Source organism: Corvus hawaiiensis, chromosome 7 (genome assembly GCF_020740725.1).
Source record: "Corvus hawaiiensis isolate bCorHaw1 chromosome 7, bCorHaw1.pri.cur, whole genome shotgun sequence".
NCBI lineage: Eukaryota > Metazoa > Chordata > Aves > Passeriformes > Corvidae > Corvus > Corvus hawaiiensis.
In genome coordinates, this window is record NC_063219.1 from 28,102,057 (window position 1) to 28,166,801 (window position 64,745).

The 64,745-nt window shown below is 45.8% G+C and overlaps 1 protein-coding gene across 3 annotated transcripts; it reads left to right on the plus strand.

Annotated features, from left to right (window-relative positions):
• Nucleotides 1-4,624: 4,624 nt before the first annotated feature.
• Nucleotides 4,625-42,786, plus strand: MRAS (muscle RAS oncogene homolog). 3 transcript variants are annotated; one of them, XM_048309656.1, is made up of 8 exons: nucleotides 4,625-4,721; nucleotides 4,963-5,132; nucleotides 6,711-6,868; nucleotides 25,069-25,282; nucleotides 33,990-34,143; nucleotides 37,337-37,436; nucleotides 38,728-38,807; nucleotides 41,844-42,786. In XM_048309656.1, exons 4-8 carry the CDS (start codon nucleotides 25,090-25,092, stop codon nucleotides 41,941-41,943), a joined length of 627 nt encoding a protein of 208 aa, XP_048165613.1. In that variant the 5' UTR covers nucleotides 4,625-4,721; nucleotides 4,963-5,132; nucleotides 6,711-6,868; nucleotides 25,069-25,089; the 3' UTR covers nucleotides 41,944-42,786. The 3 variants fall into 3 exon arrangements, with proteins under 3 accessions (XP_048165613.1, XP_048165611.1, XP_048165612.1); XM_048309654.1 differs by lacking the exon at nucleotides 6,711-6,868; XM_048309655.1 differs by lacking the exon at nucleotides 6,711-6,868 and having other exon boundaries at nucleotides 25,072-25,282.
• The last annotated feature ends 21,959 nt before the right edge of the window (nucleotides 42,787-64,745 follow it).

Here is a 64,745-nt window from a genome sequence, read left to right on the forward strand (position 1 = left end):
GAGCCCTTCTGCTTTCGGAAATTGGGTAAGATTCAGTCTCCTTCCTACAATGACTCAGTGTGCTGCAGAAATTACTCCTGCCTTGTATGAGCAGCTACTGTGGATCTCTCAGAGCTGTGCCAGTCTCTGCTAGCCACCAGCTGCCCTCTGGAGAGCACAGCAAAGACCTGGGGCTGCTCCATGCTCTGGTCTTATGATTGCTAAATATAGTCCATTGATAAATAACATAAATGCATGAAGGGCACAAGAATCAACAGTTGTTGCAGTTGCTAATGCAGCCTTTTCCTCTGTCCTTTCGCCCGTGTCACTGAGGCCTTTCAACATCACCCTTTGCATTTTGAGTAGGTACTGTATCTTTGCACAGCTATTTCCAAGGATGATCTGGCCAGCAGAAACTTACTTTCCTTGGGTTCTATTAGGAGTAATGAAAGTCCCACCTTTCCTCAACACTTGTAAACTGAGTGCTTCTGACATGGAAATAAGGGCAAGATGGTGAGACCTCAAATGTGAAGCCCTTACTCCTAAATTAACAGTGATCTTAATGGGAATAATTCCATTCAAAGGATGTGTCAGATAAAATGACTCTATTTCCTCAGGGAAGCATGTTCTTTTTCAAAGCTCTGCCAATCCTTGCCTTTTTAGAAACCAAATTAGCAGTCTCTTTGTTTCACAGCCAAATTCCTCATCCTAGGCCTGGAATATGTCTGGAAAAATATTTCTAGAGAATCCCCTGTTATAAATAACCTGGAGGGAAGTATTCTTTGTATCCTTCCTAGAACAAAGAGCAGTAGGCTGTAAAAGGGCATGGAGAAAGGGCTGATCTCTTGTACTAGAGAAAAAAAATCTTGATCTTGAGGCTGATGTTTGCATCGTGTGCTCAAGATGAGTCACATGAAAGAGAAATTGAGATAAGAGCAAAGACTCCTGAAAGAAAACGACTGATTTTAATCTCTGTATCCCCGATTACATGGTCTTTGCTATAGAAATAAAAGATCTGCACTTCGCTGTAATGTCTCCTTAAAAGGTGCAGCGCCACCAGTTCCCCTGAGCTTCCTACCTGTGCCCTCACTGTATGTTCCCTAAGTCTCTCAGGAGGTTTTTTCTTCATGACCCGTTTATAGAGGGTGCTCATGGTCAGCCTGTCCCAGGCCTCCCGCAGCTGTCACATCCACACCATGTCCCATCTCCAGCCTCACTGACTCTGAGGCAGTCACATGTGAACTTTCATCACTTTTATGTAGTTGCATGTGAATATCACTAGATGTCCTCTACTGCTAAGTAGCTTCACCGTGGTCTGTGCCAAGCACCAGAGAAATTTGGTGAAATCAATCTCAGGTGTTTAAGCTATGTTATAGCTTCATTGTTCCTAGCCCATAGAAAAACAGCAATATTGCTCATCCACAGCCCGAAGAAGTGATCTGCTATCTCTGACCAACTGGACTTACAGAGGCAGCAAAGCCTACTGCATTGGTTTCATGCAGATTTGGAGTCAACTGGCAGTGTAGGAAAACCTCAACTTTTTTATTTGCAGCTCATTTGAGACTGAGTCATCAGACAGGGTTCAGGCTGTGGTCTCCTTGTGCTCTTCTCCAAATTCAACACCAAGGGTCAAGCCCGCAGGACTTCTGCTCTAGCAAGGTCTGATCTGATGCAGGATGGTGCATTTATCTCTGCAGGGTGCAGGCAGGTACAGCTCCCTGCTCCAGCACAACCTGCCTGTCCTCCAGACAGTGATGCCAGGAGCACGTCGGGTTAGTTCTTGGGAGGGCCATTGCATCTCCTCAAACCCCATCTCCATCCTCTGACTTCCCCAAAGTGACCTCTTATCCCTGGCTATGTGGCACCAGCAGGAACTTGTATGGACAAAAATCTTACCCATTGCACTGTTCCTGCAGGGAAAACATTTCTCCTTTTTTTGTGCAAACAGTCCCTGCCTTGCTGTGGTGCTGTGCAAACCCTCGTGTTTGCAACCTCCTGCTGCAGAGCTTGGGCAAGGGAAGTGCCAACAAAACAAGCCAAGAGGCTCATGCTGCACTAGCCCATTCAGCTTTAATATGGGATAATAAACAGCCCCATTTATCTAGACCTAATAGGGAAGTATTATACATATATAATGCATCCTCTGATTTAGTGAGAACTTACCTGAAGTATAATCTGCCTTGAGGAATTCAGAGGCTGTACAGCCACTTTAATCTATTCACTGAAGCTGAAACAGACTGGAAATGTCATGTGCTTAAATCTGTGTGGGGGAAATGTTGGCTGAAATTTTAAAGCACTCTTCTCTTTTAGCTTTGTATTTCGTTCCAAGGTTTGAAGTGTCGCCCATCCTGCACTCACATCCCCCCAGGGAGGGCTGGTAAAGGGGAGGCTCTTCATGCCACTGCCTCTGCTGTCAAACTGAACGTGATGTTTTCTTTGAGGGCTCCTTGGGGTGAGTCAGCAGGATACAAAAATGCACTTAAATAGGAGTTGTATTGTATAAGGGCTCAACCACAGCAGCAATTCCCCTTTAGCAATGTTGTTAACTAATATGTACTACAAGAAATTTAATGCTGCTCCAGATACTGGCTGGAATTGCAAGAGGAATTTTTGGCTTTCCTGCGTCCATAATTTTAGTATTTCTTATGGGTTGGAAGGCTACTGAGAACTGAGCAATAGCCCAGATACCTGACATACAGGAGCCAGGCCACAGGCTTTTCCTCTCAAATGCTACTGACTTTGGTATGAATTGCATCACAGATTTTTGGGTTTAGGTGTCTGAATATTTGGCTTGGTTGGCAAAATGCACCTATCTCCACAGAAGCAGAAATGTGCAGCTCTGAAGGGTGATCTGTTCAAGATACCCAAATACAAAGTGGGGTGCTCAGATTTAAAGATCTAAACCTGAAATCTTTGGCCTATCAGTCCTAGGACTGCTGTGTCCCCAGCACTTACTGACAATATTTCCAAACCTCTGAGGGTGTGTAAATGACCTCCTGTGTGCAGCTTTGCCAATTCTGCCCTCACTGGTGGCAAGATGTGCTGATAGCAAAAACCTGATTCCTCGTAACCAGTCACCTCCATCACTGCACAGCAGTCTGCCCTGGGAATATGAGGAGACTGTTTCAGAAGGAAAATTTGTAACCAGCAGGGAAGCTCAGTTTCACACCAAATTCAGGTGCAAACATGTGACTCCTGTTGACATGCATGTCTTACAAAACCAGCTGTTGATTCATGTGAACAAAACACATCTGTCCCACAGTTTGGTTGGGAAAGCCAGTGGGGATCCTCCTGGTTTGGTCCCTCTCGCCTCCTCCATGCTGCTGGACCGATGCAGATTTTGAGGCAGATACTCATGTATCTTGTATGTAAAATGGCACTACGCTTCTCTCTGCCTCTTACACGTGTGGAAAAGAGAGCACGGAGTCTGTCTTGTTCTGTGCACGCCACAGTGCTGTGCCAGATTCCTTGGGTAGATCTTTCTGGGGACTACTGGAGTGTACGTAATGCTAATTCGGCACAGGAGGAGAGCTGGGACTGTTCACTTGGGTTTAAGAACCATTTTGAGCTCCTGTACCTCTGCTTTGCACACCACCAGGGAGGTAAGCCCTGACACAGCAAGGCAAATCAGCAGGTGCCTAAATGTAGCCCCCCTGAGATGCTCTGGGCAGTCAGCACTGAGCACCCTGCAGGGCTGTGCCCAAGGTGCTCCTGTGGTAGGACACATGCTTCCTGCCATGGATTACTCTCACACAGCCATTGCCAGCATCCTTTGTGAGGGAAGCATGTGTCAGTAAGTGTGTGTAGGTGCGGGAGCAGAGCTTTTGCTGGTGTTAGGTGCAAGGTGTAATGTGGCAAAGGAGCCTGTGGGTGACATGGGAAGCACTGCTTTAGTTCTGTCTCCCATTGTCAGCCAAGGGCACAAATGAGAGGTAAGAAAAGTAACACTGCCCATGTGTTCCCCAAGTGCTATATAGGATTAGCTCTGGTATTAAACATGAATTCTGTTATTGGGATAAAAGTCGATGAGGCTTCTTCGTATTAAGTATGAATATGTATATATATGGGGGAGGGGGAGAAGGGGAGTTGTGTATGCACAGTAGCCGGTTCCCAAGGCTCGGTGTGTGCCGTGTTCATGTGGCCTGAACGGCGCTTGTACCAGTCTGTGCCCTCCGGCTGCTGCCCCGTACATCAGACAAAAAAAACTGCTGCTTACTCTCCTCCTCCTCCTCGTTTGCTGGCGGCTGCACAAACCCCGCGGCCCGGAGGGTCGGTCCGCTCCCCTTCAGCCACAGCCCCGTGGGGCCCGGGGTGCCGGGCGGGGAGAGCCGGCCCGAGCGGTTTAAGGTGCCGCCGCTGCCGCCCCGCTCCACCTTAACGCGCGGCGGCGGCGGACGGGCCCATTGCCGCGCCGGGGGTCGGCGGGCCCGGACCCCCGGGAGCCGCGCCGCCGCCGCGCCCGCCGGACAGCGGCACCCACGCGCGTCCCAAGTGCCACACGCGGCCGGGCCGCAGGTGACGGCGGGTCCCCGCACCGCCGCGAATCCCCCTCCGGCGGCGCCCGGCCCGGCCCCCGGCGGCGGGGCCGGGCTATTTATAGCAGCCGCCGCGGCGATATAAGGGATGGCCGGGCGCGGGCTGCGCTGCCGCGGCCGCCGGGGCGAGAGCGTGCGGGGGCCGCCGGCGCTGCCCGGCCGCGGGCGCCTCTGGGCGGGCGCTGAGGGCGCGGCCCCGCAGTCCGGGTGAGCGGGCGGGGAGCGGGCTCGGAGCGGTGCCGCTCCGTTCTGTGAGCGGGGCGGGGGGGGTACGGCCAAACAAACAATAACCTAGGTTTGCTCTGCCCGTCCCCCGCGGGGCGCGGGACAGCGCCGCGCACTTTCGGCGCTCCACGCGTGACAAGCCCGCGAGAGGGGCGGGACTGCCGTGACACCCGGCGGTAACGGCGGCGGAGCTTCACCCTCTGCTTCTTCCTTCTCCCCACAGCGATTCCTGCTGAAATGCGGCGCCGCACGCTGGCATGAGCCCCCCCGTCGGGAGCAGCGCACCCCGGGCACCGCCGCTTTCCTTGGCCGCAGCTCGGTGTTGGGAAGAAAGGGCTGTCGCCGCGGAGCCGCCGCTCGCAGCAGCGCCGGGCGCCGGGCGCGGGACGGACGGTACGGGGGCTCCGTGCGGCGGGTGGGCTGCGGGGGTCGCGGGGTCCCTGCCCCGCTGAGCGCCGGGAAAAGGGAATGTATGCCGCAATGGTCGGAACGGCGTGCGGTCCGTGTCTTCTCCTGGGTGTGCGCTGAGGAGAGGGGTCGCTCTGAGTTACGCGTTGTAATGGAAGATCTTTGTAAGTTGAGGGCTTGTTGGATTTTTCTGGTGTCAGGGGTTACACACCCCCGCCACAGATTCAGAGCCACGATAATGTTTTACTTTCCTACCGCGGGTGTGTTCTGATGTGATCTGGGTATGGCGAGGTATCTTATCTTGCATTAAAATTGCTCTTGGATCACTGAGTACTTTGTATAAGCTTCCATAACTTTTATAAGGATAGTGATGCTATCTTCAATTACGAAGAAATAGGGAGAGGAGGAGGTACGGGTCTGGGAGGTTTTTTTCTAGCTTTACTTTACTTTTACTTTGCTTTTTACTCTCTGCTTCAAGAAAACAAACTGAACCGCAGATAGGACAATGATTTCTCAGATCTTGTGATTGGGATTGCTGGGTATTAGAAAGAAAACTTGTAGGTTTTCTGTTTGCTTGTTTTTCTTAATCAATGGCTCAAGAGCCCTAGAAACAGCATATAAAGCCCTGCTTCCTAGACGGAGAAACTAAGATAAAGCCACGCTGACTGTAAGCTGAGGAGCAAGTTAAGTGTTAGACTTCGGGTGGATCAGTCGCAAGCATCCTTCACTCCTCTGCTCCAGTGACCCTCCCTGTCGAGCTGATCACGTCGTGAAACAAATTGGGACTTCCCACCGGCAGGCTGGACTGGAGATAGGGCTTTTCTTAGAAGAGCAAAGCGCTCAGGGGAGTCCTGACCCCAGAGTGAGGCTTTTTCCCAGCACAGGGGGCTGTAGCCCTTCAGCACTGTCAGCTGGCACTGTTCTTGAGTAATGTCAAGGAAATACAAAAATCTAAACCACCAACTCCTCAGGTAGCCTAAATCATCTAAGCCTGGATTTTGCTGGCAGGCTTAAAGGGATGCTATTGGCTGGAAATGTTTATGTACATCTTACCTGGAAACTGTTGTTCATACAAGAGTTGATATTAAGAAAAGCGAATCAACTTTATAGTCGTACCAGCTATAGATGTGCTTTCTGAATTTTCACTCTGAAATTATCTGGTTAGCTCAGGCTCTTTCTGCACAAGAGAGATGCATTTCAAAGGCCTAAAACTGTCATTTTTCTTTATGAAAGGTACTTGTCTCTTGCTCTGAATCTGTAAAAACAGATTTGCAAGAACGGGGTCTATTAATTTAAGAAAGGTTAGGAGAAAGATAAGAAAAAGAACAAGGGGTGTGGCAAGGAAATTATGAAGTAGTAGCTTTAAAGAAAAACACCTCTCTGTAGTAGAGCTTTGGACTGCCTAAGAGAGGTAGGCTTTCCTTCTAGATACTTGAGTCTGAAAATACAAAGCTGACAGCATCTCCTTAAAAATAATAGTGTATCTGGAAAATAGGTATGAATAGCTTCATATTATAGTTCTGCATCAATTTGTCTTTCTTTGATTTTGCTCCTCTGTTCCAGGAGATATCCAATATGATAGTGGATAGCCCAGACTGCAGAGGGCCAAACACCCCACCAGCATCACTCCTGAGCTAGAGCAGCTGCACTAGGGCCAGTGCTGGCCCAGCACCTCTTTTCAGAAATGATGTGAGAAGCAGCTGTATTTATTGAAGTTTTTGGTGGGTATTTTCACAAGCTCAAATTTTTTTTGCAGAGGAACTAAGAATTGCAGAAACTAAACTTGCCTTCTTCATGGGGGGAGTTTTGGTATGTGTTGCGCTGGATGGTTTTATCTTAAACTGGGACTGAGGCTAACACTAAGGAGGAATAACATTGTATCAGAATGTGGTTAGAGAGGACTTTCTCCCTTCTCCCCACACATGTTTTTTGGCACTGGTGGAGACATGGCATTTGGGGACTGGAAGGAGGAGGAGTCCTGTACATGAGGTGGTGTTGTCATTGGCAAAGGCAGTGTAAGGCAGGTGCATATAGGAAAAATGGATGTGATGCTTCATTATTGTTGACATTGTGCTGTGATTTCTTAGGACTCTTCTTTAACTGTAGCATTCTGTACCCAAGACCTCCACGGCCCATTAGCTGCGCCATGTGCTCCTAGTGGTGTTTCAGGGCTGACAATATTGGGGCAGAAACTCTACTTCCCTCTCTTAAATGTGGAGGGCTCCTTGAGGAAAACTGTTCAGCTTCATTCGTTTCTGCCCTTTCAGTTTTGTCATCTTTCCTTTGGTGTGAATTATTTTTTGTGGTTGAGCTCAAGCCAAGAACCTCTACCCACAGCTGCCAAGTCTGGCAATCCTACTGACTTGCTGGCTCCAGGTGAGTCAGGTCTTTTGGATGAATCAGTGTGCCCTGTAAAAGTTTTAGGCTCCAGACTTCAGCTTGACCACTCTTAATAATTTGGTTTTGCCTGATTTATTTGTTTGTCACTGCTTCAGCCATGCTGTCACTTCTGGTGGCTCCTTCCTTCAGACTTGCTCAGCTTTTGGAGCCATGCAGGGCCTCTAGTGCGGAGCAGTGCCCCTACACTTTGTGGAGCTGCTTTTGCCTCCGCATTGTAACTTCTCCATGACTGCTCATCCCTTTACTTCTCTTACCTGCACAGGTGGAGTTAGGAGGGATTGTGCCTCAGCATGGGAATGTGCAGCTCTCAATGCAGGGAGTACTTCGGGCTCTAGAGGTGGAGAATATTAACATGAATCCAGAGGAATGAAGAGGGGAGTGTTTTTGCATGGTGGTGGTGTTTGCATAGGCTTTTACTGTCATAAATAAGTAGATCAGGGTTCAGGGGACAGATTCGCTATGAAAAATAAGGAATTAATTTTCAGGCTTCCAAGGTAGGGCTGAGGAAGAGATGTGGTGCTAAAAGATATGGAAATGTGCCTTGAAAGTGACCTTTCACTATTTTTGTTGTGTGAAGCACCCAAGTTTAATGAAGTACAAAGCAGAAGGGGTTGGAAGGATTTGGTTCAAGTGAAAACAGAAAGAGCGTGGGACTGGCAGATGGGAGGAACATTAGCCCACTCCTTGGTGGAGTTGTTGCTTCTTTCTCCTGTTGTTGCTTACAGGGGTGCTTGAGAGAAAATACTCATTGGGGAGGGAAGAATAACCTTCCTGTTCTACTTGAATGTCACTGGGTGTGTTTTTCTCCATGGGGAAACAAAGTTTCAGCACTCCAGTGGGTCACATCCTGAGTGTTTGTATCCTCAGTAAATCTAGAGCAACTCCATCTACTTCAATAACATCTGCAGTAAGCCATGACTGGCTCTTTCTGAACAGAGAGGAGAAATGAACAGCTGTAACTTCAGATACTGAAATTTTTGGCATACTCATTTTTTTGAGATTTATGACTCTTTTATTCTCTGTTTGAGAATGTAGTGGAGCAGTTGCTGATACATGCACGTGTATGTGTAAGAAAATGTCGGCAGAGGAGTAATATATATGGAAATCTTGCATAGAGATAGAACAGGCAGCCAGCTTGCCATTAGATAATGAAATAATTGTATAAAAATATGTCTCCTGAAATAATGATTGAGGGAAGGGCTCAGGACAGGGTTGGGCGAGGTTAACAGTATTTTTAAGTAGTTTACTCTACTGGTAGTATTTATGGTACTCATTATTGACTCTCCTGCAATTTTGCTCTTTCAGACACTGCTTTTTCAGTGAGTGGTGCTCAGTGTTTCACAGGCAGATAGGTTTCATCTGAGAGACCAGCCCAATTGTTGGAGCTAGGTGAAGGGATGGGAAACATGCCCCCAAGTACTTTCTCTCTCACAGACTGGCCAAAGGTGGGTAGACTGAGGTCAGCAACTCTTGCAGGTACTGATGAATCTGCCTCTCACTGAGTCCACTTTTGTTCTTTCTAAAATGGGGTAGTGGATATTACTTCTTTGTGGGGTGTGTTGGGACCATAAATATAGCTGAGATACTTCAGAAGGCATCTAAGTAGCTGAGACATTCTTGGATGGGATTCCCCTTCCTGCTGCTTCTCTTCTGGCCAGAACTGACCAGCAGAAATGCTCAGTGCTTGTACACTTATTTATTAATTTTTGGCTAAATTTTGTTTGACTCAGAATTAGTTTGACACTGATAGGCTCAAGACTAAAATCTTTAACTACTTTCTTTTACTTTCTTCTACTAAAGAGCAGATTAAAAAGTTCCAGGCACTCCTTCACCTTCTCCCAAATAACATAATGCCTGCCTTGCCTTCTCTTTGAGAAGGTCTGCTTCTGGAAAGAATGTTGTCCAAAGAGAACTTTATGCAGGGTGGTAAAAATGGTTTATTCTTTCTTCATCCCAGCTGTTGACTGCATCTGCCTAGTTCTTGGTCTAGAGATGAATGTCACTGAGGACTTTCTGGGGACTATTTTGCATCTGAATGGTGACTTGTAATGATTCATGTAATGGGCCAAACCACTGGTTTATGTAGTGACTGATGCTAGTCCACTGAAGTCCAAACAGCTGTTCCAAGTTTCCATAATCTCCAGTGAAAACAAGTACAACTGCATCAGTCTGCAGCCAGTTTACAGTAAACCTACTCCCTAGGCTGTGGGTTAACCTCCTTAAATATCCCCTGTGGTCAGGTCTGTTACACTTATATGTGAAAATAAGTCTTGGTGTGCTTTGTGATTTACTGGAGTGTAAATAAATCAAGAAGGTCTTTCATGTTCAGGCTCTCTCATCAGCATATATTAGTAACGCTCATCAGCTTTTGACTGGAACTGTGATGGCATAATTACTCTGAAAGGGTAACATATTTAAAACTACCTGTGTGACTTTGGGAGTTAGATTCCTCAGACTCTTAGTCATTATTTTAAATAGGAATTAACTTTTTAAGCTATTAAATTTTTAAGCTATTAAAATTCCTATTTTTTTTAATTTATTTTTTAAGCTGGAAGTTTTAAGCAAAGGCTTCTGTTTATCTTGTCTTTAAAATGCCAGTTTCTAGGATGAGAGTGGCAGCTCTGCTACTCCACTCATTTCAGATATTAAATAAGAATGTTGGAGAAACAATTAGAAAAATACTGTGGTAAATAAATTCTCATGGGTAATCTTACTAGAGAGGTCCAAGAGGTAAAAATGTACTTTTCAGTCACCTGACAGCAGGATGGATATGAGCATGCATTTTTAGCTTTGTCTTTAGGACAGCTGAGAGGATGACTGATGTCTCAGCTGTTGTTGTAGACAGAGCAAAGCATATATTTCTCCGGACAGGATTTGGTGCACTGAATTCAAACAACTTGTGGCTGAAACAGTTCAAGTCACCGGGGCAAACATGGTTATCAGAAGGAACAGATAGACTAAGAAAACAGTCTTGCATACTCTAATGTTTGTGTAGGTAAGATTTTAATTTGCTATCAGTCCTAGGGTTCTTTTTGAGCAGTGATGGATTAGTCTTGATATCTGTGCAATTTTTAAAGCATTCCTGTAACACTTGTAATGCAAAATCTATTTATTTTGCACCACACCTGTGAGATAGGGACCTGCTATTTATCTCACTTGTACAGCTAGGGAACTGAAGTATTCAGTAAAGCTAAACACAGCATGGAGGATTGATCACACAAGAAAGTCTGCAGCAGGACAGACAGGAGGGTTCTGAAACTGGGTAATTCCCATGAAAACCAACAAGCTCTGGTTCATGCTTTTCCCATCTGGTTCTTCCTCAGCGCTTCTGAAGCAGCTTGTGACATTTGCTTGGCTAGACAATGTGGGTTTGGTTTTTCTAAGGAAGAAAGCTCAAGCCTGGTAATGGAGGGAGGGAGGTGATGTATGTCTGGGGGAAAATGAAGAATGGGGAGCATCCACCAGCTAGAGATGCCTCCACCACCACTTTTTCAGTGAGTGGCTTGCCCAAGGCTGGCACAGGCTGCTTCTCAGCTACTGAAACTGTTCCTCTGGGCAAACCCCTGCTCTTCCTGTACAGAGAGCCAGCTCTGCTCTTCTTAATAAAGTTGATATGAGTGGCTGGATTGATGATGGAGCTTTCTGCCCAGCTCCACATCTGCTGCCACAGTGCTGTGTTCCTGTGCTGCCTGGGTTCCCTGATGGAGCAGAGCCTCCACTACTCCATCTCAGCCTTGTGATCAGGGGTCACCAGTGTTTTGGGTTTGGTGGAGGAAGCTGTCCAAAGCTGGCAGGAGGAATTTTTTGTTATGGTTGCATGATGAACAGTAACAAAGTGAGTTTTATTGCTCAGAATGTATCCACGTTTATAGGATGCTATATTTAAAAAGGAGAAAAAATGAGTCATGGGGAGCTATGCTAATGCTAAGTATTTATGTCTACCTCTTGTGAGGCTGAAGGCAGCGGGAGTTGAGCAACATTCCTGTGAAGTGTCTAGAGGATTTATGGATCAAACTAAAGCCTGCTGAAGTCAGCTGTAAGTCATGCTGTGCCTCGCTCCGGGCCCATGTTATGTACTGTGTGTGGGTTACAGTGAAATATTCCTCTTGGGAAACCCAGGAGCACTCAGTGCTGCTGACTTCCCTGGGCTTGGGCAGGAGCTTGACTTGCTCCCAGAGGTTATTGCTCTGCCACTGGAAAGTCACTCCTGGGTCACTGCCAGGGCAGGGATGTTACTGTGCCTCCCAGGCCATGCCTGCAGCACCATAGGAATGGGTACCTGCACCCTGAGTGGGAGCAGGGAGAGCCTGGCATGTCTCAGCTTCTCCTGCTCCTCCACAGAAGCTGCAGTCCCAAGGAGACATAATGTCAGGGTCTGCTGCTGGAGCTGGAGCTTTCCTTTCAGAGCTGCAGAGGGACACAGGGATGCCAGGGTTCGGATACTTTCACTTATGGCATGTCTTGACACTAATTCAGTTGGCTTCCACTTAATTATGAAGTGCAAATGTTGGAGTTTGTTTTATTTAGAAGTTCTTTAATGAAATTGTGATCTAATTGAGAGTGCCAGTGAATTCAGCTTTCCAAGTGTCCGCTTGCCAGCGTGTCTCAGTTCTTGTCACAGCTATAGGAAGGACTGGGATTAGGATTTCACTGCTGGGTGAGCCAACAATGGAGATGGACTCTGTGAACAAACCCTGACAGCGCCATGTGTCTGAAAAATGCAAATTTGGCAATAGCAAGAGGCTCTGCAGTTCCTCTGTTTTATCCACTTATTGAAAGGAGGAGTTTTTGAAGTGTGCAGAAAATAATAATTAAAGTGAAATCTCCAGCTTTATTGGACTTTTTAATTTTGTTTTCTTGTGATTTGTTTTGGGGTTTCTTTTTAAGAATTGGTCATATCAGTATAAAAATTAATGTGTTTAAGCTTCCTTTGATATAGTTTTGAATGGTACACTATTGCAGCCTGTTCTGTTTTCCAGTGCAAGTCATGCTCTGGTTTATGGAAACAAATACTTGCTCATCTTGCAAATATAAGAGTTTGAAAAGCTTTTGAGTAGGAATCTGCTCCTTGCATTGCTAGAAGCACTAAGCCTCATGGTGAGTCTGATGGGCAATAGCTGGAACAAAGACCCACCCAACCAAGATTAAAAGAATGTTGATGGACATCAGTGTAGTGAGAATCACATCCACTTTTATCTTGAACTGGCCTTCCCACTTAAAGAACTACTAAAACACCCACTGTAGCATGTCTTCAAGTACCTGCTGACTCCAAAAACGCATTTAAAGGACCTTTTTCTTAAATCTGTCATCCTGTGGTACAAGCTCTTTACCAGTTGGTTGTTGAAACGCAGACTCTGAAGGGGTACGAAATGACAAAAGTAACAGGATGCAGATGGAATTTAATCTCTTGGACACATCCAGACACTGTTATCAGGTCTGTCATCTGTACTTAGCATACCCAGATAGCTCTTGAGTGGTCTGCATAGACAGCTGGCAGTTTAGTAGAGATTGTGATCTTCAGAAAATATGTAGCTGATGTCTTGTGTAATACTTGCTGTGGAAGTATTGGTGTCACCAGCCTAAGTGCAACACTTGCTGGGTGGGGAACATCTATCTATAAAGCAGGACTCTTAGAAAGAGGTTATTCAGTACCAAGCACTCAATCCCAGAAAGAGGCATGAGGGGCATTCACAGAGCTGGTGCTGTGGGGTGATGAGCTGGGAGGGAGGAGATCACTGAAGGAATCCCTTTGGCTCAGCAGTGCTTGCTGCTGAGCTGCAGTTGCAGACTGAGACTGGTTTGGTGGCTGCTGGTGTTTTGTGGGGACAAGAATCCCTAACTAACCTTGGAACAGGAGGAGACATGCCCCAGTGCTCTGGAAAAACCCTCAGCTGCTGTGAATTGTTTTTGTGCAACAGTGCAAGGTCAAACACTACCATTGTAGCTCTCAGAATAGTGCATGATCTTGCTGTTAAGGTACCTGCCTGCATCTGACACAGCTGCCCTTGGAGAACAAGGCAAGTATTGCCTGAGCCCACTCCGTGCTTCATTGCTACCTGAAGAGACCTTGGTGGTAGCTGGGGAAGGATCGTAGCTCCGAATTAGAAAGTCCAAAGGTTGTGATGAGCTGTAGCGATGAGGTGGACTTGAATGAGTACTTGCAGCACTTCCCTAAGAAAATATTCTGTAGCTCAAGGGCAGAGTGCTTTGAGAGAGACTTCTATTTCCTCCACAGGCTGTGGATGCTTTCAGATCTAATCTGCAAACAGGGAATATGTCAGGCATGAGGAACTGTGCAGAGCATTTGCTTTTCCTGAGGTTTGGGCAGGTCTGAAGAGATACTGAATGCTCTGTTAAAATGCTCTGCTGGGCATCACTTCCTCTGTGCATCCTGCAGAATAGCTCCATGAAGCACAAAGATGCTGACAAGCTGCTGCATCACCCTAGTCCTGTGAGCAGCAAGGGTTTTGTTACATGAGATTTACTTGTGGAGTATTAAGTTTCAAGTCGTCAAAAGTTTGACTTGGACCGAACGCCTGTGGAGCATGAAAAGGCTTTAATGTTAATCAGCAAAGTTAGCTAAGAGAATATATAATTCCTTATTCTTTTTGCAATGTAGCAAGCCTGTTTAATTAGGCATCTGGGATTTGAATTATTAAATAACAGAACAGTTTCAATCTACTTTTCTGTTGGTAAAGATCTCCAGCAACCCTGTTTTTATTCCATGGGTTTTCAAATTATGAGTTCCAGAAACTCTTTGAACCTCAGGAGGATGACTTACTGTATCCAGGAGGACAGAGAAATAGGACTCTTATTTTAAGGTCTCCTGAGCACAGCAAGTTACTCTCTGTTGTTTACATACCAACCCCACAAGAATATGGAAATAAATGCTAGGCTATCGAAGCAAAGCAGAAAAATTATGTTTTCAGGCATATCCTGCCTCGAAGCATCTGCTTGATTTTGTGCAGCATAAGAATAAATCTTTCTGCTGCACAAAACATGGGGAGCAGTTCTCTGGTTTGGGGTAAAAGAGAATAGAGCAAAGTAAGAGTATCTGCAGTTCACGTGGGTTTGGGAAGCCTCATGAAGGTGGACTAGCATAGCTGAGAAGTAGGCAGGGACAAAGAAGAGTTGTCTCAGCCAGAGCAGTGAAGAACTGCAGAACTTGGGCTGTGGTTGGAGATTTGCCACCTTCAAGGCAATGACAGAAGGGCTGAGGAAATGCCTGCTAGTGTCCATGGTTGGGGCAGATGTGCCAGCAGCCCTGGGCAGGGTGTCCTCGTGGGCAGCGGGAGGTGAGGGACTTGCTGACAAAATCTCCAAGCCCTCCTGACCCCAGACTAATGTGTGCTGGCTCCTGTTTGGGGCTGGTGCACTTCAAAAGCCTTGTTGAGTGGAGGGATGGGTGGACACCGTGGGTGGAACTGGTGACCCAAAATACCATTTCCCCTTCGTAAGGCTGGGCGTATACCAAACTTGTGTCTCTGTGTGGTAAAAGAATATGAACCAAAAGTGCTGAGAGATGCAGTGGTTAAATTGAAACATGCTGTGGCAGGATGAAAGTAGTCTTGTCCCTTACCAGGCCTTAATGCTTTGAGGCTTTATTTATTTTATTTTTTTTCAAGTGGCTGTCCTCCATGTTGTTTCTATCTGTGCTTTTAATAGAGATATTTTTATATGCAGAGATGTGTCAAGATGCCGTCAGGTTAAATCACATCATGTTGTATAACAACTCACTGGGTTGATATAAAAAAACAATATCTATAGTTGTGTTTTTTTAAACTTTTATGTCTGAAGTGTCATTGAAGGTGCTGAAGCATAAGAGAGCAACTCCATGTAAGGGTCTATGTCCCTTGCAGAGAACTCTGCAGTACAAAGAAAGGTCAAATACAAATTTTTTGCTGTTTCTGTGAGTCTGGTATGTAAAATATGATGCAAATGAGAGATTTACCTGAATTGCCAAGATTAAGGCTAATCCATAATCCCTTTGCTCGGTGTTTAAAAATAATGGCACTGTGCAGGCATAAGAATGGCATATGAGATCTACCTTAAGGCTAGAGCAACATAATGCTACATCCCACTGTTTTTGGGATTTTGGTATCTTGACTTGGTTACAACTTTGCAGCAGGGTAGCTGTACTTCAGAGCTGTGTGGTAGATGGAAGCTAAAAATCCATTTTATGGCAGAACCTAAACATTTCTTTGGAACTTCTCAGCCAAGGTCTGTAGGAGATTGAAACTCAGAAGAACCTGAGCAAGGAAACATGTTCTGACAGAAGGACAGCAGAGTAATTGAACCAAAGCGATGATCTGGAAGAGCTAATCAAGGACCAGGGGTTCATCTTTGAAGGTAGCTCTTGATTTACCTTAATAGTCTAGACTCAGAAACTTTGTCCAGTTACTTTGCTTCATTTGGTTCATGCAGGGTCTTACCTGTGAAGTGACCTTTCCTACTGCTCAGGTAAAGCACAAGTGCTGTACCCTTGTAGGAGCTCTGTAGCACTGCAGGTACAACTGCGGACTACAGTGGCACTGTAGTACCACTCACAGTTAAGGAAAGGTGAGTGTGGTCCAGCCCCAGAAAATGACGAGCAGTGTGGTGATACCGGTGTTTAACTGATGCTTTAGCCTCTTGTCCCATCAAAGGTCCTTACCTGCCTCTTTTCCAAGACTCAGTGGTGTGTTCACTGTCTGTATTGCTCTGTAACCCAGCACATCTTCTCATCCCTCTGGGACAGCATCCTCTCAGGGAATCTGACTGTGCAATTTCTGCAAATCTGTCAGTGTCAGCCTGATGATAAGACAGAAGGAGGCATCACATTGGGCGTGGGGTGCTGTGAGGCTGCGTACCTTGAAAGCTGACTTCTGAAATGAGTATAACAGGGTGTGGTGTGTTTCTCCCATGTGAAAACAGTTTCTAGGGCAAAAGCAGGTGTTATTGTTTAGTGTGTGTGAAAAGATGCTTTGTGGCAGTAGTGGGTGTGCCTCTCTCTTTTCCTTTAACTGGCAAGAGAATCTGCTGTTGCTTTTTTCTTTTCTTTTTCTTGGGTTTTTTTCCTGCACCAAATGGTAATCAAGTTTTGAGGGGGTTTATCTTTCCCTGAAGTTGTGGGTGAATTTCTCCTGTGATTGCACAGTGTAGTGGTGGTTGGAGCCCTGCTGTTGCCTTGTTCATCGGAGCTGCTTCACGAGAGCGCAAAACGCTTTTGAGGTATGATTTCCCATAGCATGCTAATCCAGCGAAGTGCTGTAGATTCGCTTGCTGGCACTGTTTAAATCCATAATGCAGCACCACCTGCCAAACCACGGGACATAATGGAAGTGTTAATGAATGTACATATACACCCTCCCACGCAGCTGCAAGTTGAATGACTTAGGAGTCAAGGCAGAGAATTTAGGCTGAGTGTAGAAGGAGCCAGACTTAGGGTATCCTAATGCATATCTCTGCTGAAACTGAGGGGTGAGGGGTGGCCACAGGGGTCTAAAGTCGGGTCAGCTGGCTGACCCTAAAGTCAGGGTGCTTTCAAAGATGTGTTGATTTTCAGCTGCTGCTCTATGGATTCATCCACTCATGACACCTGAGACGTAGCTTGGGCATTCAACAACAAAGTGCAGGTACTGAGCAGCACCAGCTGGGACACTGGTACCTCTCTTCTGAGGAGGTATTCTCATGGGAGGCTTCTCTCCAGTGCTGGCAGGGTGAATGCACTTGATAGGAGTGGACTTGTCTTGCAAGGGTAAACTCTGTTCCTCAGGGGTGGTTTGGCCACTTGCCCACTGGTTTGAGTGTTGAGGTGTGTGTTTGCCACCAGGATGGCTTGTCCCAGCTGGCACAGAGTGGAAGGAGAATAGCAGGGAAAGAGCTGACAGCCAAGGGGTTTGCCAAAGAGAGGGGCTAGGAAGAGGCATCAGGGCTGGCCTGGCACATGGCTGGGATGCTGGCAGTGTACATGTACCCTGTCCTCAGGCAGGTTCAATGGAATGCTGTGGCTTTGCAAAACCCTGCATCACCACGTGTGAGGCAGAGAAGGGGGCTGTGCATCCACCCCTCATCCCACTCCTCATCCCTGTACCCAGCCCTGAGTTCTGCCCACCCTCCTCTTTGAGACAAGCAGTTGGATTTGCCAAGTATGGAGTCACCTCCCCAGCATGCTGTACGTAAATAGGAGGCTTATGCTCTTGGCAGACACTGTAACGAGCCTGGAAAAAATTACTGTTATGGGTCCGGGCCCAGTGATGAGATCTTGGAGTCTTCCAAGTGACAGAGTAATGGCATGGACCTGGGAAATGCCTGGAATAGCCTTCCACGCAGTTCTGGGATTTAGCGCCATTAAATTCTAAGTAAAATAGGCCAAGTGCCTATTTGGGTAAATTTGGGAGATAGCTGTTCCTTCATCTTCTGAAGTCCATGCTGGTGAAGCTCTACTAAAGCTCCAGCATTACAGACCAGCATACTCTCTGTTCCTCTGTACCTGCAAGTGAGTATTAAGTGTGTTTTGGGGAACCAGGAGGACTGTCCTTGATCCAAGACCCTGGGAAAATCTATAGAGAGCCCTACAAGCCTACAAGCCTGACCTGTGCCTTGGGGTGTAGAAGTATTGCAGAAACATTAGTGCTGCCCTGTCGCAGATAATGTCAGGGAACACTGTGATGCATGATGAACAGCCAGTGTGTCTGTTTTTCCATAGGATATGTACAACAATAGTCTTTTTGCCTAGGAAGGACATAGACATGAGTCAAGTTTTGGAAAAGATTTGCAGGTAGAGGACAGATTTTGGAAATAGCTTGGAGATCCCCACTCTCCTCACCTTCCTTCATCTGTCTCTTGGACTTGATAGGATTCACCTATCCCCTAGTGGAAATGCTATTACCAGGGAAATTCACAGCCTTCAGCTCTTTGCAGCTGTCTAAGAGATGCAAAGTGTGTTTGCCAGGAGGAAAGGGAGTCTTTAAAAAGCCATTTACATCCTGAAAGACATCCTGTAGCAACACTGGAGATGTAAAAAGCATTAAATACCAAATTGAGCCTGACTGGAAGACAAACTTGGAGCCAAACACATTGATTAATTTGCAGGAGGGTGACTGGAATGAGATGGCCCTGTACCCTTTCTATCCATTAATCATCTCCAAAGCATCCATAAGTGCCATGAAGTCTGCGCCTTGGCTCAGCCATGCGTGGACAGCATGGTGCCCATAAGGCTGCAGGGCAATGAGCCATCAAGGAGCTGGACGGAGGGGTGGAATGCGCCCCTTGTTTTGGCAGGGGCTTTGGGACTGATATGGGGAAGGCAGGGTGGAGCTGTGAGGAGGTCCATGCTGGGCAGTCCTTGGTGCTGCTTGGGATCCCCTCACAGCTCCATGCTGCAGCACAGGAATTCGTTGCCTGGACCACTTCCGCCTGCCTAAGGTGATGCTGGTTGAGGCCGGGAGGGCTGTGCCATGCACATCTGGCTGCATTGCCAGCACCAGGCCTGCATGCAGGCAGCAGAACATCTGGGCTCCAAACAGGGCGTTGCTGAAGCACTGGGCTATTGCTTCAGAAACCTCACTGAGCAGTATTAAGAGCAGCAAAACCACCCAGGGCAGTGAATTTGGGGTCTTTTTTATTGGCGTGTCAGCAGGCTGGGATGTGTAGGAGGGAAGCTGCCCATTTCCAGGGATTGTGTGAGCAGGAAGGGCAGCTATTGGAATTCAAAGCCGCTTCCTCCACTGTAAATTTGTTCTTGCTATGTTATCTCTGGCTGGGCAGGGCAGGGGAACATCTTGGCTATCTGCTTTTTTGCTACAGTATGTTTAGGTCAGCTTCATTGGTTCCATGATAACATAGGAGAGGCATTCCTGGCCTCACTAGCAAAGAATTTGCAAGAGTAATACAGGAATCTGTCATCCCTTGATGTCTCCTGAGAGCTTTGGAAATAAATGAGTAAAGAAAGGGATGGTGGATTTAAATTCACAAGAAGTAATGTGTAAGAGTAAGAAGTAAGAGTAGCTGAGCCAGCCCCCAGTTACTGAGTAGGATGCTCTCATTTCATACCTTGGAAAAAAGGCTTGGATCAGCCTCCAGTGGATACCTCTCAACTGGCAATCATACAGCTTTATTTGAGTTCTTAAGAGACACAGGAATGGATCTTGCGTAACTGTCTTCTTGTCACATAACTGGATTCTTCTACAGAACTGGTAGTGGCAGAGCTGTAACTGTGAATGACCCAAATCTGACTGAACTGTTGCTTTTAATAATGAAAAAAATCTGGCTTCTGCACCTGACTGCTGGCCTGTCAGAGTGACAGAACTCCTCTTACGTATTTTGAAAAGGGCACTACGTCACCAAGGGAAACAGGCTGAAGATTAATGGAGTTGTGGTGGGAGGTGGAGGAGGAGCTGGGAGAGGGAAGCAGAGTTGGTTTTGGACGACATTTGTCAATATGATTGACTCATGCTGTGCTGCACTTACATACAGATTGGGACACCAACAAGCATGTGCTTCCCAGTAACAAAAACAAGTGAGTCCCTGAACCCAGCCTGGCCATGGGAAAGCTGCTGCTCAGTTCTACAGCAAGGCCTCCTCCTTACATCACTTAGGGATTTGCAGAGGGGGAGGGTGGAGGGGCTGCCTACTACCTAGGCCATTTCCAGTGACGTGGCTTTTTATTATTATTATTTGTTCAGGCTATAATTCTGTGTTTCCTGAAATAACTACCAAGTGTTCATCAGGCAGCTACTGCCTTTAGCTGCCTTTTGTGTGAATCTCAAGTGCTTCATTACTCCCCCGGTGTGTTCTCTTTCTCTTACAGTAAATCTGAGCAGCATCTGTGTGGTGGGGGAGGTGATGCAATTTTGGGTTGAAAGGGAGAAAAGGTCTGGCTGGCACAGGAAACCAGTGAGGAGTTCAGGGAAGACAGCACTCAGGGTACAGCATCTTCTTGCACAAGAGGAGAATTGATGAGGCCACTTCCAGGACCCACAGATACATCCCCCCACATTCAAAACCCAGCCAATTGCAGCTCTTTACTGCTTGGTGGAGGATTTTATTTTTAAATGACAGTTGGTTTAAGACTTTCTTTTTTTTTTTTCTCCCTTTTAGTAGTAATCTGATAGTGCTTTGATCATTGCTCCAAAAGGAAATGCCTGTAATTTCCTATGCAGGTCTTACCAGGTGCTGGGCTCCATCAGATCTGGAAGCTGATGGGAGTTGAGAGCAGCTGTTAGAATCCACCTTCTTAGAAAACCTCAGAGAGCTGAAATTTTACTTGGGTTTTGAAAAATGTAATGCCAGAACTACAAAGGGCATCAGACTCTGGCTTCCTACATGACAGATCTGTTCCATGCTGACTTCCTACTGGAAGACTGGAGCACGGTCCAGGTTTTGTTCAGTTTGTCCTTTTTGAGGCATTGACTGGGAAGGAAATCTGACAGACTGGAGAAAATTTGGCTAAGAGTTAATCATTATTTGGTAATAATTGGCAGTGGTTTTTCATACACCAAAGAGTCCTTTGGCTCTTGAAGGCTTGGGACATGGTCATGCCTACTTGAGGGAGAAATTCCTGAAGTTCATTCAGTCCTGATCAGCATGACTCAAGGGAAGCAGCAGCCTCCTGAAAGGGCATGTCCTGTCTTTCAAGGATTCTCAGTAGTTTCCAGCCCAAGGGATTGCCTATAACACATCGGGCTGAACTATTTTGGTACCTGGCTAGCGTCTCTGGGTGTGTCGTGGTGGTTGTGTGGCTGCAGCCAGCAGTCTGCAAGAGGAACAGAGAGGGAAGTGTTCAGATTTTGCGGAGTTTCAGCCCTGCAGGCACTGTGTGGAGCTGCTAATGCTTACAAAGTGGCCGAGTAAAAGGGCGTAATCGAGTGAGATGTGGGTAGAGGAAGAGTTCTTAATTGCAACCGTAGGAGTAGTTGGCAGCCTCGGTGGCTGATTGTCTTCCTCAGCCTCGGGTGAGATTGGCGTCCTCAACTATGCAGAGCTCTGGCAGGCCATGGGTGAAGAGCCACGGACCAAAACAAGCTGATGACAGGAAAATTGCATTGGCCATGGGCTGATGGAATCATCAGCATCCATGCTTATACATTAGTATGTGCTAAAGCTCAGCCTAGTGCTGATGTGGACATAGGCTCCCTAAAGTTGTCTGCTTTGGAGAGCTGCAGCAGAGGAGGAGGGAGCTTGGTAGTTCCCACATAGGCCCTGCTGTAGCTTTTTCTGGAGGTTTCATAACAGAATTAAGCAATTTGTGTTGCATGTTGCCATGGAGACTGTAAATCACTGTCATGCTGGCCTTCTCAGTCAGGGAGCCGGTGTCTTTAATTGCACTAACCTCCCCTACAAATCCAGGGCTTGGTTCTGAGCTTGCTGACCTTCTGTAATGGCCTTGTCCTGGGATCTCAGCCTACAGGACAGCAGAGCTGGAAACAGGAAAAGGGGCGCCAGCACATCGAATATCTACTATCTGGGGTCCATTGTATTTTTTATTATTATTTTTACATTTTCATATGTGGCCACAACTCTGCTCAGAAGCTAAGATCAGACCCACCTGCATCCAGGGCAAGTTTTGTAATGAGGGTGGGGTTAGGTACACTACCTACATTTTGTGGGCCAGTCATACAAACTAAGCTGAATTTGGTGTTTTTATGTTACTTGGCTGCTCCAAGGGGATAGCTCAGCCCTTCCACTCCACCTCCATGTCCGGACAAGTAAATGGGGTTTCATGCAGTTTAATCTGCCTCCTAAAAAAATACTTTTTGCTGAGGAAGATCAGCCTCAGTGGCACCTTTGGATCAGTGTTTCTTTTTTCTTCCCATCTACCTACCCCAGAAGTAGCCACACTTCTGACTGTCTCAGCATTACTGGCTTGTGCTGTCAGGCCACCAGTCTTGCCAGTGCATATGAAGATGGTTGTATAAATCAACCTCCTTCCAGTGACTAAACCAGAGCCCTGACGGCATTTGTCAGCGTAGGGTATGGATCCTTCTCTTGGCTCCTTCAAAATAAACAACTATATAAATTGTAAGATGATTATCATCAGAGCTTATTAGTGTATTACCACATGCTGCTTTGTATTCAGACAATAGATAAAAACACTTGTGCTTCACTTTTCCCAGTCAGATCTACAGCAAACACGCTTATTCTTGCTCCCATCTGAGGACTGTGTCAGTACCCTTGCCAAAAACACATGAAAATCAGCCCAAGTGTTGTGCATTTGCCTGTAGCTCTGTGCACCTTTGAGAGTGTTTAGTCTTTTCCAGGAAATGATAGATGTTATTTTAAAGGTTTGAATCATGAGCTGGTTAAGTTATAATCTTGTCAAGGCATGAGTTGTCTTCTTGCTTTGGTTATCAGGGCAGGTGGAGGGGTAGAGGGGCTGAAGTGCTTGACTTTTGGAGGGTTTTTGTTATGTACATGCATGGCTGGAGCATGGGACCTGCCGTCTCAGTAGAAAGAGGAGTGTTTCCATGAGCAGTAGGAACAATCCTGCAGAAACATCTGAACTTGCTGCCTTTTGACACTCAGTAGAAGTTTTCATCTGTTGTGCTAGCATTACCTTAAATACAGGGAGTTGTGTCAACAAACCAGCCTCCAGTTCTTGACTTTTTTTTTAATTTTTTTTTTTTCAGTTCAGTTCTTGCTGTTTTCCCCAGGCTACATAACACTCAGTCTGGTGGTTCAGACACACAGCATGACCAAACTTCTGGAAACAATGGGAAGGGAATGCCCCAATTCAGCCGATAAGCATGCTGGGCAGAGACACAGTTTGTACAATGGGCTAAACATTATCCTAGTACTTTGGGGAGCATTTCATGCAAGATAAGCTTGAGGCTCCTTAGGAGCGGGTTAAAGGGCTGGTACAAAATGTCAGTGAAAATGTAATGCTTGTTGCTGAGCAGCAGCTTGTGGTTTGTGAGGAGGTCAAAAATCGTGCACAAACGGAGTATGTTTTTCACATCCACAGACTGTCCCCCTCCGTGTCAGTAACAATCAGTCTTTCATTCTGCCTGGCTGGAGCTGCTCCGCCATGTAAAGAAGGATGGGGTGAAATCTTGGCCATGGGCAAAGCAAAAAATCGTCATTAAATGTGTTGGAAGGAGAGGCAGAGCTTTAGCCAGGGTCTGTGTCTCAAAAAGCCTGTGAGCATCATCTGACCCAAGAAGGATTACACAGAAATAAAACTTGGTCTTTCAAGCAAAAATGAGGCATTTAGATGACATTCATAGGTTTTTCTGCAGCCCAGCCTGCTGTGTATTGACGTGTAGTCTCATAAATATGAGAAAGTGGCTCACTCAAAAATAGGGCTAAGAAACTTTTCCTTGGGGTTGTTGTGAGGAAATGCAGTAAGATGATTTGAAACCTCATCTGGTTTGGTCTTCTCCCCATCCAGCAGCTGTTGCTTCCAAACCAATACCAAGAAAATCAACTGCCTTGTCTTGAGCCTTATCATTATGATGGGGGTTTTTTTATTATTTTCTCTTTAAGTGTGTGAAAGACCTCCGAGAGGATGCAATGGTCATTCAGATCTGGGAGATAGCCACCTATTTCCTCTGTGATCTGGGTCAGCATTGCTGCTGCTCATGGGGGGGTGGAGGGCACATATAGGTACAGAACCTCCTGCCTGGCTTCTCCTTGAATGAGCAGTCTCTACTGCTGACTGTTGAAATGGGCCAGTCAGCAATGACTGCCTCTTCTCCTTTCTCCACATACCTGTGCTGTTGCCCAGTTTCAGCCAGTGAATTTTTCTCAGCTTTCTTTTAAGAGGCAGCTCTGAGGTGAGAGGAGGAGTGTGGCCATGCTGCCGGGAAGCTGCTCTCCTGGCTGTGTCACAGCCACAGGCACCAGCCTTCCTGCCACAGCAGGGTTGAGGGTTTTGGGCCTTTTTAAAAAAAAGGCAAAACAAAAACCACCTGTTGTTCCTGGCCTGCTGCCTTCTTGTTTTTATTTCTCAAACTTGAAAGTGAGAGAGAAGAAAGCAGCTAAGTGCATTTTTGTCTGCTGGCAGAGCCAGGATTGGGCCTTTAACTCCAGTTTCATCCATCACCACCAGTTCTGCCTGCAGATCTGGCCCCAGGACGAAACACACCATTTAATGTTTGCTGTACCTTGGGTTAAGTAGTGAGGAATAGCACAACTCTGACTTATCAATGGGATTTGGTCACTGGCAACATGAAACTGTCGGGAGCTTGACAGGTGCACTGAGCCAGGGTGATTTTTGTCATTGCCATGTGGACCCACTCCCGGTAGGAAAGATATTCAATGACATAGGTGCTGCATGTGCATTTGGTGGGAGTTAGCAATCCTTGTAGACAAGGCAGGAGTAAACAAGGCACAGTGGTGGAGTTGTCTGCATGTTTAAGTGCTGGGTCTGAGTCGGAGTAGAGCTTTTGGGAAGGGTTGGTGCTGCTGCTTCTGTGTCCAAAAGGATTTTGGATGTCAGAGCTGCCTTCACTCTCATTTCTTAGGCAGCAGGTAAAAGCTGCCTTGTGCATATTGCCCTTTTCATTGCTGGTGAGTGATTGGAGATGATCTCTTTCTCCAGCAGGTTCAGCACTCTGGAAGCATGGCTACAAGTGCCGTTCCCAGCGAAAATCTCCCCACATACAAGCTGGTGGTTGTTGGAGATGGTGGTGTGGGGAAGAGTGCTCTCACCATTCAGTTTTTCCAGAAGATTTTTGTGCCAGACTATGACCCAACTATTGAAGACTCCTACCTGAAGCACACAGAAATAGATGGGCAATGGGCAATTCTTGATGGTAAGCAAGCTACTCTCGTGATTCCGTTTCCCTTCTAGCTGAGCCTAATTGTGTCTCCCACAGCATGTTGTATCTCTCCTGCTCTGCCGTGGGCTGGCAGGAACTGGAGCTGCAGTGCATGGTCCGCAGCTGGTCTCCAGCAAAGCTTCTGCTTCCAGTTGCATTGGTTCCAGTTCTGCAGAGAAATGTTTCTTGCAGGCCTGTGAAAACCTACAGATCCTCATTGACATTTGGAGTAGGCTTCTGCAGAGGCTGAATTTACAGCACTGCCAGGTGGCTATTGCTAATGATACTTCATTGTGGTTGAGCTCATCCCCTGGGAAATAACAGTGAGTGGGTAACTGAGTGAGGGTTATAACCAGAAAGAACATTTAATCAAAACTGTTGTCCACTGATGGTGTGACGATGAAGAATTGTTACAGCTCTTAGCTCCAGTCATTCAGGTGTGATGTCTTCATATTTAATTGCCTGTTTCATTTAAATATGGATAGGGTACCAGCCTGGAGATCTGTTGTAACCAAGAGTTTTCAGTTCTTTGAACAAAAACTGCCTTTTTATTAAAAAAAAAAAAAAAAAAAAAAAAAACCACAAAAAACAATGAAACACACAAAAAACAAACAAATACCACCCCCCCCCCAAAAAAAAACCAAACCCAAATAAAAAAAAAACCCAACAAAATCAAAGTGACTCTATTAGCAGGTGAGGAGAAAGCCCTGTATTACCTAAAGCTGTAGCTTGTTCATTTCTGCCGCATGAGACAGACTAACCACAGCTATAAAGGGAATCTTGCTCTTAAATGTTGTAAGTTTTGTTTTGCATTGTGTAATAATTAGGTAGTACATAAAAGCAAGCGAGTATTTTGTGCCTTAATTACCCAAGTTCATGTATGTGGCCACTAACACAACTGAACTAAACTTAGCCTCACTTGTGCCGAGTTCTACCTCCACTCTCTTGTCAAGAAGGCGCTCAAGATCTTTGGTGTCTCTGCGTGTCACTGGTGTGTGGGGACAGAAAGCTGGGGGATTGTCATGAGTGGTGGAATGTGGATGCTGGTGGGTTTTGCTGTGAAGACTGCTTAGCTTGGTCTGGAAACTTGAGATCTTAGTTGCTCTCTTAAGGATTTATCAGATATAATTTAGTGAATACAAATGATCATGAAGTCCTTAAAAGAACAGCTTTTATTCAGTATTAAAAACCAAAACCAGCAAACAATAAAACAAGTTAATCTTGCCAACATTTGTTCATTTGAATATGTTAATAGTTGATATGAGGGAGTATTTGTGAAATTGGTGCTGAAATGTCTCTTCTTGTCATCTGCATCAGAGATATCTGCTCCCAATTAATCATCACATAATGTATATATGCACCCTTACTTTTAAAATTCCAGTCCTGTATAAAAGAAAAACACAATCCTTCTGTAAATTGAATTAATTATTTTTAGTCCAGAATCCAGCCCTCTAAAATGAGCAACCTTTATCTTCACTGGTATGCCCCATGTTCTGATATAAGAGTACCAGCTGCTGTACATGCTGATTTTGGCTGAAATAGCCTGGGTTTTGCAAATTATTGAAAAGTAGAAAAGGCATCTTTCACTGAATATTTGGAATTTTTGTTTAGACAAAAAAAAAACCAATAAAAAAGCAACAGCAACACAAAAACCAACCAAACTGATCTGAGTGGCAGTGGTGAAAGAAATTGTTTTCCAACAAGCAGAAGCTTAACCCTTTGTTTTGATGAAAAAGCCTTTCTTTTGCTCAGATGCAGCCTAGTGGCTGTACTTGGGCTGAACTGAATTCAGCTGTGGCCTTGAATGGCATGTTGGGAATCCCTGACTTCCAGAGTTTGTGTGCCCACAGATGCTTCACAGTGAAGCCAGAGAAGTGAAACTGCAGCTGCTTCTCTTTCCTACCACTTGAGATTTTGAATAATCAGAATTTTGGAAGAAGGGCAGAGTTCTTGCTTGAAAAAGGATGTGACCCTTTTCCATCTGCCCAGCAGAAACAGGGCACCAAGACTGACTAACACACGTGTCGTTTGCCTCAGCTCTCTGTCACAGGCTTTAGATCTAGGCCAGTCTCAGAGGTCACCATATACTGGGACAGCTGCTCTTGTTGTGGTTACATGAATCACTTATGGTATAAAATTAGGGACAAACATGATAGGAAGGGTAAAGATGCATCATGATAAATCCTAGACTTTCCAGTTGTTCTTTATGACCAAAGCCTTTGCAAGCTGACGTTTCATGCAGTGCTCGGTGGGAAGAAGCAGCTGCCCACACCCAAAATAGGAACTAGTTTTGGAACATGAACAACCAAGTGAGGATATAGCATGAGGGGCTCTATAAGTTTTGAAGTTTTTAGAAACAGTGATTATTTTTAAAAAGCCAAATACATAGACATCCAACAACTTCAAAAAAAAGGGAAACAGCCCACCCTTTTCCAGGCTGTTGCCTGAGCAGTTCTGTACAAAGCATTTCAAGCATTTTGTAACTGCACCAGCATGATGTTGTAAAAAAACCCTTCTGCTAGCCAGCTTGCATAAAGCATTTGGCTTCCCTCCATGAAGACCTCCACCCACATTTATTCAACAGCACTAACTGGCAGCACGATGAAATGTTTGACTTGCATTTTTTTCCTTTGCTGAAATCTCTCACTGAAAGTAGACTGAAATGGAATAGGGTTTTATTTCACATTTTACATCTTAGAGCAAAACCTGCATTCAAAATCTTCTTTTACCTATTTGTTTTTTGGCTTGGGCACATTTCTGTCTATTTTTCTCACCGAAGAGTTGTTTGTGATAGTTCTCTGCCTCTGAAAACATTGTGGGACCTGCGTTTGTTGTGTTCAAGTCCAACACTACACAAAACCACTTTATTGTTGACCTTATGCCAGCTTTAGAAGACCATGGATGCAGTGTTTGGAGGACAAGTACTGTAGAGTGGAAGAGAGCACTTAACCTGAATCAAAGATGCATAGGCAATTTGTGGCTAGCCCATTTTTTGGTTGCTGCCACTCTAATGAGGCTTTAGGATAAGCCTCAAATTTTCTCTGCATATGTTATCTTGGTTTATTCCCTGCTGGTCGTGCTGAAATCAGCACAGTGATGTGCTTGGTGAAATGCACTCACACGCAGGTGCTGTACAGACACATGAGGTCAGAATTAAGTGGAGGCCAGGGTTAATCTGCCTTGATTAGCTCCTGCTCCAGTTGCGTTGCTATGATTAATTTTGCACACTCCTTTCTGTGTGCAGGCTAACTTAGCAAGTAGCAGAGGATTTCTTTTTGGTGTGGCTGCAAAACCCCAGTCTGGAATTGCTAATCGCGGCATAAAACCAGAAGTGGAATATTTTAATATGGCAGAAAACTCCCAATGGTTCAGAATTCCTTATGGCTCATACACCACACAGATAAAAAGGTGGCAAGCAAAGGGAGATGAAGAGATGACCACAAGCACATGGCTTGGGCTTATTGGGGAATTGGGCTGAACTCTTAGCTGTCTGTAGGGCTGTGCCAGTTGGTACTGGCCAAACAAGGAATTGTGTTGGATGAAAGGAAGCTGTGGTCTCCCTTCTCTTCCCTTTCCTTTCCCTGGTATATTTTGATGAAACTCTCACAGCCTAGAAGTTACCTCTCTGCTCCTGAGCTTCAGTTTCTCTTCTAGTTCTCTTCCCAAGACCTCCTCCCAATCCCTGGGTGTCCTTGTGCTGGGCTGGACCTGCACAGTCTGGTGTGCACCCCTAAGCAGTCACACCAAGCTCCTTTCCTTCCCCCATGCTCTCTCTGCCCTTCCCACCTGTCTATCCTATGCACCCCTTTTTGTTGAGGGTTCTTGCTCCTAGTCATCCCTGGGCACACTGTCTGCTTTTCTTCTCGGGAAACTTGGGATCAACTCGGCCATGAGGCCAGAAGGAGATCAATGGTCACTTCAGACTTGCAGTCAGAAGGGTTGGTTTGTGGCTTGCTTTCTCCTTTTTTTTCTGCTAATTTAGACTTTCAGTAGCTCCACTTGAGAGCATTAAAATTCAAGTTAAATTTGTACTTTCATTCTTCTATTTGTGTGTACAGTATTTCCCTTCCCTTAATTGCTGGGATTTTGCAACCATGAAAGAGGAGGTTTTGTCTTGGGTTGTGGGGATATTTTTCCTGCCAGGAAAATTTTGATGTTGCAACATGGAAAACACAGGGCTTTGAATACTTGCCCTTTGTTAGAGAAAGAGCTCCTTTAAGGGTTTGCATCTTTATTCTGTGTTTTGATGTGGAAGCCTTTCTCCTGAAGACTTCTCTCTTCTTTTTGCTTAAAGAAAGGGCAAGAATTCAAGTACTTTGGTTTTTCATGTTGTAACATCTGTGTATTTAGCTAGGGCACAGAAGAAGGGCTCATAAAAGCCCCAGTGTCTTCCTATCGTGTTTTTTGCTGAGGAAAGCTGTCATGCCAGGGCAGTGTGGCTGTTTCTGAGAAGGAGCATAAGCATCACAGTGACCAGTGAAACATCTGCCTTGCCTTGTTCACAGCGAGGGCACCTCCTATCTCTTCAAGGTGATTTGGGTGTGAGGATACAGAATAGGAGCTGTGACCCCAGTACTCCATCTGTGCAGTGCCCAAATACCAATTCCTCAGCTGAAGCCAGTGGCTGATAGCAGTACCCTCTCCCACATCGCTGCTGATGGAAGGAAGACAGAGACTGTGGAGGTGGCTTTCCTCAGCCTGAGGCTCGTTAGTTTGACTTGGCAATTCAAGTTAAATTTTCCCATGAGCTTAGGTACCAAGCTGCAGGGCAGTGAGACCCAGTGGCTGAAGGACAGAAAATGGGTTAACCTGCCCATCAGTTTGTCTTTATCCCCTCTAGATGCCATGGACAGTGGAGAAACTCTCTTGAGGTGACCTCTACACCCAGCTGCCTGGCAATGTAAAGGTAAAGACGTAGGAGGAAATTTTGCCTAGATGTGAAAAGAGAAGAACTCACCTGCACAACCAGATCTGAGCTCCTCAAAGGCTGGGACTGCTGTGTTTGAACTGAATCCAGCCAAGGCTCCAGAAAAATAAATGCCATTGTTGACTTGGAGTTCATAGTGTGCTTCTGCCCTTGGTTTAGATTCATGTGCCTTTGTCTCTGGATGGGCACTCAGAGCACTGTTGGTTGCAGAGACATTGCCGCATGATACACCTTGAAGCACCAAGTGCTTCTATTTTGGACCACGAATTCCCATGTCTTCCTGGGCTCCTGTGCCTGCTCAGAAGTGCTCTCTAGGCAGCTGCACTCTTGCATAACCCGTCAGGATTCACAGGAAAATGGTGTGGAGAGCTCTAAAGGGGCAGGATTCAATTAGCAAGGAGTTCATCACAGCAGCTGGGGGTCACATCCACTGAAAAGTGGAAAAGGCCATCTCTTCACTCAGCAATCTCTTACCTGCAAAGCAGGAGACCTCCCTGCTGGGCTCTCACAGCCTAATTGCTCTTAGTTTAGTCTCCAGCTGGTCTCATGATAGCTGTAAATGGCTTTGCTCTCTTTGGGTGTCTGTTTCTACATCAGACATCATCCTTGGCCTCTCTCTCCTTCATTTTACCCAAATGCTTTCATTAATCCTCCTCCTTGCTTCTTTGGTCAAATTTGTGAGAACTTCACCAGGTTTTCTGTTGGAAGTTCCTGACACTGCGCTGTGCAGCCTATGAGTCTGATTTCAGTTCTGGGAAGAATGAGGTAGGAGAAACCTGTTGTGCTTTGGTCCAGCCATGCTTACACATTGGCATTTATGTGCGGCCAGTGGGGCAACTGCTGGTTTAAAGTGTACCAGCTCAGGTTCTCTACTCGTGGTTATTTCTGTCTTCTGGCATCCTGTCTGCAGAAACAGGAATTTTAAAAGAAGGTGAATGCTGGCTAACATGCTAAATCTCCTCATCGCTTTTGGTTTGGGAAGCCAGTCACCTTCCAAGTTACCCCTTCCCAAGGTTTCTCCTTGCTACTTTCCCATTTCTATAGGTAGGAGTCTTCTTGAAGCTTTTATGCCACAAGGTAACACCACAAGCAAAGCCACTTGCATCTGGCCCTTTTTTGGTGCTGATGCTTTCCAGGATGTGGTCCTGTCCTGCCTACAAAGGGTCCAGATCACACTCTCCTCTGTTGTTTACAATTCACAAAGCACACAAGTGTTAGCCTGGGGGTTTGCCTTGATGAAGAGCACATTTAAGGTTAAGACAAGGACTTTGTCTGGCCATCTACACGATGCTTAACTTTGTATGAATAACCCATCCGAGATTAACCTTAACCTTCACTGCTGTGTGTCTTTTACTTGCACTTTCAAAGTGCCATTTTAAATGCTGCCTGGGCTTGCTCACCTTTTTATGAATGCTGCAAGTGAATTCCCTTTCAATGGCAGCTGCTGACACGGCAGCTCTGCCTGTGTTTAGTGTGATGCCATGGCCAAAATCCAGGCAAGGTAGGAGAGCCCCATGCAGTGGGGTATCCCCACAGCCCCCACTAGGGCTTGTCCCCTCTCCCAGGAGATGCAGCGCTTTGGAGGGGCAGCAGCTGGGGATGGGTTGATGGGTGCAAAGGCAGAGCTGGATGCTTCTTGTGTGTTTCATGGGAGGTTTGCAAATGTTCCAGAGCAAGGGGAATTCCCTAAGCAAATTACCATGCAGGATACAGCACATGCATCTCCATCTTCCTGCCCACAGCTTGTGCTGGGGCACCTGCCCTGTCTCAGGGGGAGGGAGGGCAGGAGGGCTCGGCTCCCAGCGGGGAGCTCTCCCACTCCCCCACAAGCTGAGTTTGTGTGTTGGTGTCAGCTCTCAGCCCTGCCCTGACACCGTGTCTGGCTGCTGCAGGAGTCAGATGAGGGCAGCCTAGCCTCTCCATACTGGTTGGGCAGGTAGGAAAGATTAATTTCCTCTTCTGTACCAGCTACAGAGTCCTGGCCCTATTCCACAGTAGCAATTCTGCCCAGGGCATAGAAATTTATCAGCATGTGCAGTCTCTTTGGGTTGTTTTTCTTTCCTTTTTCTTTTCTTTTTTTTTTGTACAGTCCTTAAGAATAGCCTAAATGGCTTTGAGCTGAGACCCGTGTTTCCTAGATTTAAAGGGGAGGAGCAGGATAAAAGGTTGTGGAGAGACTCAGGTGACTTTCCAGCAAGCTTGGCAAATAAGCCTAAATCTCTGGGTCTTTGCAAGAGCCTAGAAGCTCTTTTTACCTTAAGAGCTCATGGAAACAGACATTCAACACCAGTTCAGGCAGGAGAACAAATGAGGCTGAAGGCCTTAAAGGGCCTGCCATCACCAAGGAAGGTCTCCAGATCTTCTTCCAGTGTAGCTGTCTCTCCTCCAGATATGCAATGGAGGTGTGGCTGGCTCGTGGGGTGCGCTGTGATGTGCAGCGTGTCCAACTGTGCCCACCTGTGCTGATGCAGCAAAGTGGTTTTTATCATGGCCCCATCTGCAAACTGGGGCAGCCTGAGTACTTACCCCTACAGGGAACAACACCTTGCTGGGACTGTGGCCCCATTCAGACTAGACAAACCTGTATCAAGCCCTGCTGCTCTGTCAGCAGTATGCTCCTGCCACAGTCTTCATCCATGAGTGCCCTGGGCTTTCCCCATCACTTGTGGGCAGCAGATGCTTATGCTGTGACTGTACAGCAGAGGCAAAACCTACCCAGCCCCATCGACTGGGATGTGAAAATGTTCCCAGTCATCATGAAGGTCCCACATTTGCCTCTGGGGTGCAACGATGCATTAGGACTGGTACTTCTGAGCAGCTGATGCACTTTGAGTGCACCCCATGTTTGTACTGGCACAGCCTAAACTGATGAACTCCTCTTGTACCCTCCTCCTGCCAGTCAAAATCCTGGCTGTATACAAAGCTGGAGCTCAGGAAGTAGCTCTGATGTGTGTATCAGTATGTGGTGTTTACCCAGAAGGCTGTGGTAGCTTGTTCCACAGGTGATGGGACCCCCTGTGAGGCAGATACATGGAGATCCAGTGAGTTATGATTCCATTAGTGGAGTTTAATCTAATGGGGAACAGCATCTGGATGGCTGTCACAACTGAGGTGTTTTAGGGGATTTGAGCATGGGTTTATTCACAGAAGCATAATCACTGTATTGGATATGCAAGGCACTTAAAGCTTTTCCATCTGTTTCAGTTATCTCCTTAGTATCACCACACCATTTGGTACAAAATATTTACGGGGAGCTCCCCAAGGCTGTACGATCTCACTCTGAAAGCACAAAATTGTCTAGAAATAATACCCAGCTGTTGAGAAAAGGAAAATGCTTGTAGCTATTACTTTGGGTTGTCTCCCAGCTCTGCTTCACCATGCATTTTGCTGGTTATCCCTGACATCTAAACTGGCTTTTACCTAATGTTTCAGTCTTGGGTTTGCTGAGAGATGGAAAATTTGGGGGGCTGTGAAATACTTTGAGCCGTATCTTGCCAGAGGAGCAACTCCCCAAATTCAGTGGTCAGTATTTGGTACTGGAAAAGGAAAATGAAATCCACATAGTCATCTTCCTCTCCATCTGCTCCCAACTTAGGCACACAAGGATGAGTGGGATCTGGGACAGAAACTCCCTTGTCCATCCAGCTTGATTTCATCAGATCTTACAGTCTTTGAGCAAGCCCAGTAGAGGCATAAAGGCCCCAGGACACATAGTGGTGCCAGCAGCTACAGGTTCCTCACAGTAACTAAAAACCTTTGTCTCTTCTGTCCTAGTTCTGGATACTGCAGGCCAAGAGGAGTTCAGTGCAATGCGGGAGCAGTACATGAGGACTGGAGATGGTTTCCTGATCGTCTACTCGGTGACAGACAAGGCCAGCTTCGAGCACGTGGACCGGTTCCACCAGCTGATCCTCAGAGTCAAGGACAGGTGGGTGCCACGGGGCCAGGCACTGTCCGACCTGCCAGGCTCCTGCCATGCTGCTGACCACCCTGGGGGCGTGGTTGCACATCTCACCCTAACTTCTGCCTTCTGGGTGTCCTGAGACAAATCCTTACGTGAGGGTTTGTGGACCTCAGTGTGGTGAATAAGTGGTGGTTTACCTCTTGTAATAAGCATGAAGCGCTTTCAGTATGGATAAAGGGTCAGTAGTGTTACAGTGGAGTGAAAATGGGTCTGGAGGGGAGAAATTTCTGCCAGAATGGTCTGGCAGAGCAGTGTGAGAAAGGAAGATCAGACACCTTTGAAGGTAACCAGCTCGGCTCTGAAGGGGGGGAGGGATGCTCTGTGCACAGTGCAGGCACTTTGGGATCACCAGCAGGGAGTCAGCAAGCATTTGGCCCTAATTACTTTGTGTGTCCTGGCACCATCTTCCTTTCCCTTGCTTGTGCCAAACACACCTTCATAACACACCCCCTGCGTAATTTGGGGGTGTCAACAAGTGTCTTGAAGAGGCAAAAATTCATGCTGAAAGGAACTGTATTTTTTACCAGGGATGTAATGTAGTTAATGCTCTGTGCTCTCCAGCAAACAATTGCACAGAATAAAACATCTCTGTGTGCCTGGGGATACAGCAAGAGAGGTTGCCTCTCCTCTCCTTACATGTGCAGGGGAGAAGGTAGCACTGGGAGTTTAATCATGGCAAATGAATGTGTCCTGGCAGAGTGAGGGGAAGCTGCTGGTTTATCTCCAAGATAACTCCCTCTTCCCATGGTTCAAGAGGCAATGGATCCATCCTCACTGGGTGGGGTGTGAATTAAGCCCTTATATGTCTGCAGCTTTGAAACACTTAATTTTTCTGTTCATAATGGCTTTTAATTATGGAAGTCATCAAGAAAAGTCACCAGAGGGTTTGGGCCTCGTTGCTGGCTTCCTTTCACAGCTCTGAATAACTTCCCCACAGGAAGGGTGGACTCGTATCATGTGAGGTTCACAGCTGACAGCTCTTCCAGTAAAGCATCCAAAGCATAGCCCACAAGAGTGAAAAGTAAAGGAAAAACCACTCTTTGATTTCATTTAAATGAAGAAAAATGTCAGTCACTCAGTCAGCCTCTCAGATCACAGCAGTCTAAGCACTGCTGGCTTAGCTTGGGGCAAAGTAAATCTGTTTCTGAAAGCTGAAGGAGACAGGACAGAATTTCCTGTAACCTGCCCCAATCCGATGCTGATTTTATCTAATTTAACTTGGTGAAAATAAGATGTGTTCACTGTTCTGCTCTGGGCTGAAACTTTTACCCTCCACGTGCCGTGCAAACACTGCAGCAGCGTGTGAGAGGCAGGAAGTGAAACAGGCTGGTGAGGTTGTTTGTGTTTCCCCGCTCAGCGCCACTCCGAGCGTGAGGAGAGTATTAATCTTCATCCAAAACCTGAGCTTGGTCAGAAAATCGAAGCAGTGGGAGCAGTGTGAGTAAAAAAACCCTCCTGCCAAACCCACAGGTAGCTGGGAGCAGAGCATCACCCTGGTTTTCAGGTTAGCAGGCAGTTTTGGCAACTTAAAATCCAAAAGAATTGCAGGCTGCTGCATTAGCAGGGCTTTTCAAAGCCTTCCTCCCGTTTCTTTCCACAACTTTCATTATAGTAAAATTTCCAACTGTAGCAGCTTTGTCTAACTAGTAGTTGTATGGCTTACAATAGCGAACAAAGTCCCCATAGAGTTTTATGCCTGATGTAAACAAGGCAAATGAGATACCATCCAAAAGTAATCCCTTTCTAATCAATGTGCTGCAAGCCAAAAAGCAGTCAAATAATCCAGACAAGCAAATATTTTGCTCCAGAAGGATCAGAGTCAAGATATATCAATGCTCAGGTATTAACATTAAATCACAGTCACATTATCAGAATGAATAACTCTAAGACTCATTTAAAATGCAGAGTGCAGTATGGTATTTTTCCAGCCAGAGCAGTGGGGCAGCATGCCAGAGGGAAGATGGAGCTCTTATCATCTCGATGAAAAATGACCCAGAAACGCTGTTTGAAAATCCAGAGTTACCCAGGGAAGTGTTTTATACAGAAATGAGTACAGCTAGCTGCTCCTTAGCCCAGTAAAATCAGCTCTGTTACAGCAGAGAACACTGGGATCATTTAGGAGGGTTTAAAGTTAAATATAAGACAACAATACTGCAGTAACTGTCAGTGATCAGAAGGGACCTCCTCCCTCCCAGCAGTGGCTAAGAGGCCCTGCAGCAGCTGATTACTCTGTTTCATGAAGCCAGAGGAGAGAGTGGCACTGCCAAAACCTCCCATGGCTCCCAACCTTGGCACTGTTTATCGCTGGAGCTATGGAGCTTTCTGCAGGGTAGAGGGGGAGAGCTTTGCACAGGATATGCTGTGGATGGATGGATCTTTTCTCAGGTGGTGAAGACAGTCACTTACATGCCTGGTAGCTAAGGAAATACTGAGTATTACTACAGAGGGAGATGGTTTGGGTATTTTTTCTGGGATTAGAAACAGGAGATGGTAGGTAATAGTGTTGGAAGCTTAGCAAATCTCTGGTTCCCTCCAGCCTCCTTCCAGCTACCACTGCCAGGCTTTCAGTTTGTCTCAGGTTAAGAGCTGACGGGCATCTTTTTGCTCCCAGGTATTCTCTTCACCATTGGATGCCCCTCTAAGCACCAGCTCCCAGAGTCCATTTTTCTTTCCCCACAGTTTCTCTCAGTGGATGAGCAGGAATGAACTGACTCCAGTTCTTCCATCATCCCTCAGTATCTTGCCAAGATACACAGTTACTGAGATGTCTTAACTGCTGCAAAAGAGTCCCAGTCTCCTGTCCAAGATCTGTCTTTATGTCTCAGTTGATTTTCTGGCTAATTCTGTAGATCTTTCTTCACCGATTTGGATCTTCAGGCTTAGCTATTATCAGGCATTGCAAAGCGGTGACAATAAATTCCTGAAGTCCCTACAAATAACAATGAATGTGTGCATGAGTGCAACTTGTCAAGCAAGTTTTTACAATGTGAACATATATGTAGCACATCCTGGGGGTTTTCTTTATATTTCTTTATACATATGTGGTATGTCTGTAGCTGAAAATGTTGGATGATGTCAGCATCAAAAAGTGAAATTTATGCTCATAATTTTTGTTGTAGACTGCTAATAATTGGGTGGTGGTTTTGATTTTTTCCAGGGAGTCTTTTCCAATGATTTTGGTGGCAAACAAAGTTGATCTAATGCACTTACGGAAAATTACAAGAGAACAGGGGAGAGAAATGGCAACAAAACATAACGTAAGTTTGCAGAATTATTTAATGGGCTATTGAAAGCCCTAATAAGGTGTTCAGAATTGAAATCTGTGCTCATTAGCAGCTAAATTAAAGCTTACAATTAAACATTTGCAAATACATTTTTGACTACTACAAAGTAGCAGCTATGCAGTTCCCTTTCAGTAGGGCCAATTCATCACGGAAACCAGAGCCTCTGCTGTGCACCAGGTTGTAGCAGAGCTGTGGCCATCGCTAAGACTTACATACAAGGTGTCTGAAAGTGGTGAGAAGTGTTCAGGGTGAGGGAAGAAAGTGCACTCTCCTAGAGTGAAAAGGCAGAGTCAGGCATTAGAAGGTATATCCAGGTGCCTGAGCTTGTTAAAGATAATGAAGTTAACAGGGTTGTTAAGCCTATATAAATCTGACCCACCATCTTAGCTCTGCATTATTCATGCTGTTAGTTTAGCCTGAGAAATTGGTCTTAGGTGGGTGTAGATCACATGCTGCTCCACTAATCACCTCTAAATGCCAGCAGCCCTGAACACCCAGAGGGAGACAACAACTCCCTTAGGAGGTGGAACTGAATGGAAAGGTTAAAGGCAAACAAGCCTGAGACCTCTTGGCAGCTTGCTGTGCCTAAAGGACAAGCTGTGTGGTGGTTTCTGAGCAAACCACGATGGGAGTTTGGCAGGGCAGGTTCACTCCCCGCCTCCCCAAGGAAGCTGGTTCCTGTTGGAGCCAGGGCACCCAAACTGCAGCACAGCATGTTGTATCCATCTGTATGCACATGCTTTGGAAAAGGCCGTGCATGAAAATACCTTATCAGAGGCAGTTTTATAAATCTGCCAGTGTGCTGGACAAGCACTCTAGGAGGCCCCATCTGGCTGTCAGACTTTGAAGGGGAAGATTATTTTACACTGAAGGGGAATTGTAGTCATGAAATATTCATGCAGTAGTCCCAATAAAATGTGGCAAGCAAGAATTTTTGGCAAGTGCTGGTCTTTCAACAACCTTCGGCTATTTTCATGTCTGCGAGCACAGCTCAGGGGGAGAGAACATCTGACGACATGAAGTCTGGGATTATTCTCCCCCAAACCCAGAGCTCCCATAGCAGCTGTTTAGCCTGGTGCTTGTTCCAGACCTTTTGTAAGTGCTCGCTGACCTTGCTGCAAGCGTGAGGGTGTTGATAGCAGTATCATGGCAACATTTTGTTTACCTGTATTTCTCCAGCCTTTAGGCTTTTCATTTTGAAACTGGTTTGCTCCCAACACTAGGTTGTTAGTGATCTTTTTCATGATACACTTCTCTCCTCCAGATTCCCTATATAGAAACCAGTGCCAAGGACCCACCTCTGAATGTGGACAAGGCCTTCCATGATCTCGTGAGGGTAATAAGGTAAGCTGCACACTCCTCCTTTCCTTACTGCCCGTGGATGGGACATGCAGGGGTCCTGGCCCAGAGAGTCAGGAGCCAACTTCTGGGGAGACAGGTTTTCATGGAGGTGGGAGATTTCTGGTGTTTATTAACTTTCTAGTCCTGTGTCTGCTTAGGTATGTTACCAGCAGTTAGTTACCCATGCAGGACATCAGTACCAGGCACAGTAAGAAGTAGGTGTGGCCATAATGAAAATCTTATTATTCAATGAAAAGTGCAAAGCCTCCTATAATGATCAGCTCTAAAACGCTGGCATTGAAAGCTCTGGACCAGTAATTTGGGTTTTCATAGTTTTGTCTTCTCAGGGTCTTGCGTTGCCAGAGGTTAAAAAGGACTGGCAAAAAATTCTACAAAATTCTGATGTTGTAGGTGACTTCTAACATTTTCTGCTCACTAAATGGAAAAATTAAGCCATTTTCTATGAGAAACTGCATGACCTAATGGCTATGCCACAGGTTTCCTCCTCAGACTGCAGAGGTTTGTTCCCAGTTTTGGCATGAGCTGCCTTTGCTCGTTTTGGCAAACGTGCACTCTATGGGTGAACCCCTGCTCCGGCTGCCAGCAGGGAGGAGCTGCCTTCCCAAACCCTGGCTCCCCTGCAGGAAAAGAGCTGCACGCACATCCCAGCGTCTCGGCTGATAACCTCAGTTCTCTCTGAGAAGATTTGTTTTTCTGGCACTAGTTGTCTGCCAGATTTTTTGGGCCCTCATTTTTCATGTTTTGGGAGGGTGCTGAGCTGAAATCATGCTCCTCCCTGCCATGCAGTCAAAGTGCCTTGCTCGGCAATTAAACCACAAGGCATTTATTCACAGCATATCTGTACTTGTGAATATCCTAGCACAGCCTTAAGCCAGCCTCCATCAAAAGCAGATGGTACTGCCCACTCTTCCCACATGTCTCAAAAGCAGGGGGCAGAAAGTCTTTGGAGAACTGAGTTGGAAGTGTCCCAAGCTCTTTCCCAACTGTTCTGTAACTCTGCATTAGCTGGCTAGATATTACTTTTGTGTTGCAGCAAGCTCTTATCACTATCTATTCTGCTCTGCAGGAAAGGAAAACAGCCAAAATAAGATGGAAAGACTTTGTTTGCTTTCTCTACATAACACAACTCCAGGCAGGCTGAAAAGAGTATTGTAATGAGGCATTACTAATTTCAAACCGTGAAAATGCACTCCGTAACCTCAAAAATAAGTGGTATACTTCAGTTTCCTGAGTAGCTACTGTGAAAGTCCTTGCCAGCCAGGTGAAACCCTCTGTGATGTCAAGGGCACCAGAAATGTTCACAAGAGCTGGAACTCGGGTTAAGTCAGAGAGCAGGGAGATGCTGTGTGATCTGGCTGGTCGGTGGCCACAAAGCAGCTTTACTTGGTTTCTGGATGTTACAAACTGTCAACAGTCAAGGGTAGCATCACCCATCAAGTATTGTTTTTCTGATTTTCAAGTGAGCTTTTTCAAATAAAATGTAAATTTCATCTCCCTGATAACTGTGTCATTGAGGGAGTGCTTTGCAAATGAAGGGCTTCCTCAGAGCCCTTGTGAGCTCTCAGGGTGAGCATGCTTGTTCAGTGTTGCACTGTTTGTGCTCTTTGCACTTGGCTGGTTCCCAGTTTATTTAGCTTCATGCAAGAAACTGTTGTCTGGAAGTAATCCAGAAAGGAGTGGGGTGATTGAGTCCACCCGATAGATGTTTTAAATTTCCTGATGCCCCTTTTATACTGCAGCAGTGCGTACACAGGGACTGTCACAGCAGAAGCCTTGAGCAGGCCCGGGCCATGGTTTCTGGATCTCTAAAACAGATCCAGAACAGTGTGAACAGCTTGTGGTTACTTAGTATTTATCCAGATTTAAAGTATTTTCTGAATTTCATCTTTCTAGTTTTGAGCTCTAAAGTTTTATGTTTTTCATGCCTCCAGCCTTCATATTCACTAAAAAAAAAAAGTCTTACTAGACAAAGCTGAGTTTTTCAGGTGGTTGCAAGAATTTAGAAGCTGAGGCTGTAAGAGAAACACCAGCTAAAGCCATAGTGATTTATGCCCCAGCGATGTCTCATCCTGGTCTGGATTACTTGGTATGAACACTTGGTTTAATGCCTGGCATATTACATCACAAAGAGGCTGGTTTTGAACTCTTCAGACTCTCGGGTTTGAATCTACAGAAACTGCCAGTGTTTGTATGTTTTATCTTGCACTAAAATCTGCATCTACAGGCTGCCTATGGGGTGTTTGAGCCACAAAGCATTCTGCTGGATTTGCACTGCTGGGCTGGCAGAGTGACTGCTGCAGTTGGGTACAGCTGCAAACAGACATTTGGGCAATGCCTCATCTTCCTGGACAGGGAGAAGCCCTCAACAGAACACTTTAGAGGCTGCTCCATGGCACAGTGCAGGAGGGTTCTCAGCTGTGTGTTCCTGGTGGCTGTGACTTCAGAGAGCCGGGGACATCTTTCTGGGGTCAGCTCATTCTCTGTGCTCAGGTGCTCTTCACAACTTTCAGGAGAAGGCAGAGCCCCATAGGCAGCAAACTCAGTTTTCGGTTTATTATTTTTTAGCCCCTCCTCCATCACCAAGTCTGTAGCAGTGCAGCTGGCTAAGGGCAATGCCAGCTGAAAGGCAGAAGAGTGTATTTCTCTGTGCTCTCTGTATCTCTCTCATCCTCTTCCCTAGTGAGTGTCAGCAGCACTGTAACACATGATGTTGCATCGCTCAGAGCAGCCCCTGTGGCAGGGGAGGAGGCAGCAGTTCACCCAGGGCAACTGGAGGCCCTGGCAGGACATACATCCCCGCCATAAACCTTAATGGCTTCTTTCCTGCTTCCTGAAGAATGCAGGCAGTTCTCAGCTGTGTGGCATGGAAAGCCATGCAGTGCTGGAAGGGTATATGGAGATATGTATGCAAATATGCACAGGCACACCAAGATACTGCTCTTCAGGCTGCCCGGGGCTCTGGATCCAACCCAGCCTTATGTCTCACCTGCCTGCTTTCTTCTCTGTCTCCCAAAACAGGCAACAAATCCCAGAGAAAAGCCAGAAAAAGAAGAAAAAGACCAAATGGCGAGGGGACAGAGCCACGGGCTCCCATAAACTCCAGTGTGTGATTTTGTGACGGGACACCCTGGGAGTGCCTTGGACGCCTCCCTCCTCCCTTCTTGACCCACTGCCAGCCCAGGCAAGGAGCGCAGCTCGATGCTGATGCCCACACGGCCCCGTGGCCCCCTCGGGCTCCCTACGGCGGCTCAGACTCGGAGGAGGCAGCTCGAAGGGCCTGGACCCCCCCCCCAGAGAGGAGCTGCACATCAGGGCCAGCGTGGGAGCTGTGTGAATGGGAGGCGGAAGGGATCAGCAGGACCTCAACTCTCAAACACCCCCAGCACCTTCCAGGGGCCTCCATAATGTTTATTAAGAAAAAAAAAGGAAGAAGTTAAAAAAAAAAAAGTGTTGGTTTTATCTGCAAACATTTCTCTTTGTGACCCATTTCTGAACAGCCTTGAATAGCCCCCCTGTTTGGTACAGTCGTCTGTGTATGTGTGGGGGAAGGGAAAGGGCTTTTCTTTCTCTTAATTTTTTTTGTCCTCTTCTTCCTTTTTGTTGTTTGCTCAGCGAGTGTTGGGTTGCAAAGAAACAACGGCCAGGCTTAAATTTCTTGCACTGAACTCTCTCTAGGGCAGCAGTGCCAAAACACAACTTCATATGAAAGTGCATAGATTTGGAGGAAGAAAATTAATTCCAGCTGCTCTGGGTGCTCCAGACATTGTGTCAGACTCTGGAGGGCCGCCAGCTCACAGACCATAAACTCCAGCTTAGGAAAGGAGATTTGGGCTTGGATTATATTTTTTTGTCTTACCCTTTGTCCAGAGGTTTTGTTTCTGTTTTGTAACTTTGGACATATCAAACTTAAGACGTTTTGTTAACCTGGAAGTATTTAAATTAAAGTAATTTACAAATGGAAGGGTATGTCATTTCTGGGGGAGGGAGATGGAGGGGAAGGGAGAAAAGAAGTAAAATCTGAACTGAATTTGTTATTTGGGTGTTGAATTTCTCCCTCATAAATGCATGTAAAGTGGTGCAATCTAAATCCCTCTCTATTATTCCTTAACCTTTCCCTGCAAAGCCACTCATGGGTAGATTAATTGTTTTGCTTTTCCCAGGCTCATCTTACACACACAGGAAAAAAAAAACTGTTTATGGACTTTGGCTCAATGTTTTTTCTTCTCCCTCCTTCACCAAGAGTTGGTGACTTGAAAGGAAGAGGTGTTTTTAAAATGATTCAAGTGGGATGTGTCTCTTCATAAGCTGACTGTATCTAAAATGTCTCCCTGAAAACAGCAAAGACTAAATATGCCTTATGAAAAGACAAGGCAAAAACCCTGCAAGCGTTCAAACTTCCATCTGTAGCACCAGAAATATGGCTGTGCACATCCCGGAGGGGCCACGTGTTCTTTCATACCTCTCCTGGCAGTAAGAATTGCAGTGGCAAATTTGTCTTCAATGGAATGTCATCTGCTGGATTGAATCCATTGGCTCCATTCACATGGTCACCAAACTTATTTAAAAGTAACAACTTGCTTTTCATCAGCTTGAATCCTATTCAAATATGCTTTGTGGGCATGACTTAAAATATTGGCAGAGTATGAATGCCTGAGATTTATGTGTCTGAGCACAGAAAATCCTGGTATTGAAGATGCATTCAAGATGATGGATCATCACAAACTTATTGTCCATGCTTGTCTATTTGTCACCAGATTTCATCTTTTGACCCTTTGCCAGGCCACTTTTTAGAAGTGAGTTGGCTGCTGATTATTTTTCAGGTGAATGAGGCTAATGGAAATATGTTCTTAATTTGTCCAGTCTTTGTCACAGGCAGAAGATGGCAAAAGCCTGCAGCTGGCTCAGCAAGCTGCTTAGGGTAATGCTGGCTCTGCTGCTTCTGTGCCCTTGGGCATGGTGACAGATGCTGGGGATGGATTAAGCAGGGGGATATTGGAAAGGAGTGTCTCTGATGGACTCTTGGGTTGGATGTGGGCCATACATTTCAGCGAAGTAGCAACATGCTGTGTCAGCTGAGATGTGGCTCCAGACCATTGCAGCATTTCTCCCAGCGTTGGCTGAATGGAACTGCAGCAACCAAAACCATCCACTTCATATTCTAGTCCTTGAGACTTGCCTCTGCCTCCTGGAGGAAGATCTCCCTGTTGGCATTTCATTTGTTCTGCTTTGAAAACCTCTAGTAAACCAGAAATTGTCTGATCTTTGCAACCAGCCCATTTCACCATCACCCCGTAACCACTTCCCTGCCAGAATCCCTGTCTAGCCTGACTGCTGGCTTCATAGTTTTAATTATACGCTACTAATGCTATGGGATCCCACACACAAGAAGATGATGGCATTTTCAGGGAGCCCTTTTAGTACCCCCTAGAGCCCTTCCACTTAAAAATAACTTGATTTCTGCTGAACCACCTCATCCTTATTATTTTTATCTAAACCCTTGGGAATGCTTGCCTGAAAACAGCATGTGTGTCTCTTGAGTCACATCTGCTGCGCACTCAGCACTGCATGTGAGAAATTATCTGCTTTTTCTAAAGCTTCTTAATTGTTTCTTCAGTTTCTTTAGCAACTAACAACTATTGCAGAATAACGGAGCAGAGGAGGAGGGGAAAGGAGCAGATTAACAATGGAATGGTGGCAAATGGGGGAAAGCATGGCTGTGTTCTTTTATGTTCATCAACTTGTTTATAGCAAGGAGTGTTGTCCAGCAAGGATTGCATCTCTGACAATCCTGGGGTGCTGAAAATAGCGAGGTATGCAAAGCCTTCTGCCACCTAACCCACCCTGTCATATTCAGGGCTGTTGGGAAATGGAGAGCACCTTCCCTGCCATGCACAGCACCTACAGCCCTGGGTAGGGAGACACCAATTGGTGACACACTACAGAGAGCAACAACTGTGCTTTGGGTGGCTTATATTTTTCTATGGAGCATCCAGTGGATAGAGACATTTTTGTTGTGGTCAGGGGCAGTCTGGAGAAGGATCCTGTAAGGGCACATGTGGGGCTTATTTCCAAAAAGCTGATATTCCCAGTGACCTAACATCATCTTCAGCCCCTGGGTAAATCAGCATTCCCTTGTCTCAGTGCAATCTGGTTCCTCTTCTGTTAAACAGGAGTTGGCAAGGTAGAACTGGCCATAGCCTCACCTTGCTTTCAACACACAGTTTCAAACAAAATGAAAAATGGTAAAACCTTACAGATTTATTGGTATTTAAAAACCAAATAACCTCCTTTTTCTATTTTAGACACTGAATAATATTTTTAGAACAACAAACAAAAAGTATTAAGCCACCTAAGTTTTGGCTTTGCAGAGGTGCCATCACCTCCCCAACCTGGGATCCCATCACAGCTATACCACTGCCTTCAGGTAAATCATGTTGCTGTTTTCTCCCTCAGCTCCTCCTGCCTATAAGGCAGCCACTGGCTTTGTTTTCTTACCAACTTCTGAGGTGCATGACATTTATTGCACAAGCCAAGTCACCTGCTTCTCTGTCTACCTTTGTCTCTCATTTAAGGAAAGGGGGGGTGGGAAGGAAGAGAAGGAAAAGTACCCAATTGAAATAAATACATGTTCCTTTGGCATGAGCAGAGTTTAATTGTCCCTCTCTGCCTGCCAACTCTAAATGGCACAAAAGCCTGATAACAGCAAAACCAAATAACACCACCGCACATCTGAGCGGGCCTGCAGGTGGTGGCCACCTACAAACCTGCTTTCTTGGCTGCCTCAGCCAAGGCCAGTGCTGTCACTGACAAAGCTGCTCTGTGACAGCCTGGGTACATTTAAATAAACCATATTCAGATGATGGTGCTCAGCAGCAAAACACTGGAGATGGTGAACAAGAGAAGCAAGATTTAACAAGGGGCTGAAATTGCTTGGTTTGGATCAGATGTTTCAGTTTAACAAGAGGCCATTGCCGTATGTTGCTCGGTTCCTTAATCTGCAATAATTAATTTTGGCTGGCTCTTTTAACCTACAGCTGTACTAGAATTTGCAAATTAGGACAGGCTGAGGGGTTTAGGCATACATGGTGTGTCTCATCTGGAGAGGAAATGAGCATTATTAGGCACAGAGAGGACAGCATTGTAATGCTGGTTCAGATTTTTGTTTTAGCTTGTTACCATCCTCAGGCCAAAATGGACTGCCCAGAGCCTTATTCAGCTCCAGTGATTTCAAGGCATGGTCCCTAAATGCTGCTTGGGAAGGAGGTGATCCCCCCCAAAGCTCTGCTAAGAGTAGAATATAACGAGGAATACAGAAGATATTTTAAGAGACCCAACTTGTGGTCTACTCGAAATGTCAGAGTTCAGATACTCATTTATTGATGAGGCAGAGAGAGGGCTTGAGAGATGTTTGGCATTAGGGAAATAGCCAAGGCCCTGTGACAAGTGCCACATCTAACTTGGAACAGACAGAAGAGCTCTGTGTCTGGAAATCTGCTTTCTGTGAGCTGGGGTTCAGTGGCCAGTCTACTCTATCTGCTGTAGGGTGGGCAGAAAGGAGCTTTAGTGCATTTATTAAGGACTGCATTAGAGTGCACAGCAAACATGACAATGAAAAGGAGAGGAAGCATGCTGTGGCATGGGAAGTGTTGTCATTCTTGGTCACTGTTCCCTGTGCTGGGAGGTCTCCAGTGGTCGCATAGCCTAAATTGTGTGTCTTGCATTTATGTATTTAATGGCATCTGAGATGCCTCGGGGTAGCCAGGGCATTTACCTGTGAGTTTCAGCTCTAACACAAGACCTATAGGAAATCTGTGCCCTTCTGGAGTAGCAGCCATCAGCCAGGCAAGGATTCACCAAAGCACCTGAAACAGCTCCAGACATGTACCTTGGGGCAGCCAGTAGGTGATTTGAGAACCCTTTTCTATTTCACAGCAGTGCTCTGAGAAAGTGGATATTTCAAGTGTCTGTGGATACCCTAGTTCTTCTCCTGCAAAGTGATGTCATCTGTGTTTTAGGGACTCACTGATGCATCTAGACAAAGTCTGAAGTAGAAGTCACCAATCTTGTGAAATGTATTAATTGCATCTTGCAGCCTGGGCGATCTCATGAGTATCACTTGCACAATTAGGCTGTAAATAATTCAGTATTTGGCTATCAGGGATTCCATCAATATTATGCAGGCCTTTTGCTTCCTTTTCTCTTGCATGCAAGGGGAATAAATATTTCATAGATGATCTCACAGGTGGTTTCTGGGATGACACAGGACTTACTTGCAGCAGAAGAGAGCAGGGAGATAGATGACTGTGTGCACTGGATCCCATGATGGGGAGACACAAGGAGTTACAGCACAGAGGTAGGCTCTGGTCTCGGGGGGTTTCCCACCACTGTGGCAAATCACTGCTGCTTCCCTCCAGCTCCAAGAAGTCACTCATAAGTGGTCAGCAGGCCAGGCAGGTCAAGACTTCCCGAGGCAGGAGAAACGTGTGGGCACTGTGTCACTGCTGTGCCAAAGCGAGGGGCCAGGGAAGGAAGGCTCACATCAGGGAGGGGGATGTTCAGCAGTGCTGAGTGCAGAGGGGAGGCAGCCAAAATCCCCTAATCCTGGCAGTTCTGGGACAGCTTTTTTATTTCTTTTGAATTTAGGGATCCCTTTGCCAAATCCCGGGGGACCAGCAACATTGTGCCAAGCCAAACACAGCAGTCTGACTTGCCACAAGCGTTACTATTCTCTGGTTTCCATCCCTCCTCCCAGGTCTCTCTCCTACAGACCAGGACATGTACAACATTGTCTGAGAGCTCAGACTGGGCATGTGGTCAGATCCAGAAGCCAAAGAGGAGGGGCTCAGGCAACATCCTGGATTTGGTCAATAAGAGAGCAGGAGCAAGAGGCGGAGGAAGGAGCTTTGTGAATCAGGACCCTGTTCTATAAAGCCAAATCCTCTGCAAATCTGGGCAAGAGACATTGTACAGCTCGTGATTAAGACAATCTCTGCTGAGAAGTCAGCCCAGCTGAACAAGTCACGAGCTGGTCCGTGGGCTGCCACACACAGACATGGTTATCATGTGGCTTCTGTGACAGGGGCTCCTCTCATTACAGTAGTCAAGCCCAACCAGACTCAGCCCAGGCCCAGACAGACACCGGGCATACCTCTTTGCAACTGCCTGTGTCCGCATAAAGCAGGGAGTTCTTTTCTGCAGGCTCCAAAATAAGAGCTGTGTTTCAAACCGTCCCTGGGATGGAGCCGACAGAAAGCAGGAAATTCGAAATTAAGGCTGATGCTCCGGGCTTTGCTCACACAATTGTTGAGGTCGAACAAAGCACAATGATGTGAGCTGGGGACAGGGTGCTACTTACCCTCCCCTGGGAGCTTCCTGCCTTGCCTCATCTCATCCCAGTCTCCAAACTTTCATAAGAGCTTATGCTGGTTTCTGGCATTGAGTTTCCCACAGAGCTGGTCACAAAGTCTCGTTCCCACGGTTTTTTTGCTTGGCCTGGTGAAGCCTCTGTCTCCCCCAGCACCCTTTGGCCAGCAGGGTTAGCGTGGTGATGGGGAGTCTTTGGCAGAAGGTGCTTTGTGGGGAAGAGGAGGTTCAGCAGGAGATGGGGAGAGCAAAGCAGTCACACCATCAGCATAAAACACTTAAAAGCAAAGGTGACACTCTGCTAGGTTTTTGTTGGTTTTACTCTAGCACATAAAAATTGTTCTGGGAAAATTCACGTGACACCTGCTACCATAAGAATAGAGAACTGGAACTAATGAGAGAAGTAGAGAACTAATGATTTTTCACTTCAGGATCTTAAAGCATTCAAGAAACAATCCAACCTCTTGCAGTCAGGACACTTAGAAGTGGCAGATCCTGTTCCATAGGCTGAGGAAACAAGAGCACAGACATCTGAAACGTAGAGAAAGAGCAGGGGCTGATGAGATGCCCGAATATCAAATACTGCTGGGACTTGTGACCAATTTGCTTCAAGCTGTGAAACTATAATTAACATGGACTTAGCTAAAAATAAATATTAAATGCAAAAAGAAGAGGTTTAAGGCCAGCTATCTCAAGAGGTTCAGTGTTACAGCGGTCCCTGATAAAAACTGTAAATACCTACTAGATATAGGCTGCTTCCATAAGTGGCATTTTCTCAGTATTTTCAATTGATTTTTCCCCCTAAGCAATCTATCTCCTTCCTAATTTAGGATTCATCTTATCACATCATAGAGATAAACTAAAAATGGAAAAGGTCACCAGTTCTACTTTACTTAGGGGGAAAAAAATATCCTTTGTAAAATGCCTTTGGACTTATTTACAGGACTGCCTTTGTTTTTCTTAGAGAACAAAAGCTTGACTCCTGCTTATCCCATGGAGCCCCCAATACCAGTGACTGGATCAGTGATGGGCTACCTAAGGAAAATAAACCAGTGAGCACCAGTTGTAAGCCATGTGAGCCCACAGAGGAGTTGCTGTTTGAAGTTTCCAAGGGTTGGAGGCTAGTGCTTAATTTTAAAATGATAGGTCCTTTGGCAATGTTGTCCTAAGACAGTAACAAAGAAATGGCACTAACTAAGGCCAGTGTGACTGTTCCTCCCAGCATTCAGAGGACCACCAGACCTGGCTATGTAAGTAGTGGTACTGATGCCTGTGTGGAATAAACTATCTCTGCTTCTTGAGACAGGGCTTAGCATCAGCCTGACCAATGCTGCAGGCTACTGCCTACATGTTTCTTATGTTTTACTGCCAACTAATGCCAAATTGCAGGCTTAGTCAGGTCTACCAACAGTCTAAGTTGGATTTTCTCTTACTGTGACCAGTATGGGACTTGTAGCACTGAAAAATCACTGAAAAGCCAGTCTGGCCACAGCACAACATTTCGTTACTGCCCAGCTGCCTCTTGTCTGCAACAGCCTTTTACCACAGGCTCTGTAAAGGTGGGACAGAGCTGCTGCTTCTCCCTGGAGAGAGGTAAGTGCCTTGAATTTGATTGTGTGGGCCTGGGCTTGGGTCTGCTCTATGCCTCTATCATTAAGGGGGTGTTAACATCTCTTTGGGGCAATTTGGCTGTTTCCAAGAAATGAATTATCTGCATTGACCAGCTGAGGGCAGGAACAATTTGGCTATGTTTTCAGGTGGTATCAGAATTAGGTGGTTTATATATAGATTAAACTCCAGGAGAGCATCTGTGATGAGACATGCCATGTGGACTGGCTGTGTCCCAGATCAGTCTCTGTCAGCCCCACCTGCCCCTTGCAAAAATATCCAGCAGCAAACACACACAGGGTGGGTGGCTCTGGCATGAGCAGGGAAGTCAATACACCCTTCATGTGTGTGCAGTGTAGGTGCTGGCAGCAGGACTGCTTGGCACCACTGGGAATGCACTGGGGTTTTTAGTAAGGGCACGCTATGCTTTTCCAGATCAGTCCTGCCCCCCTCTCTTGCCTATTGGTGCAGAAATAACCCAAAGAGCAACTAAACAGCAAACAAAGCTTCTCTAACATCTTAGTCTTCTCAGTGAGGGCGGGGAGTAAAACTGTCCCAGAAACAATGGTTTAAAAAATGCTGAAGGGGGAGAGTGTAAAAGGGAAACTACAATGTGCACTTGCACTGGTGGTGGATGTTTTTATTACTGTTATTGGCTATTCAAACACTTATCCAAAAAAAGGAAAGGAGAAGTGGAGACAGCAGCTTCAAATCAAACAGATTTCAAACAGTTCACAAATTTTTCTAAATATATTAATCTTCCAAAGACTCTTTAGCCTGTTAGTTAGATTTAAATAATCATGACCTAGTACTTACTAAATAACTAAAATCTTTTGAGAGTTCTTATTTATAGTCCAGATCACTGTAAAACAAAGGGCAGAAATAAATCCCATTTGGATGTGAACGTTTAATATGGCTGTTTGGAAAGCTGCTGCACTGACATTAATTTGGGCAGATAATCAAATAAGTATTAAAACAAACAATTATGCAGACATATAATTAGAATAGGAAAAGGTTCTAAGTTAAGCCAATAGAAAATGGTTTATAAAGACCATTTGATCACAGCCTTTCAAACAGAACTGGAACAAAAAACCAAGGCTGTTACTTTATATTTGGGACTATAGATCAGTGGAGGTACCAGTAGTACCTGGTATGTAAATACAGGATGGATGCTGGGTTTGTTCCTCAGGGACCCGCTCCAGAGCCTGTGAAGGTTAACTGGAGCCTTTCTGTTATGTCAAACAGACTTTGGGTCAGGGTCCATCACCTTCTGATGAGGGAGTCCCACAATTCCTTTATTTGGCAGCTTGCAGGAGAAGCAGAAGTAAAACATATTGCAAAAGCCAAGCTCCAACATGAGTCCTGTTCAATTATGTCTTAACATTAAACTGTAGCTAATGTGCTTTTACCAGATGTCCTGATGAAATACTATTACAAGCTGGTGCATTGCATTAATTAAAGTGAAATTTCCTAATGAATTCTTTTTTCAAGGCAGCAGGGATGAATTGATGACCTACATAACCTCCCTTCCCTCTGAAATAGCTTTCCAAACTAATGAAATGAATCCCCCTGGTTGTGGCAGGCGAATGGAGCGAGCTGTGCTTTGCATCCCAGCTACACACTGCGACAGGAAAAAATCTGGGCACTCTCCACAGAGATTATGGTTTGCCTTTCACTGTGTCTAGCAACAAGAGGGAACTTTCAGAGGCAGGAGGACTCTCCATTAAGGCACCTTGCATAACGGGAGGCTTTTGAAAGCTCCATTAAAGTTCTTGGACAGTACCCTCACAGAGAAGCTGGGGGGATAAGCTGGCTGACCCTCTACCTTATAAACTGGCACAAATGCACAGACAGTTAAATGCACATTTGTTCGAGCATAAGAGGCTTAGGGTATGTCATTAAAATATAATCCACAGCGGACAACAAACGTGCCCACAGCTGGCAGGCTCAGACCTGTGTCTGCGGTCAGAAGCGCGAGGATCAGCCGCACACAGCCCGTGTGTGTGGGGAGCTGACGGGAGGAGGGGACGCCTCTGCTCCCAGGCATATGTTTTAAAAGAGAAAATATGCCTGTGAATTCTGATTATGCCTGTGTTAGTACATTTTGATCCGTGGTGGTTTGAGATTAAAAGTGATTTATAATGTTGCTAAGTCTCAGCAGTCTTCATTTCACTAAGCCATTGCAGTGCAATCAAAACAGCGCCTGTACCAGTGCTGGATTGTGCCAGCAAGTCCTAATTGCCTGAAAGATAATGGTGTCATTAAAGTCTCTTTCCCCTGTGAGCCTTGTACTCCTCGACAGAAAAGATGCTTTTATTGTTGGTTTCAAAGGAGTCCTCAGTCACTGCTAAAGCACATTGTCCATTCAGAGGTATTGGGAGGCTCTATTCTGTAGCTGCTTTATTTCTCAGCTTCTCCCTTCATAAGCAGTGGGCAGGCAAGAGCAATGGAGAGAAATGCAGAAAAAATACTGACTTACATCAAGAAAGACAAAATATATAATATAGTAAATAATAAAATAAAATATAAAATATAATAATCAGATATGATTCAATTATACATCATAAGGGAAAGAAGTGGCTGAGACCTTGCACTGGTTTAGGCTTCTAGCAACAGAAGTGGAGAACACTTCTCTATAAGGAGACACACTCCACAAAAAATGCCAACTTCACCAATAATTTTCAAGTCAGTAATCATTTTGACAGAAAAGCTGTGACCAGCTTCTTTATTCATATGAAGGGCATGTGGCCCTGCAATTACACCTTAACTCATAGCCATCCTTCTTTCTAGACAATTTCAATTAAGAAATGACCTCTCCATAAAACATTCAATTCTGCTACAAGATTTATTCCTGTCTTCATGTCGTAACATCTTCCTGAAAAGCAGAAAGACACTTATGCAGGTAAATTGATCACTAGTCTGTTTATGGGTGTGAGTTTTTTTAAACAGAAGGGGGTTTTACTATTATTATTTGTCTGCACTCTTAATCTTGCTATTTCTTGTGCTTGGAGAATCACCCTTCTGTTTGCTTTGCACAGTGCCTTGCTCGCTCAACGAGCCTGTCTTCACTGGGGTCAGCTACGCCAGACCACATACATATGACAGTGACATGCAGAGGTAGCCTGTAGCAAGTGTTTTTGCATTTGCCATCCAAACCTGAATATTTAATCTCTAAGACCACAAAAATGTCAGGACAAGTAGTATCTGCTGAGGCTTGGGTTGCAGAGGGGCTGTAGTCCACCCTACCTGCTACCCTCATAAAACCTTTATGGTTAAATGTACACTCAGTTACACCTAAGAGACTTATGGCAGGCCATCACAAGGTAATCCAGAGTGCTCACCAATGCATGCATTACACAAAAACTGCTTGGCATTGCTGATGCAGGGTACTTTCAAGCAGAGAAAAGCCTCCACAAATCAGCACTCAGATAATTTTCCTTTCACATTTTCCTTCATCTTATCTGCCTTTCATTCTCTGTTGCTTTTACTCCTTCAGCTGTTACCTTTCCATCTTCTATCCATATTATCCATCATGGTGGGTATAAGAGCCTTTTTTCATTGCATCACATTTCTGGAGTACTTTGGAGTACTCTGTTGTAGTTTTTGCCACTGACTCTCCATTTGTTTAAGACTTACTGGCATTTACTGTTTTTTCTTTGCTGAAGCATTTTGAATGTAGTATCTAAATTGCAGTCCTGCTGCTCAGGGTTGTGCCTGTGAGGTGGCACCAGAGCAGGAGCTTCTTCTGAGGGCAGGAGGGGTCTCAGTCAGCTGGAAGAGTTAGAGGAGCCTTTCAGATGGAGGCCAGGCAGTATGGCACAGAAGAACTTAACACTTCTTGCCTGAAATGTAAGTGGTGAAGGGAGATTGTTTAAACCCCAAAACCAAACTTGGAGACCCCCCTGTTCATACAATGCAGCAGCCTGGCAAGGGCCAAAGGGGTTACTGATGACCATACCAGAAAGCCCAGGGCAGCAGCATGGGCAGCTCTCCCCAGCCTCCCAAACCCCTTTATGCTCACCAGACCCTGCCAGGGACTCACTCTGGTGCCCAAACCCTGGAAAATGCGAGCTCAGATCTTAATCTAGTGTACTGAAAATAGGCAGTGTTTTACTTGTTTTTACAAAGAACCAGAGCACGAATGGCAGTAAACCCGTGAGCCTTTTGCCTTAATCCCATTTCAGACACAAAAAAGAAACTCCTGCCTGACAGCCACAAGCTCCCTGGGAAAAGTCGGCTCTTCCTATGTCTCCCTAACTATATTTACTCTGCCATGTGCTGTCATCCTCCAATCCTCCTTGAGTGTCACTTGAAGAAAAAAGTCTGTAGTGAATTATAATGACAATACATTGAAGATGGCTTACAGCAGAGAATGGCACTTCATAGCAGCCGGCTGTGACAAATCTGGGTTGGGAGAGAACATTGTGTGTGTCCCAGAGATTATAGCTTTTAAAATAAAAACCTCATTCTTGTTCCCTGGGGCTTTGTAATGAATTGCCACATGCAACAATGCCTTAAACGAAGCATTGGTGATTATCCGACTGTGGCTCAGTGATTACAAAATAAAAGAACAGGCAGCACCCTGAAAACCCTAAACCTACTTCAAGAACTCTACTGATGCTGAGGATAGTCCCATTTTCAAGGCAAAGAAGTAGAGGTCACCAAGGGTGCAAAAACCTTTAGAGAAGCGGGATGTCTTACCATGGTTAACATTTTTCAGCAGGATGAAACTCCCAGCTCTGAGCCATGGACCAGTTGAACCACACATAGACTGAGGGCAGTAAGTGCCTGTCAGATCCCAGGATGATTCAGACACATGACTAAACAAAAATCATGTTGTACACTTCTGGCAAGAGCTAGAGCAAGGCCAGGAGCAGCAGTCCTGCTGGTGTGCCCCAGAGGGAAGTGGTTCTTGTTAGACCACGAGGATACAGTCCATTGAGGGTTACAGGTCTTACACCTGGACCAAGGATGTGCTGTCCCATCCAGATGTCTGCTTAAACACATAAACACTACGACTCTTCCCTCTTGGACAGGCATGCTGGTCACAGCATTTAACTCTGCATTTGGCTTAGGTGTACAAGGGCAGAGTCCAAACTACCATGGCTCCCTCTGCAGTTGCTGAGTGAGACAGGCTCCTCTCCCATGTAATGCAGACTCTGCTGCAGATCATGCCACAGGAAAGTCTACTGCTCTCCAAGGGAAGTACGGGGGCTCTGGCAACCACAGTCCAAATTCAGACACCTCATTTAAATGCCTCAGCTTGGGCTGTGCATATACACATCACGGCACCAAGTATTAGTGGAGACCTCCAGCTCCCTTGTCCATCTTTAACCACTCTTCCAGTGCCTGTGCACTGGCCCTCTGGGGCTCTCCCAGTCCTGTTACAGCCTATATACACAACGCTAACCAGTCCTTTGGGTCCAAAAGTGTGTTTGAAAGCATCCTGAACTAGATTGCTCTGAATAGCCTCTGCACATGTAGGAGAAGGCTGATGCATCCCAATGCATAGGGCTTGCTGCGCGTGGAACAGCATCCCTCTGCATTTTCCCAGCATTTCCGGATGCCCAGCAGCCCAGCTGGCAGATATCCAGATATCCACTAGCTCATTGCCAGCGCCACTGTGGAGCTGGCAGGTCCACACACTTCCTCGACGTCTGCCCCGCATTCATTTTCTGTTGCTCCTGGGCTTGGCAGCTTCCAGGGTAAATCTGGGTCAACATCTTTCCATAGGATTTCTGTTCCCTTCCTGCCATGGCTGGCAGAAGGGGATGTGCCAGGACAGTACTGAAGAGCCATTGATTGATGAGGAAGGACAAGCAAGGAATGAGGGTTTTTGGTTTAACTATGTCAAAGCTGTGCACAAACACAGACCCACAGGCATTGCAAGCAAATATCAGTGGTTGATGAATGAAAATCTCTTGTTGTCTCCAAAAATTTCACAGGTCCATTTGAATCCAGTGGGAAATTCAGTGTTTGCTTTTTTACTGTAATTAATAGCTACTCAGGTTTTCAAAATTTTAAGCCTTTATTCCTAATACATGTAGCAAAGTAAGTTTAAAACCTTAGACCACTTCAGCTCTGAATGTTGGGAAACCCACAGGAAAAAACAGTCTCAGCCCTATTTCAGTAAATGTGCAGGAGGATCAGTATGAGTGAAAGCTCTTGTTAGTTCTCTCACACTTTGCTCTTAGTAATTTGTTGATATTTTAGGGATGGAATAATCTGTGGAAGTTGCTTTCTGTAGCATGTGCTACTAACCCTCTTTTTTTTTTCTGTCAGAAAATCCTTTTGAAATTAGACCCAACTCCTGGAATCAACCCAGACACTGCTTTTCAAGCCAGAAGCATGTGTATAAGCATCATCAATCATGCCACTGACTCTTATCGCTACTCTATATTCACTTTCTACCTGGTTTGAATTCTTAATTGGCCCTGCTGAGCAACTTAAAGGCCTGAAGAAAGTGGTGGAAGGGAGGTGGGAGAGAGTGTGACTTTCCAGCTGGGATTGGGAGGGTTTCCTGCAAATTACACTGATAAAGTCTGTTTCCTGGAGAAAATAGACAAGAAGCAATTGGCAACAGGGTGAGTAAGAGTCGGATGGGATGGGGTATGATGCACAAAAGTGTGTACAACTGGCTCGATTATCATCAGAGCATTTGGCCTGGCAGCTGCTTATATCATGTGTTTCAGGCTCGTGTACTGCAATGCAAGCACACAAGGAATCATTTGGACAGGAATGGAGTACATAATTCAGGAGACAAGGCTGTTTTTCTGATTTAAGTACAGGAGAAGCTCTGAAAAATGCAGGTTCCTGTGCCATCTAGCACAGGATTTCTGTTTCTCTGCTTAGGAAACCACTGATGTTCTCCCCATCCTCTAGCTCCTATTTATAGTACTCTCTTTCTTACAGTAAGGTTGTCCCAAGCTGCCTAAAACAATGCCAATTGGGTGGGAGGACCCTCAGGCACTGGTGACCCAGGACGTGGTGATGGGTCTGGGCTGTGCCAGGGAATGGGCTGCCTTCTCAGGCAGGGATAGGGGGTCTCAGGTACAGCTAACCCAAACAGGGACTGGGGGCTACCTCTCCATCTCAGGCACAGAGTAAGCACGACTAGTATTCACACACTACACTTATTTCATTGCTTTGCCCCCGATGCTGTCCCCCAGCCTATTCCCATTAAGCAGTCACACATGCTGCTGAAAGCCAGGGCAGCTGTACTCATCTATCAAAGCCTGTCAGCTTGAAAGCATAGGCTCTTCCCATTAATTAAGCAAATGTAATGTGATTAGCTAAGGCTGTAAATGTTTCTAGGCCCATTTAGAAGCTACAAAACACCGAGCATCACATCACAGTTTCTTATTTTCAAGTGCTTGTGCTATGTGGGATGTTCCTCTGGGGGTGAGACTTTTGTTCTTAAATTTTTGTGTGAGAAAAAATAGGGAGATGTAATAGAATGCATTAAAAATGGGTCATGCAGTTCTAAAATTGCTGTTTGAATCTGAAGAAGAAATTAGTTTCTGCACTTTTAAAAAACTTTTGCCTGCGCTTTTTTTTTTTAATGGGTGTAACAAGAACTGCTGAAAGCTGAATTTTTGGTAAGAATCTATATGCCTCATTTAAGTTTTCTACTTGCTTTGATGAAAAAAATATATTACTTAGCAGCTAAGTATCTAAACTGAGGTGCTTTAGGCTGTCAGCCTGAAAGCAGATTGAACAGTCAGTGGGAAGCTGCACACAGAATAAGAAAATTCTTGAAGTAAATTTGAGTGTTATGAACTAGAGCTACTTAAGGATTTAAATCTAAAGTGGGATGCGGGTGCCTAAATCTAATACTGCGATGCTGAAAAAACCCTATTCAGCCTTTGCCAGACTTTCAGTGTGTATGAACTCCAAAGGTATCTCCCTGTTTAAAGCTCCCCAGATGTTTGCAGTCATTTTGATCGCTGGGTCTCCAAAGTGCTCCCACCCCATCCAGGCTGAGCTGCTGAGGAATGTCATGTGCATCTACAGCTCCTTGGGATCCAGAAATTTAGCATTTCTTTCTTTAATTCCCTGCACAGGCTCAGCCTGGTAGGCGTGCACTAAGAACACCTCAGACAAAAGGACTGTGCCTATCCCAGCAGCTTAGGCCACTCTTGAGCTCCTAAAAGGACTTCCTAGAGGTTGCATCCACACATGGACCACAGCAAGGGAAGCCCAGTGCCTGATGTCTCACCCTCTGTGGATTCTGTGCCAGCACCTGAGATCAAAGTCTTGGCACATCACACACCTTCACATGGATGTAAAAAACCACTCAGGACTCAAATCATGAGAGTCGTTTCCTGAAGCCAAATTCATTTAAATGAACCATTCCATCAGACCCTGACATCCTTTCCGGAATCTTTTAGATTGATCCATGTTCCCAACTTTGTTTCCAGAAATCTGGGGATTTTTCCTCCATGGGTGAGGAAGAAGCTACCATCATGGCAGGTAAGGCAAGAACAGGGATGTATGCCTGGTAAGTTCTTTTCCTGCAAAGCAAAACTCTTAAGGGAGCCTGAGATAAGAAGGTGCTCCCTACAATTCTTATCTCACTGCTCTCACAAACATCCTGGGGGACAAAGGGAGGAAAATGCTCCTTGAAAACACTTTAACACTTTCCCTGACGTGGGGCAGCACGGCAAAAACTGCTGCTCTCATCGGTCAGGGCCAACAGAGAGCACATCAGAGGAGTTTCATCAGTTACACCTCACAGCCTGGTGCTTTCTGAGGGATTGCTCCTTTCACTGCCCCAGCCTCTTCCCGGGAGCACTTCTTACTGCTGAGGTAGAAATGGAAGGAGGGAAAGGGCTGTTGCTCCAATTATCCCCTCATCTAGATGAACGTGTGATTAGATGTGAGGTTTGCCCTTATGGTGGGTCTGTGGTGCTTGAGACCAAAACTGGGCTCAAGCCCAATCCCTGTTGAGACCTGTTTGTGCGGCTGGAGCCATAAACACTCCTGGGCCCTCCTCTTACAACACACAGTCGCTAGGAAGGCAGCAGCACTGCCACATTTTGTATAGCTTCCTAATGCTGAGATCAGCAAGAAGCAGGATTCAAAGGAGATTCAAAGACCTCTTTCATCAAGACAGTGCCTTGCTCCAGGCTTATAGGAGTTTTTGAGTCCCTCTCTCCTGGACCAAAAGCAGAGAAAAGGACTGTCAGGCCTGTAAGGCCAAGGAGCACATACAGAATAGGGCACAATTCTGGAGCTTCATGTTTTGGGCCTTCACCTGGCTGTTAGTATAACTGAGAGTAAATAGATCAGTTGAAATAGTGCAGCATCTCCTGGCAATTACTGCAGGTTTCAAACCCACTTAAGGGGCATAGGTTAACTTTTTTATGCTGTTAGACCCAGGCCACCAAAGGTGATTCTAGTGAGTGTAAGATACCAAAACATCTCCAGGACCCTATGACTTATTAGCTTTCAAAGAAAAACATGTATTCAGTCTGATTTCTGGGGGTGTGTTAGCACTTGAAGAGACGTGGGGAAACCTAAGTGGCATTCTGACAAGGTACCCTTGGGTATCCAGGCCTGGTGAAAACCATGGGAGCCTAATGAATAGGAACGTAGTGAAACTCTATTCGGTGTCACTCTCCTCCTTCAGGCAAGATCCTCTGGAGTGTTACAATGCCTTTTAAAATCAGTGGTGGTTAGATAGCTGAATGCTTTCAGAAATCTGGCCTCTACCTTTCTCAGAAATGGGAAATTTCCCCTATGATTTAAGCTATTGAGGTGTAGCGTCTAACAATAATAGCAGAAACCTAAATATTTTACCCAGAGGACTCAAAGAGCCTTTTTCATACCTCAGTTTGAGGCTGGCATTCAGTTAATGCTGAGGTAATGTCTTTTTTAAAAAGACTGTAATTAAATTTACCAACACGGTCACCAAAGAGTCATTTATAAATTGTATATATAGTTGCAATTCAGCAAGTGCTGTGACTATTTCATTGGGTTAGTCCTAACATCACAAGCTAATAATACTGAAAACAGGGATATGGGTAATTCACAAAGGACACTGTACTCAGTATATGGCTAACAGTGATTAAGTAGTCTCTGCTTTCAGAAGAAAGATAAGGGCCAAAAAGAATAGGTCCCTCGATAATATCAGGTAATTCTTATATATGGTCCTTCATGACACAGGCATAAATCACAATAAAACCCATCTGCAGATCTAAGGGGTGAAACCATAAATCCTGCTTTATAAATGAAACCTGCACATCTGATAGTGTACATTGCTCCAGATTTACAGCAGCTGTAAATGATGTACTAAGGTTCACAAACCCATTTGCACTCTCTGGTCTGGAAGAAGGGAGTTGGGATTTTACTGGGAGGAGATTTTACTGGAAGATGTACTCAGCAATGGGAGAGAGACCATATGTGCGTGTGTTTGCAAGTGAGAAATGTGTATTTTACACAGACTTGCCATATCTTGACTTTACATTTGAGACTCCCTCCTCTGTCCCAAGTTTCTGTAAATTCATGGCACTGTGTTGTGCTTTTCCATTCACTCCAGATCTGACAGGGTAAATGCAGGTGATGGGGCCAAATGCTCAGCTTTTGCTGGTCACTGGAACAAACTGGGCTCAAATAAAACCTTTCATGATGGCCAGGAGCCTGTGCCTTTTTTCACGCTGCAGCTTTGCCTAAAGCAGGTGAAATCCAAGTGATCATTTAAGCAAGTGCAGGATGATGATGATCCAGCATCTTTCCTGGGTCATGGCCAACTTGTCCTCTGGGCACCGGAGGGTGCATCACCCCCGGGATCTCCACCTTCCTCTGACCATTGAGCTGTCCCGCATCAGTAACACCTGAGCCCCCTTGAGGCCACTCGCCACCGCACCCACAACATGAAACATCTCCCGGGGGCTGCTCTTAAGGCATCACCAGGATGGCAGATTTGGGTTTTTGGCTCGCCGAGCTCCTTGTGTCACTGTAGCTCTCCTGTGACTGCATTCGGCAGTGCTTGTGCTTGTCTTTTCCGTTGGCAGCATGAGACAGACTATTTGCCTGGTGCTCTTCTGTGGTTTGACAATGCTGGGGACGGGATAGAGGCTGACTGGGCACGTTCTCACATCTGTGGCATGTTGTTATTTGGACCCACTCTCCTTCACACAGATTCCTCTGCAGGGGCTAAAAAGGGGTAAAGTATCTGCTCCTGTACTTCCCTCACACTCTGCTTCAGCTCAGCCGGTTCTACCAAGGCAGGATCCAAAACACATGACTGATTATTCAGTTTTCATTGTTGGGACTGGGACCTTGGAAACATCCTGGGTTTCCTATAACATTTACATTTCACATTCATTAGGATGTTTTCGCAATGGCACTCCCGGAGTTTGGCTTTAGACAGCCAAAGGAAGGTGGCCCTCCTCACACAGGCTTTGCCACAAAAGAAGCTTCTCTAAGCTTCATTTTTGGCACTTCACTGTGAAATTCCAGTACGCTTTGCAGCCAAGGTTAGCGCAATCCAGCAGTGCTAACTTCTCTCCCTGTTTTGGTATTACTGCCATCCCAAATTTACATTTCTAAGTAATTGAGCCCAGCAGTGTTGCTTCTTTCAGAGCTGTTGAAGCTCCCAGGCGTGAGCTCTGTGTGTTTCCAAATGTCATCTATGTAAAGTTCAGTACCTCCTGAACAATCAAATACATTCCTATGTTTTCCTGTAAAATGCCTCAGGGAATGAACGTAACCAAAATGTCAGTCTGAGGAAGAAGTGGCTCCCAAAGAATGAATGGAGCATGTAGAAATATGGACTTTGTTTCTCTAGGGGCACATGTTAGACATCAGATGATGCACATAAAGCTATTTTCTACCTGTCAGCTCCCCAAAAATCTTTCTTTTGAAGCTAGTAAAGACCTCTTTATTTTATTACCGATTTCTTTCTTTCAGTCATACATAAATATAGCATTCCAGCTTTTTAACATAGTTCCCTAAGACAATTGCATCCATGCAGTCCCTCTGCCTGTTTCTCTGTCTGCCTGTGGTAATCTGAATTCCTTGTCCATATAAACACATTAGGCAGACAAGTGGAGGCGTCCAAGAGAAGAAGTTTCCATAAGCTCAATGTAGAAATCCATGGCTGGAGAGAAGATAAAATTATTAATGCCTCTGCTGAGGGAAAATTGAGGGCCATCCCTTTTCTTTGATGGTGGCTGATTGCCAGCTAGCCCTGATAGCTTCAGATCAGCCAAATCCCATAATACCTTTTGACATGACAAGAGGCAAAAAAGGTGATGGAGAGCAAGGAGGCAGCTGGGAAGTTGGCTTAGAAGCCATATCATGGAGTGAAAGACCTGAACAAATGGGAAAGGGGAGATAAAAACATGGGAAAAATATCACAGAGAGGTGTGAGGAGCAGGGTGTGCTCTTTGGGATGTCCCAAGGAATGGCAAAAATGAGATGGACTATTGCAGTGGAACAGGGCAGGGGCGTGGACCATGAACTCCCAGTAGGTTTGCTTCCTGTGGAAGGCTTGCTTCAGTGGTGGTGCACCTCTGTTTCCATTGCCTCCCTAGCCTCTGCCTGGGTTCAAAGCCCAAAAGCAAGCAATGTGCCAGCTGCTTTTAGGCAAACTGATTCTGAAACCCTGTCTGTGGCTCCTGGGGAGGAATTCCTGAGTGCTACCAGTGCTCCTCAGACTCCTCTCCCCTGCTGTGGGCACCTACTTGACATCTGAAAAAGATTGTGAAAATGATGGTGGGGTTTTTTGCATTTTATAATATCTGTTGCCTTTTCATACTCCCTTATCTCACTTCAGTGTTGCTGTATGCCCATAGCTTTGCCCTTTGTCCAAGTCAGCTGAAAGCTATTAGATTTGTCAAGCAATTCAGAACCAATTACTGTTACAACAAAGCTGCTTTCCCACTGCTGTCTTCATCAGTTTTGCTGACATTTGCAGCTAATCGAGACAGAACAACAGAGGGTCTAAATCAGTTGTCTTCCATAATTCCAGCGGTTAAAATATAGGAGGGCTATTAACTGCTCCTCTGTGCCACTTTAATGATTATTTTATTTTATTTTATTTCACTTTATTTAATTCTATTTTATTCTATTTTATTAGCAAGCACTCCAAATGGCTCACTCTGGGCCAGAAGTTGTGGTCAAGGCTTGCCTTACTGCCTGAGCTCTTGCCAATTGGCCCCCTGCAAGGTAAACCTTTGCCCTCAGCTTGCTTGCTGCAGTGTCTGGAAGGTCCAAATCTTGGGTATAATCTTAATGCTTTCAAGACAATATTTGATCGACTAGTTTTGCCCATGGTTCCCCAGCTGGAACATAGGAGCAGCAGGGCTGGTACAAATGCTGTGGTGAAAGGGGCAGCAAGTGCAGTGGGGTGGCTCTGGCGAGTTAAGGCTCGCTGATACTTCTAGTAGATGTTTGTCATGGTTCCTAGAGGATAAAGGAGGCAGGAGAAGTGTCCTGTGTTTTAGAAAACATGAGGAGCAAGAAGGGGGACTTCACAACTAGCTGAACTGGCAGCTGGCAAGGCGCAGGGCAAGGTCCTGGTTGCGTGCCCAGGAGCGGCGCTGCTCCGAGCCACTGCCAGGGACTGTTTGTGTAAGCTGCAGTTTGAAGTTGGCTGAGGGAAGCTGTAGGCAAAGCTCTTTTGTTCAGATGCTGGCTCAAGGTCTGCCTGGACCAGAGCTGAGGAAAGAGCTTTAACCCCTCCAGCAGGCCACCACCTACAGCCAAGAGGAATTACCAGTGCTCTTCTGTGCTATAAAGCATGGGGAAGGTGGGCTCTGTGGCCCTAAGGGAGCTGTTAATTCCCACAGGTGCTCATCTGAACTGCTCTTGCTAGAAACCCAGAGGCTAGGATGTGTTGTGCTTTAAGGGCCTCTTATTATTGAAACTTGAAGAGTAACGCTTCCTGTTTGTCCCTTTTGCCCACCACCACATTCTCATTGCAGCAGGGATAACTCAGCTTGGCAACTCTTGGGACTTTTCCTCGTGAACATTAAGCACATGGTCTAGGACTTCCTCACCTTCCAGCCTCTCTTTCCATCCACACACTGTTTCCTGGAGGGAGCTGCTGCTCATGCCCCCCAGCCAGCAAAGGACAGTTGGAGGTGAGATAGTTTACAGTTTCAGATTATAATTGATCTTTAAAGTGCACATTTAGTGCCGCTAACCCACTTCAAAGAGAAGCAGTACCTTCCAACCACCCTCCTCCACTACATCTGACAGCTTTCCTGAACTGTTATTTTCCCTGAAGATTTGTTCTACAGCCTTATAGATGTGCTGAGAATCTTAACCCTCCTGGATTTTCAGGGTTCCCCACCTTAAGAAATCAGCAGCCTGAAACACAGCCTGACCTGTTGGCTTGTCTCCCATACTCTGCCTTGATGGATCTGCTCAGTTTGTCCCTGATGGCTTGGATACAGTGCTTCTTCCTAATATTAGGAGCTGGCCAGTATGGGAGCACTGGACCCAACAGCTGTGGGCACTGTGGCCATGAAGGAGCAAACAAAGGCTTTTCTGTTTCAGGGGCTGCCAGGCTGTCAGTCTCTGGGCAGGGAAAGGATCGCTTGCTGTTCCCTTCCCCTCCTGTTCCTTAAATGAATACAATACTCCATTTTAAACATGCAAAACTTACCTTCCCCCCCCTACAATTCAGCATCTGAGAACTTAAAACGGACTCCCCTAGTAAATAAAAAGAAGCAGCTTGATTAGTTTTATGGCAGCAAAAGTGGGTTAATCTCTAAAACTGCTTCTGATGCTTCCATGATTCAGATAAATGGGTTTAGCACAGCAAACAGCCAAGGGCATGCATTAGTGCTTCCTTCTGCAGCAGAGGAGGAGAGCGTGCTCAGCCGATCAGCCCGCAGAGGCACCAGCCTGCTGCTTGTGAAGATGGTGGCAGACTTCCTGCTGACTTCAGTGGAGATGAGATCGTGCTGCAAATAAATATATCTGCTTCCAAAGGGT

Coding starts and splice junctions, on each gene's coding strand:
- MRAS (XM_048309656.1), top strand. CDS start 25,090: ATGGCTACAAGTGCCGTTCCCAGCGAAAATCTCCCCACATACAAGCTG. Junction 37,437..38,727: donor AAATGGCAACAAAACATAAC/GTAAGTTTGCAG, acceptor TCTCTCCTCCAG/ATTCCCTATATAGAAACCAG. Junction 38,808..41,843: donor GATCTCGTGAGGGTAATAAG/GTAAGCTGCACA, acceptor CTCCCAAAACAG/GCAACAAATCCCAGAGAAAA.